General features: G+C 38.0%; 1 non-coding gene and 1 pseudogene across 1 annotated transcript; both read right to left on the bottom strand.

Annotated features, from left to right (window-relative positions):
* Positions 1-50,493: 50,493 nt before the first annotated feature.
* LOC149256177 (uncharacterized) lies at positions 50,494-51,357 on the bottom strand (annotated as a pseudogene).
* A 12,144-nt stretch (positions 51,358-63,501) lies between these two features.
* Positions 63,502-63,572, bottom strand: TRNAY-GUA (transfer RNA tyrosine (anticodon GUA)). The gene has a single exon. It is a non-coding gene; the product is annotated as a tRNA-Tyr (tRNA).
* Positions 63,573-72,089: the final 8,517 nt, after the last annotated feature.

The following is a 72,089-nucleotide window of genomic DNA, read 5'->3' as shown; positions in this document are numbered from 1 at the left end:
AAATGTGTTGTTTTTTTTATCCTCATAATGTGCTATCCTTTCATCTGTAAAAATATCCCAAGTGACAATTTTTTTATGAGAGCAAAGTGATCGATACCATACCAACTGATTTGGTTCCAAATATAAAGTTTCAATTCATACCTTTTGTGCGTTTTGCACATTATTGAGATCGAAAAATTGCTCCATATGTAGTATCCATGATACAGGATCCATGCCCTCAGAATTCCTCATATCGATCTTTGGAACATGGTGGATCTTCAATCCAATGCCTGAGTCTATGAAATCATGATTAACATTTATTTTGTTGTCATCATGCGTTTCCTATACTACCCTTTCGCCATTAGTAAGCATTTCTTGTAGAAACTTTGTCAAAGATGTCTTCAAATCTTCCATCTTAGCTTCCATGCCTTCCTTTAAATCATCCATATTAGCTTCCATGCCATCCATCATAGCTTCCACACCATCCATCTTAGCTTCCACGTCATTCATATTAGCTTCTACGCCTTTCTTTAAACCATCCATCTTAGCTTCCATGCCATACATATTAGCTTCTACATCTTTCTTTAAACCATCCATATTAGCTTATGTTACTTTTTTGCGAGTGAAATTTGTTGCACTTGGTCTCATAGTTTTGATATATCATGTTGCATTTATTCCTCTTCTTCATGAGTCATGCTAGAGATTTCAGGTTGCTTACTAGGTGTTTCCATTTTCTTTCTTCGGGGTATCAATTATTGATAATAATGCTTCACTATGCCCTTTAAATTCCTTCAAACTATTTTTTCAAACCAAACTTATGCAAACAAAAAAAAAAAAAACTACACACATTTTTTCACTTTGTAGGAGCTCGGTATTGAATTTGTTGTATCTATGTAATTTTGGATCTCCAAGGTCCGCAATTTCTTCCTACGGTAACCTGCTGAGTACTCTTTCTAACCCCATAAGTCTGATCAAGATTGGATTCTCCAATGAAGAGTTATGATAAATCTCCCATGATGACCTAATCATAGACTAGTTCAGTAGAGTGATATTGTAAGAAGTGCCAGGTGTCACTGTTTTTACCTTAGGATTGTAAATTGATACATAGAAAACTACATTGCGTCCTCTTTCTGTAACTTCTGACAAAATTTCAATCTAATGCTCAGAAAACAAGTTATGTTGATTTTCCTTAGGTCACATATTTGAGATATAATTCGGGATCCTGTAAAAACCTTAACTCCCTTGGATCATATCTCCAAAAATATAGTGAGACAAGATCTGAAATTAAGACCCGAGGTTCATAGAGATTTCGGCTCAAATGGGGTTTTTTTCACTTCTGAAACGTCGTTGAAAAGATGTGATAGTGAAACTACGATGATGACCTGTTTGGAGCTTGATTATTTAAAAAAAATGTTATGTGAAATGAATTATGGTTTTTTTGACATGTGGTATTGGTAGCCATGGTAGTGGCCCATGATATTATAAGAAAAACATATTTATAGGTTAAGAATTTCCATGGTTGAGTATGAATGTTTTTTTAAATGTATATATATTTAAGTCATATATCATTTCCATTTATAATTAATAATAATAATTTAAAATAGCCCCAGCTCATTGATAAGTGCTGTGAAAATGATGTGTCATGTACCAAGATTTAAGATATTTTCTAGTTCAAATACCCTAACTAACCTTTGTCTACGATAGAGGCACATGTAAGCACCTAGAAGTTATAGTTGTAGTGGTCAAAATTGACCCCATGTTAGAGTACTTAATATACCCAATAATTTAAAATACTGTTATGATTTAATTAATTGTTTAATTTTTTAAATCTTGAAAATGTGAAATGTATCAAAGTGTTTTGATGCTATTTAATTTACATGAATGTTCTACTTTACTTTTTTAAGTTAATTTTTATTACTTCAAAATATAAGGTTACAACATTCCATCTTTCATTGATAAATACACTACATGATACTACATTTACTACATTTCTAGTATTAGATCCAATAATTGATTATAGATTTTCCTTTTTTCCCCTTCTCTTGCAGATGTCTATCCACTTCGAGGAATTGTTAGAAACAAATGTAATTGTGACATTGACAACATTTCTTTGAGAAAACCATTGCTAATGATTCTGTAATATTTATCACTTCTTTCATCTTTACCCATTCCTTGTCACTATCCCAATCAAATTAACACTTTATTTTATTAGAACAAAGTGTTACAAATTATCTTTCTTCTATTTTTATTAATAAATTAATGCCTTTATCTAATTAAATTGATATTTCAAATATATATATATATATATATATATATATATATATATACATATATATATAATATATATATATATACATACATATATATATATCTATACATACATATATATATAATATATATATATATACATACATATATATATATCTATACACATATATATATATAATATATATATATATACATACATATATATATATCTATACACATATATATATATATACATATATATAATATATATATATATATACATACATATATATATATATATATATACATACATATATATATATATATACATATATATATATATATATATATATACATATATATATATATATATATATATATATATATAAGGGAATGAAAATGGCTCTATGGTTTGTCTTGTCGCGTCTGAGGCCCCCAGAGGAAAAAGGTTACGGTTTTTTCTTTTTATCCACCCATCTATAGTCATGATGGTTAGGGTATGCAACAGTGGGACCACCTGTTGCAGCGTAGTAACCTAAACGGAAGGTCATTCTCTACCATCCAGCATATAGGTTGCGACTCCGCTCTCGCGACAATAACTCTGATTGTCATTATTTTCGATAGGGTCCATTGACAAGAGGTAGTAGATAGGTGGTGGCAGTATTTTCTTAGATTTTTTGCAAACGATTTGTCATGCCTGAGTGGAAATTCACCATGGAATAGGATCTGGTGTATTTCTCGATTGATCCCTCCCCAAATAATTACATTTAGGCTAGCCCTCGAGATAATTTCCTCAGGATGGAAACTAATTTGACACCTTGAGATCTTTAGCTCATAATATTCGACGTGTCGATTTTGATGCCAGAAGAAAGCCCCGTATCTACTCCTCTCTTTTATTCTTTGTCCTACCCTCCTCTATCTTGCACCCTTCCCATACTCGAACCTATTCTAGGCATTTCTTCCCCTAGCTGGACAGTCTCACATACTTCCATGGTTCCTTTAACTGGTTTATCCCCTAAAAACATCATTTTCTTTAAATCTTGTCTTAACCCTATAAGCTCTCCCCACATGAGATTTCCCTATCCTGGATGTTAGTCAGGCTCTTCTTGTTGACTCGATCTCTGCCCTGGTGGTCACACCCTTTACTGATGCCTTATTTCATTCTCCTCGCCCATGTGAACTCACCCTGACTTCCCTCGCATCTGAACTGGCTAGGGTTATTTTGAACTTGGATTCATGCCCTAATAATATTACACCTGGGTTAATCAGGTCTCTAGATCTCGTTGACAAGGGGACACAACTCAGGGTTACCCCCACGTGGGACTCTATCGGAAGCTCTAAGAAAGGACCCAAGAAAATCAAATGTCCCAAGGTCAAAGACAAGAATCATGCACTGGTGCTAGGGGATGTCATTCGATTGGATGATATCACGGACACTGCTAGCAGAGTTTTAGTAGGTAGGTTTTGATTATACTCTGTTTATCGACTTAGGAAATGGGAACAGGAGATATGGGTCCAAGCGCTTGACGCCTTCCCCATGATATACACTTTTTTAAAAGGGAAGGTTCACTCTCAGATTTGTCAAGGAAGAACACTCGAGTTGGGTACTCACTAGATTATGGAATATACAAATCGCCCCTATATTATTGAGCCACTGGTCACCCATGTTTGATTCGGAAAATAAACAACTAGTAGCAGGACCTGTTTGGGTCCGCTTACTGGGGGTACCCTTCCCAGTGTGGTCTAAGGATGTTTTCCTCCTCATCAATGATGAGGTTGGCCAATTTATGGACTATTACAAATCTTTCATGGATATGGGAAGAATGTCCTTTGCACGAATTTTGGTATTCATGGATACCCAGAAGGGCTTGGTGGAGGACCTAATTCTGCACTACAAGGGATTGGTTTGGAATCATATATTGGATTATGAGGGTCTACCATTCAGTTGTCGCAAGTGCCACTAGGTGGGTCATGTTTACAAAGAATTCCATCTTATTTTGAAGAAACAACAACATGCAAATATCTCAGAGCCATCATCTGAACATGCTCCAAGGCCTTATGCTTTGACCCATCCTCTCCCCTCCTCATTGAACAATTCGAGATCTAGGGTAGGTTCCCCCTTGGTTACAGATGGAGAGCTCAAAGCTGGTGTGAGCCTACGACCTCTTCATCCAATGACCTCTACTCCGACGGGTAATTCTTCCCCTCCCTCGCTCTTACTTCTTGCATGATTACACATGTCTTTGTTCCATTTTCATCTCCTTCTATCGCTCTTTTGAGTCCCAATCCTTCTCTACATTTGGGGGCTATCTCCTTTCCTATTAAATCCATCACTATTTTCTTCCTGAATCCATCCCCTTCGCTCCCAGATCCTAGTGACTCCTATTTTTGTTTTGGTTTGGTGCATGGGTTTCCTTCGCTCCTCGAATCGTCCTCCCTTGGAGCCTAATATTCTCATTAGCCATGGTACTGATTTAGGTCCCTTATCCCAATCAAAATTGGCTAAGATCACATGTGGACGAAAATTACATATCTCTAAATCCATGAACCTAGACAACCTTGATATTGCAGCTGGTAAAGAATTATCTCTTGAAGGGGTCCTTAGAGAAGTACACGCCCCATCCTTGATTCCCCCATGAAGTGTCTTTCCTTCAACTGTAGAGAGCTTGCTAGCCCCTCAAATAAGTTATCCCTAATTTTTTTTATCTCCTCTCACTACCTCAAAATTATTATCCTTCAAGAAACCCTGGGGACCCATATGGAGGTTGAGAACTCCTTGTCAACGCTCCTCAAGAGTTGGATTTTTCATGCCATTGATGTGACAGTCTGATATGGGGGTGTTTCCATTGGTTATAACCATAAATATGTTAAGATCCTCAATATCTAGGGTCATCAAAACTATATCGCTACACACATATTCTCTAAATATGTTGCCATCTCTCTTAGGATTGTTAATATTCATGGTGCATACAATAATCGAGTTACATTATGGAATTATTTGATGAATCAACCCTTCATGAATTATGACAACCTCATCATTGGGGAAGATTTGAATTTCTCATTGGGTCATGCAGAATTTTGGGGTCATAGGGCACAAGCATATATTATAACATATTTCTTCTACTAGCTCATTGAAACTAAACATGTCATTGATATTGATGTGGTAAAAATTCATCCTACCTCGATAAACTGCCGCGTGGGGGAGGAAGCTATCACTCCAAGACTTGATCACTTTCAGATTAAGGAAGCCTACCTGGATTGCCTTTTACGTTACAAGAAATGGGTAGGATCGAGCGAACTCTCTGACCACCACCCCATTTATCTCCAACTGGCTGGTCACTTTGATAATCCCAAAGCCCCTTTCAAACTCAATTCATTTTGTCTCAAAGAGGAGGATTTTCATAAAATTTTGACTGATAATTGGAGGATGTGCAAGCCATTGGAATGACGACTAATTGTATCATAATTCAATTAGAACCTGTTTCATTTAAAAAATAAAACCCTGTAGTAGGTTAAAGCGAAGAAGCTGGGGGATTAGGAAGCCCTAAAGAGGATCGATGATCAAATGAATCAACTATAAAAATTGGGAGGGGGGTTATGTTTCAATTGAGTCCAAAATGCACCTCGTTACCTTGAGAAGGATAAGCATGATTTACTGGATGAGAAGGAATAAACCGTGAGATTGAAAAGTAGGGCAATTTGGTTGTAGGATGGGGACAACAACACAATTTTTTTTCACCAATTCGCCAAGGCAAGGAAGGCTTACAATACTATTTGGTCTCTTAAAGACAGAGAAGGACATATTGTATCAAACTTCAAGGAACTTGCCAGATTGGGAGTTCAGCACTTCTAATCTCCCTTTAAAGCCTCTCAACATGCCTCCCTCGAGGAAATCATGTAGATTGCATAAACCTTCACTAGCTTTGACTTCGATGAAGGCAATGTTGAAATACAACAACCTGTCACTCGGGAGGAACTAGAATCTATTCTGCATTTGGTTCAAAAGAGATAAGAGCCCCGGACTCGATGGATGGCATATTGAATTCTTCCTCAATTTCTATGAGCTTATTGGTTAGGAACTCTTGGATGTTGTTGAAGAAATTTGCACCTCTGGTCAAATATACAATGCCTTCAACTCAATATTCATCACACTTATCCCAAAAACTAACTCTCCCTCCTCCATTGTAGACTTTCGACTGATCTCCATATGAAATTTTATCTACGAGATCATCGCTAAAATCATTGACAATAGGCTTCATATGATCCTATCTCGTCACATCTCCTCAAAACAATTTGTCTTCCTTGAGGAAATTAAAAGGTATGATCCTCAAATTCGATCTCTCTAAAGCCTTTGAGAAATCCAAATAGCTCTATATCATACTCCTTCTCACTTATCGGGGCTTCCAAATCTATTTTATCAATTTGATCATGGGTTGTATTACATCAGTATCATTTGCGGTATTAATCAATGGTGTAACATCAAGTTTCCTCCATGCAGAAAGAGGGATCAAATAGGGTTTCCCACTATCTCCTTTGTTATTCCTATTGATTACTAATGGACTCACTAAGGTGATTCACCGATCGATATCCCATGGTTCCCTTCGGGGGATTTGTTTTGGGGGCACCACGATCCTCTCTCATTTTATTTTTGTGGACGATATGCTAATATTTCTGGATGGATCCTGCAATGATGTAAACGAATTCAGATCCATCCTGAACACATTCTGCACTGTCATAGGTATGTCCCCAAATCATAAAAAAATGATCCAGATTAAAATAGGAACATAACAAAATACAAAGATAACCATATACACAAAGATGCAGTGGAAATGATACTTTATTTCATTAATGTCAAATATTGAAATATTCCTACAAACAAAAATGAAAATAAACCAGCTAGGGCGATGGTAGCTTATCTTTGAGAAGAGATGTGGCGGCTACATGCCTCTGAATTGTGTTACAATGAGGCTCGAAGGCCTATTTATTGTTGAGAAATATTGGAAAGCCCTTCACATCCCAAAACCTAACCCTTGAAGATGAAAAGCCAAATTGTGGGCCCCATTTTGGGTAAGTTGGTACATCAAATTCCCGGGGTCGTAACTTTGGCACCCAATCTTCGTTTGACGCGTACAATAGCTTGTTAGAAAGACCTATTCGAGAAATACAACTTTCAAAAGATAAAAATCGGTCCATGGACTCATATTCCTCCCAGATTTCCCAATAAACGTCATTTAGGGCCTCAAAACGGCTCCGAAAGTTCAGGACCCGAAAAACTGCTAAAAATAGTAAATTGTGCTACAATTATGGAAACTGAAAAATTGAAAGAGACAGTTGTGGGGGTCCAAATGGGATAGGTGGGTGGCCACCAACATCCACCTGGATCAAAAATCTACCATTACTTGTTGTGAATGTCAAAAGTTAGAAATTGCACATGCTCTTAACTTACCTCCCTTTCAATATATGAATCTCGAGGAGGGGACGAAATATCTGGGATTTCATCTTAAAACCAATGAATATGCCATGGAAGAGTGGATGTGGTTAGTAGGCAAAGTGGAAAGGAAAATTAATCCATGGTGTCATGGGTGGTTGTCTAGAGCTAGAAGGATTGTTCTTATCAAATCTGTCATTGAGGCCACCCCGGTATTCTGGATATCTGTATCTTGGATTCCTATAGGTATACTTAACCTTATACAGAAGCTTTGTTGTGGCTTTCTATGGTGAGGGGAAATGAAGGAATTACATTCACTTGAGTCAAATGGGACACAATATCCCTTCCAAAGTCATGGGGAGGGTGGGGATTAAAATACCTTCATTTATTCTCACAAGCTCTGTGTTGTGGGGAAAAATGCCTATGCAGGACGATCCTATCCACCTAAGGTGTGACAGTGCCTTAGAAACAAACAGAAACAACTATTCTAGTATTCTTCCTTTATGAATTAAGAATGAAGAGAGATGGATGGACTAACCGGTGTCTTCCGTTTGTCCCTCGATCAGGTTTCTCTTCTCTTTGAGAGTTCCCAGCTACTTGCCTTCTCGCTCGCCCAGCTTCAACAAGTTTCTGCAAGATCACAAGAAGAGAAAACTACACAAAGACATAGATTCATATTCATAACTAGTTCAGGATTAGAAATAAACTAAACATACTAATGCAATCATACATCAAAGATACATCAGTATATAGGAGAAACCAAGATAGCTTTATTGATGAATAACAAGGTTCAGGAGGAGATACAACCCAGAGAGTTCCAATCCAGCATCTACCTCCCAGCGAATGAAATCCTTTCTTCACCTCCCTTCAAAGCATTAAGCACCCAATGATTCCAATCTCAAACCAACAGCAATTCTTTGCAATAACAAAATTCCAGCCTCTAGATCTCATGGAGAAGAGATCCATATATAGATGTTTGGAGTGAGGATGAGTCAGCTTGTGATCTGACTAGTGTCCTCTCTCTTTGTCAGTTCTTACTTCCACTTGGAGACTAAGAGCCTCTTACTCATCACTTAGTCGAACTCAGCAAGGCAAGTGTCATGGAGGAAGATTCTGGAAGCTTCCACAGTCTTGACACCTCTCACAAGAAACCCTGACATTTTTCATTTCCCGCTCAGCGCACCCTGGTAGTGCTTCCACCTGCGTTGCAATGCAACTAGCCAGTGTAGCCTCTGCATTTCAACGCAGGCAGCTAGTGGAGCTTCTGAATTGATCCTGAATTGACTTGTTTTTGAGCAGTTTCTGGTGGAGAACTTCTGTGAATTGCTGTGGTTTGTTAGCCTTGTTCCTCTAGGGGTAGGAACAACATGTTTAGGGACTTTGGATCCCTTGGATTATGGACATTTCATGCTTATAGCTGTAAGGCACAAAAATGTCTATAACAGTTGCCCCTAAAGTATGAGGTCGTTTATCGCGTGAAATGCTTTATTAGGAGGATCTGAAGTTCTTTCATTGCTCGGAGGAGACCAGTAATATAATACAATACAATACATTATTTTCATACTTTTTTCATGATCTAGCCGGACCGGGAATTCCCATGCTCAACTTTATAAATTCATTTTCATGTACATATAATAGACAATCGTCTGATGATAGACTGATGATTCTGAAAGAGGCATCATCCTTTTGGTAGGATGATTATCTGTGCTACAAAGCTGTACATTTCCATGTCTTTATTTTCTGAATATATATCGCAGCCCGGATGGATGAAACTAGATCCGGGGTCTTCAATCTCGTCTGATCTTCACTCTAAGTACAAGTCGATCCATGTGAGAATTGCTCTGAAGTCGAACATGGAAAGACATCTCTTGATTACCAGTCAATGATGTAAACTGTTAACAAGCGCGAGAGGAGTCACCGATAATGATGATGACCCTCAAGGTACTGCAGTACAATTCACGTGGTGTGAATAGAGGACTTGGTGTCGAACACCACGTAAAATCTTTCGGTCGAAGGTCATTGATGTATACCTGTCGTCGGAAGTGAGAAACTTGCCATTGAGGCATGCAAGCTTCAAAGTACTGAAGGGGGTGTTCCTAGATCAACTTCTTGGATAATGAGCTGATTTCGATAAGAAGAGATCCGTCAAAGGAGGGCCTTAATGAATCCCACATCAATGACACAGAACGGAGCTAATGATTTTGATGGAGGTGAAAACGATCTGATGACATATGATTCAGGGTGGCAGTCATGAAAGAGTATAATGTCTGGTAGTGGATGGGACACAGGTGACTTCTCTGAACGACTTCTCTTGAACATATGGCGACACTGATGCGATGGATTGGTAGCATTACCCCAAGTATGGATGGTATGGCGAGACCATGATGATGTGACTGGTGAATGAAACAACCCAACTCGATTGTGGTACGGAGGAAAAGTGTCATGTTCAAGAGCGACTTGCTACCATCAAAGTTTTCTTGAGTTTCTCCCAATTTTTCCCCAGTCATTGCTGACCAGTACCTCTTTATTTTTGTCAAGCTTGAGGAGGATAACATATGCTTGTTCTATAACTTGCCCTTCGGGCAAGCCCATCGCTATGTTTTAACGAGCCTAGCGATAGGGAAACTCGTTCTCGTCTAAAGACAAGTTTATCGCTATTTAATGCATTTAACGAGTCTAACGACAAGGATAACTCGGTCCTTTTCATTTTTAGAGAGTCTAAAAAGGTACATAAAGTTAACTCCAAAAGTCCTTTTTCGTCATCTAATCCCTTAAGTCCGAAAAAGTATAAAACAATACAGAAGGGATGAATTTTCGATAGTTTTAACGAGCCGAATAAAACAAGCGCTCGATCTTTTTGTGCAATAATCCCTCAGGTCCAAAAAGATTAAAATCTAGAGGAGGGATAGCTCTTCCGGTCACTTTAACGAGCTGGAAGGCCAAAAATCGGCAATCTTTTCATATTTTACGAGTCAGATGAAAAGAGCTTAAAGAAGACTCGTCTTTTGAGGAACGAGTGATAAAAAGGGGTAGCAGCTGATTCCAGGGAAGGATTGGAATTTCCAAATCACGGCAGTGTCACAAAGATGGCTAGTGAAATCACTCTTCGCAGCTATTCCTCAAAATGGGTAAACAATCATATGGAGGTGAATGATCGGCCAATGGAAAAGTGGAGGTGGTGGGCAAACATGACCAAGGCTTTAATGGCTGATGTCGCTACATTCACGGTGGTTATTTACTAGAATAGTTCATTTTTTAACGAGCTTAAACGCGGGTGGAAACATTTGCTCGATCTTATGTTTATTTTTTAACGAGCATGAACTATGTGCTAAAACTGCTCGGATCTTGCGTTTATTTTTTAACGAGCATGAACTGTGTGCTAAAACTGCTCAATTAATCCAGTCGTATGATAAGAATGTCTCATTGAAGATGTTATTTTTTATGGAGCATAAATCTTACAAAGCTTTGCTCCGGATCCTTTCGTTATGCAAGTTCGGAAATGACTAATCCTACGAGTTTAAAGGGTTAGACCTACAGGTTTAAAGGGAGGACCTAAAAATTTAAAAAATAAATAGCCGCCCTTGCTTGCACTCCAAAAGGTTTGCATGCCCCCAGATATAAAACAGAGTTTCAAGGTTACCTCTACTTCACTTCCGCCAAAACAATTGTTTTACCGAGAGAGGCCTACCTCTTTCAGGCTACCCAAAGATTGTTCCGTTAATCTTTCAAACAAAACACTTCTTCGTTGGTGTCTACCGAGATGGACAAAGGTGAATGAGCTCAGTGCCAAACACGTAGCTTTGACAAGAGAATCTTATTCTAGAATAACCCCTCTTCCTAGACGGACGGGGTACAGACTAGTCATATTCTCCCGCGGAAACCTACCCTATACCTAAGGTTTTCCTGCCGAAGCAGACCAGGACGCATGCCTCCTGGGTTCCAGTGATATCCTCCCGGATTACTCGTGCTCATCAGGAGGACGGACCATGGGTTGAGACATTTCTTGAGTGAAGAGACCATTTAGGGATGGTATATGACTATTTGCGATGCGTGATCCGGGGAATGAAAGTTGGTCCACGAGCTTGACCATTCTTCCTTCATGCGGAAAACACATTACTCTAAAGAGTGAGGAGACGATGGCTCCCATGCAATATATATAGTCTCGTCCAAGGAGTAGGTTATAATCCAAGGGTCCTTGAACGACCATCACGTTCATTTGAACGGTCTTCCCTTTCAATGTGATTGGCACATTGGGAAGAATCCCTAAAGGTCGACTGGTTCCTTTATCGAAGCCTGTCAGATTTCTCATTTCAGGCAAAAGCGTTGGCGAACCAAGTGCTTTCCAAGAAATAGAGGAAAGGATACTCACAGATGCCCCCTCATCAATGATGGTGCCAGCCATTACCATTCTGTATATTTGAACGATAATTCTGAATGGTATGCTTGCTGGCAACCGGGGTCTGCCTAGTTGGTTCCAGTCGAAGGATACAACTAGGTTGCTTGGTGGTGGGACCGAATAGACGGCCGGGTATGACTCTGACGAAGTCCCTTCCTATGATAAAGGAATGGGCAAATTGCCCCCTTGTTCGTCGGAGTCTGTGTTGATGAAGAGAATTTGGACGGTGTCGTCTTTATTCTCCTCTGTGATGGTATCATTCGAAGATAGAGCCTCTGAAGGCAAAACCGGCTCAATTGCCGCCTCAACCTTTTGACTTTCGTCAGGTATGGATTCAGATGGTTCATCCTCAATGATAGGTGCTTCGGCGGACCACCTGAGCGGGCCAGCCGGGTTCTCAACTGGTGAAGGACTTGGTAGGAGTTTTTGATATCCAGGAGGAAGTCGCGCTCGTAAAATCGGGCGATCTTCCAAAACTCTTTTAGCCTCGTCTAAGAAGGGACAACGGTGGATGGAATGGTCGCCTTCACACAGTTTGCAGGGAAATCTAGCTTTCCCTCTCTGTCCTGTGGCTTCACTTTCACTAGTTGACGGTGTGTTGTCAACATGGCTATCAGAGGTTGATGCCACCGAATTGTGCAAGCGGGGAGACCAGTCCCTTAGTATCCGAGGGATGCAAGGACAATCTCTGTGAAAGTGGTCTCCCTTGCATATGACACATGGAAATTTAGGCTTGGTCAGTGCAGTGTGTGGATTTTCATTAGACGCCATTCGCTTGCCCCCAGTCGCTTTTGGCTCCTTCTTCTTCTTTTCTTTCTTCTTCTTCTCCTTCTTCTCCTTAGGAGCTTGGCCAGCTCCATCATGCGAAGAGGAAGGAGGAGAGGAAGAATTATAGGAAGTGGAAGGCTGGTGGGCAGCTCTGGAGTGGTCTAACTGCTGATTCGATTGTTCAGGAGTAGTGGTGTTTTGAACAACATTAGTTGAGAAGAGCCAGACAGGCAAGCCTATTGTCAGTCCTGGAAGTGACAATGTGGCCATATGGGGTGCTCCAACATCTCCCCAAGAGGAGAAGGGACTAGGATTTCCACCAAGCGGAATTCCTTGGTTGGAGGGCTCCATTTTCTCAACTGAAAGATCAATGCGGGAATAAGGGTGATTTATTATTCCGTTTAAAATAAGCTTTAATGACGCTTTAGACACAAATTGCTTTTTCAATTTTAAAGAGTCGAGAAAAAGCTAAAGATGACTCTAGTCTCCTTCGATGTTTTAACGAGCCCGAAGTGACAAATGCTCGGATGGACTTTTTCCGTTATAGAGTCTGAAAAAGGCCAAAAGGAACTACTTTGGAGATCTAGGTAGAGGGTGTGCCAAACTTTTCACAAAACCACATAATACTTTTTAAGGTACGGGCGGTCAATCTTCCTGAATGTTGTGTTCAGTGCATTGCGATCAGTAGGGCGGCCGACACGGCTTCCTAAGGATAAAGGTTTTATGCCTATAGGGGTCTCCCAATATATACTCGACGGTACGTGGGAGTACAATCCGTACTGGCGCTATCGTCCCTCAGGAGGAATCACCCACCATCAGCGAGATCGACAGTCACCAGGCTTTACGACGCCGGAACACGTCTCTAGCCTAGACCTCTATGTTGTGCGTTATGTTACAAAGCGTTATTAAGTTCATTCACTTTATTTTATGTTGATCTTTCTTAGAAGTTTGCCTTTTGAGGTTCACCACGAGATGTATAGACAACTTCCTAAATGCAATCTAAAAGATGATAAGCAAATTTTATCTCTTTTTCAACAATGAAAATCCTAGCTACAAAGGGAAAAGAAAGACACCATCTTTTCTCAGAGAGCAATCAGCACACTCTAAATGCACTTTCCCTAAATCAATCATGCAAACTATCAAGATGCAAATGCACAATGCAAGTGTTTGTTTTCCGCTTTCTTAATATTGATGCTTAAAAAGAAAGCTTTTTGCACAACTTTGAATTTTCTTTTAAATGACAAATACAAACAAGTTTACTTTTTCGAAATCAGAAAGGGTAGAAGAGATTACAACACTTAACGATTTTCGAAATGAATACTTGTTTTGACACTCAAAAGAGACAAACTCAAACCAAAAGAAAAAATGAATGTATAACCAACTGTAAACAGCCAATGAACTCTCTCCTAAGATCACAATCAACAGATCTGAATCAAGGGCTACAGGATGACTATTTCACTCTTGCAAAGGGAAACTGTAAATGATGCCACAAACACATAAAAACACTCACAGTATTTTGTACAAAAGGAGGCGGAATTTAAGCAGAGAAAAGGGGCTATCAGACAGGTACCTATGCTGGTTACAGGCTGCAAAAATCAGAGATCAAAACAAGGCAAAACAGAGCAGAGAACCCCAGCTGCACAAGGCCTAACTGGATTAGCGCACCTGTATAACAGGGAAACTGAATTTCAACGCAGGTAGCCTTCACGGGAACTGCGTTGAAATGCAGAGTCTCTTCACAGAGCCTGCGCTGAAGGAGAAACGAGAGTTCCTCACTGGGTTCTGGGTCACGGTTTGCTATTTAATCTACAGTTTCAGGCCAAATCAAAGCAACAAGCAAGGTACAATCAAAGGGATGCTTTGAAGGAGGGCTAAGATCTATCACAAAGGATCATCAAATCATTTGTGAGTCCATTGTTCAGATCATAGACAAATCCAGTGATTGGATCAAAGCAGCAGCTGTCTACTTTGCATCTGAGAATAGCAGATGCAGTTCGATTGCTGCTCTTGAGTCTATGAAACAAACAATGATAGAAACACAAATAAAATGACTAAACAGATCTCCCCAGCGGAGTCGCCAATTTGTTGTGGGGAAAAATGCCTATGCAGGACGATCCTATCCACCTAAGGTGTGACAGTGCCTTAGCAACAAACAGAAACAGCTATTCTAGTATTCTTCTTTTATGAATTAAGAATGAAGAGAGATGGATGGACTAACCGGTGTCTTTCGTTTGTCCCTCGATCCGGTTTCTATTCTCTTTGAGAGTTCTCAGCTACTTGCCTTCTCGCTCGCCCAGCTTCAACAGGTTTCTGCAAGATCACAAGAAGAGAACACTACACAAAGACATAGATTCATATTCATAACTAGTTCAGGATTAGAAATAAACTAAACATACTAATGCAATCATACATCAAAGATACATCAGTATATAAGAGAAACCAAGATAGCTTTATTGATGAATAACAAGGTTCAGGAGGAGATACAACCCAGAGAGTTCCAATCCAGCATCTACCTCCCAGCGAATGAAATCCTTTCTTCACCTCCCTTCAAAGCATTAAGCACCCAATGATTCCAATCTCAAACCAACAACAATTCTTTGCAATAACAAAATTCCAGCCTCTAGATCTCATGGAGAAGAGATCCATATATAGATGTTTGGAGTGAGGATGAGTCAGCTTGTGATCTGACTAGTGTCCTCTCTCTCTGTCAGTTCTTACTTCCACTTGGAGACTAAGAGCCTCTTACTCATCACTTAGTCGAACTCAGCAAGGCAAGTGTCGTGGAGGAAGATTCTGGAAGCTTCCACAGTCTTGACACCTCTCACAAGAGACCCTGACATTTGTCATTTCCCGCTCAGCGCACCCTGGTAGTGCTTCCACCTGCGTTGCAATGCAACTAGCCAGTGTAGCCTCTGCATTTCAACGCAGGCAGCTAGTGGAGCTTCTGAATTGATCCTGAATTGACTTGTTTTTGAGCAGTTTTTGGTGGAGAACTTCTGTGAATTGCTGTGGTTTGTTAGCCTTGTTCCTCTAGGGGTAGGAAAAACATGTTTAGGGACTTTGGATCCCTTGGCTTATGGACATTTCATGCTTATAGCTGTAAGGCACAAAAATGTCTATAACACTCTAGCCGCTAAGGTGAAATGGAGACTACTTTCAATGCACAACTTGTGGACAAAAGTGGTACAATACAAATATATTCACCCTTTATTGATTGAGGACTGGATCTAGCTCTCAAACAAAACAAGATCGAATATCTCCACTATATGCAAAGTGGTTCTTAAGTCATTGATTATTGCATTTGGATTGGCTTGGTGTACATTCTCTGGGACCCATGCCTGAATCAACATCGATCCTTGGTTAGGATGTGGAAACAATCACATCCTACCTCTTGGTCTGATCACCTTCCTTGCCTCTCACAGAATTAGATTCCTGAACCAAATTTGGGACCTAGATCAATCAGACATATGAGGTCACCACTGGCGCTAAGTGTTGGAATTGCAATCCCCTAATTAATGGCATGGATCTTGGGATAACTATATCATGGCGTTGACTACATCACACACCCGGTTAACTGATCACGAGGATAAGCTATTATGGGGCCCCTTTATATAGGGAATCTACGCCCCTAGAGATGGTTATCAACACATGATCGCCTCAAAGGAACCAAATTCTTTATGTTCATGGTGGCGACATCTTTGGAAACTAAAAGGACCTGTAAAATCACAGACGCTTTTTTGGTGTATATTGGAAACAAATTTCCCACAGGACAAGATATAAAAAAATGATCGTTCCATGGCCTCTCATGGTGTGCTCTATTTCGTGAATCTGAGGAAGCAATCGAACATATTTTCTAATCTTATCAAGTTTCCTTACAGGTTTGGAGTTCCATCTTACAGGGTCTCTCCTTATCCATTAACTGGCAGGGTGATAATATCTCACAAGCCTGGGCATCCTAGTGGAACAATTCCCTATCTCACAAGATGTGAAAAATACCCTTGCTCACTTGTTGGGGACTTTGGATCGACATGGATAGACAAATATATCACGATCATCCTTTCTCCCCGGATTGCACTTTTGCACAGAGTATTGCCATATATTCTCTCCTCCCTGACGATGAAAATCCACCTTCTACTCGTACTATCACCATGGAAATCATCAATCATTGAATACCGTGGGCATGTTTTGATGTTTCCTCTCAGCTTGGCCATTGTGGTGATGGTGCGGTTCTTAACTTAAATAAAACCAACTATTTGCATATCAAAGTCGTTATGGGTCAGGGTACAAACAAGAATGTTGAATTGCACACTCTCAAACTACTCCTCCTCGATTCTCTTGAGAATGATTGTACACTGATTCAGGTCTTTGGTGATTCTAAAGTGGTGATAGAATGGTTCACATTAAAACCCACATGCCACACACACACTCTCAAAAGTTTACTAGATGAAGTAATTTTGATCCACTCTCATTTTGATTCCATATCTTGTCATCATGCTTACATGGAGAGGAACCATACTACTAGCCAAATATCCAAAGAATGAGAGAAAGAGATGTTTGGCACTTGGCATGTGACAAAGGTGACTGGCGTGGATCATTTCTAGTACTACCATCATCCTTTGGTTGAGGATTTTGAGGCTCCAGCGGTTACTGAGGATTGATTCTAGTTTATTACAGACATACACTTAACCGAAGATAACGCTCCTATATTTTTTCACTCTTAGACTTTCCCAACAAAATCATGGTAATTGTTAAATGAAACATTACTGTCACACACCCACATGTCAATATATAATTTTTTTTTAAATAGATGGAAAAATTATGGCAGTAAAGTAAACATTACCATCGATACAAATATTCTCACCAGCCATAATATATAATATGATTGGACCTTGGTGTAGCCCATCCAACTAAGTCATACATTCAATTATTCGAACCATGATTTGAATACATCCAATGGTTATCAACCTATATCTTAAAGTTCACATCAATTAATACCATCATATCTACTGTACCAAGTCATTTATATACCATAACACAAATAATTAATTTTTGCATTAACTTCCATTAGCAGATAGGATGGCCCTAGGTTTGGTGGTAATGCATCTCTGGAGTCGTCAGATGTTATACAGTTGTTCCTTCGACCTCGGGAGAAGCAACTCATCCACAACCATCAGATGCTGAGTTGGATCGGATGGTGGTGGGAAAACTCGGGGTTCTATGCATCTACCATTGTTTTGTTGTCTTCACATTTCCTCCTTCCTGGTTTAGGAAATCTACATCCAGCAAGGCACTATCCGTTTGCACAGGTAAACCTACAGAACTTACCTGCAGTGTCTTGTTGGCATTTTTCTCCCGGTCGCAGGTTTTTCATTGTCATACTATCTTCTAAGAGGAAATGGTTATTTTCTACAGGTGCTCCAGTGTTTCGATTTGTCTCCCTATAACGATGATTGTTTTCATACATAATTTTGTTCTAGGTATTATAAGATTAATGTAGTTGTTTTGTAGCTGATCGATTATTTCCTTTTTTTAAACATTTTACAGAGTATAACCCTGTGTCGTTCTACCCAGGAGATATGGAGGCTTTCACCACTGTTCGAGATTTGAGGTGAGATGCTAGAGCTTAAACCCTCTGCTCAACTAGCTAGGTGTGGCAAAAATTGGCTAAACCCAACTACCAGGTATTTGAGTTTTTTTGAACTGAAGTTTCATTTTGGTTTTGCATATTGGGGTTGTGGTTCTATGAAAATGTAATTCTTTTGAAGAGGAACTGCTAGCTCGGCTTGCATTATAATATCTAGACTTCGTGTTTAGTTTTAAGAGCTTGTAACAACTTCTTTGTTATTAAGATCCCAGTGGTTTTTATATGAAGGGTTATTTTAAGCTTATAATAAGTTCTCAAAAGCAACTCTTGGTTGGCGGCCAAAACCCTTGATTAGTTTTTTTTTTCGCCTTTCTGGGTAGCGACCTTTTATAGGTTATCGATTCCACTAAGGAGGCTCACCTTCAATTTTACGTGGCTGATTTTTGGACAATATACAATTCTTATTTCATCTGTTAATGAAAATATTCAGAATGTATTGGTTGATAAAAAGATGCAGTTCAACCGCTTATCAGGTGTTAAGGGTTGATTCTATTTTTAATTAGTATTGCTTGTAATTATATGAGTCTATTCATGCATAAATAATATTAAGTACACGTCACGAGACTCATTTTTGTTTCTTTTCATTCTTGTTTTTTATAATTATGCTATTTCATAATGGATTGTTTTCATAGATTTTTGTCTTTTAGCTAATTCGAGTATATTTACAAGATTTTGTCCTTATTCTGTTCATAGTTTACATATAATCATAATACTATATTTCCTTTATGTTTTCTCTAGTCTTTGTTGCAGCGAAATTCTAGATTTTCTTGATGATCTATGGGAATTTATGGCATTGATTTATTTTCTTCTTTTAGAATAAAGATTACACTTCTTATATTAATTATCCTACTTCGTACTTCAGATGGTTATTTATTTTATAACTCAGAGTACTTATATTGGCATATTAATATGTTTACACATAATAATGAGAACTACACATTCCATTTATAGAGCAACTACTTGTCAACTATATCAGACAATTAATCCCTAGTACCATATAATAGACCTTCTACCTATACACTATGATATTTCGCTTATTTGGGTTTGCGCTAACTTCCGGTTTTGATCTATAACCAGACTTCAATTTTCTTGTTGCTTTTCCTCCCAACCTTGAGACTCTCGTAACCATCTTGTCTCCCCCCGAGCTGTTCGTGGTGTGCAGGAACTGTCTTTCAGAGACTACTGTCTCCGTTTTACAGCTATCACATCCAAAATAGACTTTAGCTTTAGAAAGTTGTCTGATGTCTCACTGCATGATTTCCATTTTCTACCTTTTTCTTCTCTCTTCTTGTTATTCTATGTTGATCTCAAATATCCATATCCTCTTGATCCTTTCTTGAGAAAAAAATCTTCAAGAAATTAGTTACAGATAGGTAATTACCAACCTAACTACTTGACATGTAAAAAAATATCTACATATAATTGTCATTCCAATTTCCACATAAGAATTGGTAATTATACAACTTATAATAATATTTAGTTTGTTAAGTGTGTATAAATGAAATATTTGCAATTTATTGGGGTCATCACATCTTTTCCTCGTAATATTAAACACCGTCCCGATGTTTCTCTACTGCAAATAGATATGTACATGTCTCCCTCATAACTTGTTCGTCATCCCAGGTGGCCTCCTTCGGCCCAAAGTGCTGCCATTGCACTTTAACTTGGGTGATAACTCATTTCTGCAACATTACTTCTCTCTGATTGAGTATAACCAGTGGTTTGACTGAGAACTCACCTTCTGGTTTAACCTACAGGTAGAAAATAAATTTAGTGATTTCTTTCCTTTGGTATCTTTTTCTTGGAAAAATGATTTAAAATTAAATTACCTATATATCTTGCCACTTGATTATATGCTTAGGATAATATCTATATATATGTATGTATGTATGTATGTATGTATGTATGTGTGTATGTATGTATGGATGTATATATATATATATCTATATATATATATATATATATATATATATAGACATATATATTTTAACACAAAAACATGGAAAACATTGTGCACACAAATGTGGCTAGGAAAGGTAAGCTGATAAGCCACTGGTCTGATTCGAGCCAAGATTTGGAAAGGACCACAGAATCTGGGTGCCAATTTAGCACATCCACTCCACTGTAACATACTTTGTTGGGTGTGGAGCCTGATTATCTTCTGTATTGAAAGGTTTCAGCTAGATGTATACCCCAGGAATATTGTACACCTCTCCATGCGAGGGGGGGGGGGGGGGGGGGGGGGTTAATCCCCCCTGGTTGGGGGGGTCCGGGAGCCAGCGGTCCCACGGCGAGGGTTCAGGGGTAGTGCCCCTGAAGCTAAAAACAGATGTAAAATTGCCTTGTAAAAGTATAGTAATTTCTAGTCAATCTGGGTCATTCATTAGGTGGATGATCTGATAGTATAAATTATGTTTAATTTAGGTTTTTTCCCTAGAAGGAAACCCTTCACTATATATGTGGGAATTGTATTACGTTTATGTAGATCTATATTCTGAGTGAGGAAGAGAGAGGAGATTGAGAGCAAAGAGGGAGTTACAACGAATCTTTTGTAGGTTGTATCTCTTCAGTTTGCTAGATAATATAAAAAGAAGGACTCGTTGTTTCTCTGTGGACTTAGCCCAAACTAGGCGAATCACGTATATCTATGTCTCTGTTGTTTTATGTGTTTTCTGTGTTTATATTTCTGTTGCTCTGTAATATATAATTTTCTAACAACTGGTATCAGAGCCGAAGGTCTATTTGGATGATAAACTCGCAGGAGAGAAGGGTTCCTGGTTCGAGTGGGAACAATGGCAGAAGATGCTAGGTTTAGGGTCAAAAAATTCAACTGCCAAAACTACTACCTGTGGAAGATGCTGATGGAACATTATCTATATCAGAGAGATCTATACCTACCATTGAGCGGAAAGACAAAGAAGCCGATGAGTATGACAGATACAAAATGGAATATTCTCGACAGAAAGGCACTTGGAACAATACGGTTGTGCCTAGCAGTGTCGGTAGTGTTTAATATTTCAAAGGAAACGACAACAAAGGGTTTAATGTCGACATTGGCCAAACTATATGAAAAACCCTCGACCTCAAATAAGGTATTTCTTATGAAGTGTTTATTTAATATGAAGATGTCAGAAGGCGGATCTATTGCTGATCATTTAAATGATTTTAATATAGTTACAAGTCAGTTAAGTTCTGTAGGGGTAACTTTTGATGATGAAGTTAGGGATTTGTTATTTTTGTGCTCATTGCCAAAAAGTTGGAATGGTTTAGTTATGGCCATTAGTAACTCCGTCTTTGGATCTAGTACTTTAAAGTTTGATGATGTTGTAGTTGCAATCTTTAGCGAGTAAATGCGATGGAAAAGCTCTGGTGAGACATCAGGTAATGCTTTGACTTCAGAGACTAGGGGAAGAAAAATGGAAATAGGAAAGAGCCCAAGATATCGTAGTAAGTCAAGAAAAGGTAGATACAAGTCCAGATCGGGGATAGTGTGCTGGAAAGGTAGAAAGAAAGGAAACCTGAAGAAAGATTTCAAGTCTCGAAAGGGAAAAGAAGGAGACGCGCAACAAGAAACTAATCATGAAGCGAATGTAACAGGTGATGTGTTGCAAGATGCTTTGATTATTTCATTAGAAAATTGATGCCTAGGTGGTAGATTCAGGGGCCTCATTCCATGCCACACCTGATAAGAAACATTTTCATGATTATGTTCAAGGATATTTTGGATAGGTTCGATTGGGTGATGATAAACCATGTAAAATCGTTGGAATGGGTACAATTTTCATAAAACAACAAAATGGAAATTAGTGGCTATTGAAGGAGGTAAGGAATGTTCCAAATCTGAAGAAAAATCTGATTTCAACAGGGCAGTTGGGAGGTGAAGATTGCATAACTACTTTCACAGATAAAACCTGGAAGGTCACTAAAGGATCCCTGGTAATAGCAAAAGGAGGAAAGGTTTGGTAAATTGTATTTATGCAATGATATTTCTAATTCTATTAACGCTTTAACCTCTACAGGAGAAGATATGGCATTGTGGCATGATAGGCTTGAGCACATGAGTGAGAAGGGGATGTAGATTCTTCACTCAAGAAATTTGTTGCCAGGTTTGAAGCATGTTGATTTAAAATTTTGTGAGAATTGTGTTTATGGAAAACAGAAGAGAGTCAGATTCCTTAGAGTTGGGAAAGAAAAGAAGAGTGAAAAATTAGAGCTTGTGCATACAGATGTATGGGGACCTACTCAGGGATCATCTCTTGGTGGTTCTCGTTATTATGTTACTTTTATTGATGATGAAACCAGAAAAACCTGGATTTATTTTATTCGAAATAAATCTGATGTATTTGATATTTTCAAGAAATGGAAAGCTTTGGTTGAAAATGAGACAGGAAAAAGGTTGAAATGTCTCAGATCAAAAAATGGAGTTGAATATTGCAGAAAAGAGTTTGACAGGTACTGTTCTGAGAATAGAATTCGTAGAGAGAAGACAATTCCAGGAACACAACAAGAAAATAGTGTGTTAGAAAGGATGAACAGGACAATCATGGAGTGTGCAAGGTGCATGGGATTGCATGTAGGATTTCCTTTACAATTTTGGGTAGATGTTGTAGATACTGTTGTTTATCTAATAAACATAAGGCCTTCAAGTTCTTTGGATGGTGGTATTCCAGAGGTGGCATGGACAGGTAAAAAGGTAAACTACTCTTTTTTAAAGACTTTTGGTTATAAAGCCTTTGTCCACGTTAATAAAGAAAATAGAATAAAGCTTGAGGCAAAATCAAAGAAATGTACCTTTATTGGATATGGTGTTAATGATTTTGGTTATCGCTTTTATGATTATGAAAAACACAAAATCATTAGGAGCAGAGATGTCATATTCAATGAAAAGGTTTTGTATAAGGATCAGCAGCAGGAAAAGAAACAGGAAAAAGAAAACAAAGAATACACAGTGCTTGACGAGATCATAGAAAAAGTGATGGTGCCTAAAAATCATAATGATCAACAGCTAGAACAACAACCACAACAGCAACAAGAACTTCAAACACTTGAAAGTGGTGTTAGAATATCTACTAGGATAAGTAGACCCCCTGAACGATACTCGCCTTCATTATATTATGTATTGTTGACTGATTCTGGTGAACCAGAATGTTATGAAGAAGCAGTGCAGGTAGAAACCAAGGAGAAGTGGGAGCAAGCCATGAAAGAATAGATGGACTCCTTAGCACATAACTAGACTTGGGACTTAGTCAGATTGCCTGCAAGTAAAACAACATTGCAGAATAAATGGGTTTATAAGTTGAAGGAAGAAGATGGAGGTAGAGAAAGATATAGGGCTAGACTTGTGGTGAAAGGGTTTGCACAGAAAAAGGGTATAGACTTTGATGAGATATTTTCTCCTGTTGTGAAAATGAATTCAATTAGAACTATTCTAAGTCTAATAGCAGCTGAAGATTTGCATCTTGAGCAGTTAGATGTAAAGACAACCTTTCTCCATGGGGATTTGGAGGAAGGGATATATATGCAGCAGCCACAAGGATATGAGGTAAAAGGGAAGGAGAAACTAGTGTGTAGGTTGAAGAAGAGCTTGTATGGCTTAAAACATGATCCAAGACAGTGGTATCTAAAATTTGACAGGTTTATGTTTGAACAAGGTTATACTAGGTGTCACTCTGATCATTGTGTTTATCTCAAAAGGCAAAATGATGGCGGCTATATTATATTGTCATTGTATGTAGGTGACATGCTTGTTGCAGGTTCTAACATGGAGGAAATAAATGTTCTCAAAAGGAAATTGGAAAACTCATTTGCAACGAAGGATTTGGGCGCTGCAAAACAAATCCTTGGTATGAGAATAACTAGAGACAGGAAGAATCACAAATTAACATTGTCTCAAAGTGAGTACATAGAAAAGGTGTTGAAAAGGTTTAATATGCAGAATGAAAAACTAGTTAGTATACCTTTGGAAAGTCATTTCAAATTAAGTAAGGATGCGTGTCCCAAGACTCAGGAAGAAATGACTCATATGTCTAAAGTTCCATATGCATTAGCAGTTGGGAGCTTAATGTATGCAATGGTCTGCACAAGGCCTGATATTGCACATGCAGTGGGAGTTGTAAGTAGGTACATGAACAATTGAGGAAAAGAACATTGGATGGCGGTGAAGTGGATTCTCAGGTATTTGATAGGCACCACAAATCAAGCATTATGCTTTGGTGGTTCAACATTGCTCTACAGGGATATGTTGATGTAGATATGGTAGGTGACAGAGATAACAGGAGGAGCACTGCAGGATATGTATTTACTGTAGGTGGAACAAATATCAGTTGGGTTTCAAAAATCCAAAGTGTTGTTGCACTTTCAACAACAGAAGCAGAGTATGTTGCTGCTACAGAGGCTAGTAAAGAAATGATTTGGTTACAAAGGTTTCTGGATGAATTGGCTAAGAAGCAGGAGTTGGGCAGGTTATACAATGACAACCAGAGTGCCATACATTTTGCAAAGAACTTTGCATTTCATTCCAAGACGAAACATATACATCTCAAGTACCATTTCATACGGTCAGCATTGGAAGATGAACAGTTGAAGCTGGAAAAGATACACACTAGCCAGAATCCTGCAGATATGCTAACAAAATTTGTAACTAGGGAGAAACTGAGAATCTGCTAAGTTTCAATTGGTCTTCAAGTATGATGAAGAATATGAGAAACAACCAGGTACAAAGTGGAGTCATTGTTTAACAAATGAAGCAGTGGTGGAGTTGCTATAATCAGTCTCCAAGTGGGAGATTATTGGGTGTGGAGCCTGATTATCTTCTGAATTCAAAAGGTTTCAGTCGGATGTATACCACAGGAAGATTGTACACCCCTCCACACGGTGGGTTGCGGGGGGGACTTTTCGCCCCCGTGGGGGGCTAATCCCCCCCGGCTGGGGGGTCTGGGGGCCAGCGGTCCCCCAGCGGAGGTTCGGGGGCAACACCCCCGAAGCTAAAAGTAGATATAAAATTGCCTTGTAAAAGTATAGTAATTTCTAGTCAATCTCGGCCATTCATTAGGTGGATGATCTAGCGGTAGAAGTTATGTTTCATTTAGGGTTTTTTTCCCTAGAAGGAAACCCCTCACTATATATGAGGGAATTGCATTACGTCTATGTAGATCTGTATTCTGAGTGAGGAAGAGAGAGAAGATTGAGAGTGAAGAGGGAGTTACAACGGATCTGTTGTAGGTTTTATCTCTTCAGTTTGCTGGATAATATAAAAATAAGGACTGGTTTTTCCTCCATGGACGTAGCCCAAATTGGGTGAACCACGTATATCTGTGTCTCTTTTGTTTTATGTGTTTTCTACGTTTATATTTATGCAATAATTTATGTGTTCCATTTCTCTGTAATATATAATTTTCTAACACACTCTTCTTGGCTCGTACCCGCACATAAACATGATCTCCAATTTGAAATTCCTAAAAATCTTCATTTTCAATCAGCGAATCTCTCTTGTCGGTCTGGCATAACTTTTAAATTGGAATGTACTTTTTTGACCATCTCCACCATTTCTTTCATCATGTCCTGTCCTAACATCAACTTATTCTCTAGCCCACCCCAACTTGAAAGTGTCTTGTACTTAATTCCATACAATACTTCAAATGGACTCATTTGTAGTGATGTATGGTAACCATTGTTATAAGAAAACTCTACCAAATTTATGTAATCCTCCCATTTGGATGGTTGTTGCATTACGTAAGTTCGCAACATGTCTTCCACCACCTAATTTACTCACTCAGTCTGCCCATCCGTTTGAGGGTGATAAGAAGTGCTGAGATGTAGATGTGTGCCTAAACCTTCAAATAAGGCTTTCCAGAAGGTTGATGTAAATTTTACATCATGATCAGAAATTATGACCTTCGGTAATCCATGTAATCGGAAAATGGTTTGCATGAATATGTTAGCAATTTGTACTACCTTGTAAGTTGACTGTACTGGTATGAGGTAAGCAAACTTGCTCAACTTATCCACTAACACCATTATCGAATCATTCTGCTTTTTAGACTTAGGAAGTCCTGTGATGAAATGAATGGAAATGGTCTCCCACTTCCATTCTGGAATAGGCAATGGGTGCAATAATCCGGCTGGGTTATGGTGCTTCTATTTCACTTGTTGACATTCCAGACAGTGAGCCAAATACTCAACCACTTCCTTCTTCATACCAGAACAGAGATATTCCTTTCTAAATGCGGTAATTAGCTTCTAGTATCCGGGGTGGCCTATATACGAAATTCTATCATATTCATCCAAAATTAAGTCTTTAATATTTTTATGGTTAGGTAAATACATTCTACTTTTATAAATCATCATACCTTCATGAATTATCTCATATCATAGTTGTTCATTGTTGTTTGAAATTTTAGCTTGCTGACATAAAAATTTGTATTCTGGATCAAGTTTGGCAGCTTCCTTAATCAACTCATTAAAGGTAGTTTGCACCTCACTGAAGGAGACCTCATATATACAATGTACCTTCCAACTTAAGGCATCCATGACCCGATTCTCCTTACCTTTCAAGTGCTTGATTTCGAAATCAAATCCACTTAGAAAGTCAACCCATCAAGCTTTCCTAGCATTTAGGGTGGGTTGCTTAAAATAGTTAGTTAAACTATGATGATCAGTCATTAAAATAAATTTTTTACCCATCAAGTAATTTCGCAACATCTTTAGTGCATGGATGACTGTTGTTAGCTCTAAATCATATGTTGAATATTTTTTCTTGTGCTCCTTAAGTTTCCTTGACTCATAATCAATCACTCTACCCTCCTGCATTAGCACACCACCAGCTCCCTCCTTGTTGTAATTTGTAAAAACCACATAGTCTTTATTTGGGCCTACAATGCTGAAAATAAGCACAACGGTAAGTAAATGCTTAAGATGTTGAAAACTCTTTTGACATTCCATGGTCCACTTAAAGGTTTTTCCTTTCTTCTGCAGAGAGGGAATGGGATATTCCACTCTAGAAAATCCTTCGACAAACTGCCTATGGTATCTGGATAGACCCATGAATGATCTTATATCTGCTACATCCTTTGGTACTGACCACTCCATTATAGTTTTTATCTTTTCCGGATCTATAATAATTCCACCTTTGGTAATGATATGTCCTAGATACTCAGTTTGTTCTTTAAAGAAATGCATTCTCTATATTTAGCATATAGTTGATGTTCTCTTAAAGTTTTCGATACAATGCAAAGATGTTCTTTATGTTCTTCTAGATTGCGAGAGTAAATTAATATGCCATCAATAAAAATTAACACAAAATTATCCAAATATTGATGGAATATATTGTTCATGAGACACATGAAAGTTGTTAGGTCCCTATAATACCAGTGAATCCCCATTACTATTGTCATTATATCCCTTATTCTTATTGTCATGCCCCTATTGTCCCCATATTGTTATTATTGTGCCCCATAGAAGCCCATTATTTTTATTTTTGTGCCCTTATATTATTATTGTTAGGTCGGCTTTGGTTATATTGTGACCGCTTAGACTCCTATATATAGAAAGGAGGTTTTTTCATTTGCAACATCCAATAATTGTTCATTTGTGTAATGTGAAGTAGGTTTCCCCTCGAAGAGGCAGTTTTCTAAGTCGTTGATCTATCTTTTCTATATTTTTGTGAGCTGGTTTCATAGCATTTTGTTAGGCCCCTATACTACTAGTGTAACCCCTTATTGTTATTAGTACAACCCACTTATTATATTGATGTACCCATGTAGTGCCCATATTGTTACTATTGTGCCACATAGAAGCCCACTATTGTTATTATTGTGCCCTTACATTATTATTGTTATGTCGGCTCTGATTATGTTATGACCCCTTAGACTCCTATATATAGAAAGGAGGTCTTTTCATTTGTATCATTGTTAGGCCCCTATACTACTAGTGTAACCCCTTATTGTTATTAGTATAACCCACTTATTATATTGTTGTACCCATGTAGTGCCCATATTGTTACTATTGAGCCCCATAGAAGCCCACTATTGTTATTACTGTGCCCTTACATTATTATTGTTATGTCAGCTCTGATTATGTTATTACCCCTTAGAATCCTATATATAGAAAGGAGGTATTTGTTGGAAATAATACTGAGAGGGGGGGTGAATCAGTATTATCAGATCAATCAAACTTTTCTATTTCATACTCAGAAACATATACGCTACTTCAATTAAGTGAACCCGCGTGTACACGCTACTGTGTCTAATGAAACCCGCGTATATCCAGAGATCTTATAATTCAGTTATCTTAATCTTCAGTAAATGCATCAGATCATTATTAAGCATATTAACAGTAAACAGGTGCAGAATAACAGAACAGAACATCACACAAGAGCCACACACATGAACACCATGATATAAGGTGGAAACCCAATGTGGGTGAAAACCACCTGCTGCAATTCGTCTCTTTCTTCTTTAATAAGAAACTTCTTTTACAATGCACTGGTGCAGTCATTTACCAGCACGCAGGCTGCAACCTGCAGAGGGCTACAACCCTCATAGCTTTTGTACTAGCCGATCCATTTACTAGTACGTAGGTGCCAACCCTACAGAAGGCTACAACCTTCACTCGTTTTCCAGCTGCTCCTGGAAGGGAGCTACAACCCCCCTTGGCTCTTGTACTGGCTGATATGTTTACCAATACGTAGGTGCCGGCCTACGATCTACCCGGGACCATGTTTCATACATTTTCATACTAGATCCATAAGACAATCATCATTGTAGCACAACCTGCATCATCAATCACTGAAACACCCAATTCTGAATCACTGTAACCCTGTCAACAATCATCAGACAATCATAGCAACAACCAGATCCAGCTCCATATTCAAATATCATACTTCACATTGTATACGCTACTTGGATGACCCCAACCTGCGTGTATACGCTCTTTTACCAAAACCAACTTGCGTACAGATCTATAAATTCAACCTTAAAACTCTGCAGCTATATCAGACATCAAAGCATACCCAGATCATAATAATAAACATGCGTCAGTAGATCTAGTCTATCCAGAGTCAAACCATATGAAGATAATCATTCCAAGCCTTGAGATCTCGTTCCATCATTCATCATCCTCCACATGGGTGAAACCTTGGTTCAGATCACCAACCCATAACTAGCACTTGGATCACACACTTTCTCAGATCTTCATCACTCACACTTGCTCACACTTCATCTCTTTGGCCTAGTGATCTTTTCCTTATATAGCCTTAGGTCTTGCTCAATGCCAAGAGCCAAAACCATAGTAACACAATACCATCAACTTCAATACTAGGGATCGACACGCCCGTCGAGACACAATGGTCCGAAACCATAGGCACAACTTCCAAGGACTAACCGCCATGGACCAAAGGTACGTTTCCACATACACGCGCTTTTGCTGAAGCCAACCTGCGTGTACACGCTGTTTCGCCTTGCTGAACCTGCGTATATCTCTTTCTTGTCCTGCTGTACTGAGATTTGTCCACTAGATAAGTTGTCATCACCTGTACCAGTCTCTGAGCACCTGTACCAACCTCTGAGTGAGTTGCCATCAAGGACAACACTTGAATCATAATGCCAACAGTATTTTCATTTCTATCATCCAAGAATTGTTCATTCATGTAATGTAAAGGAGGTTTCCCCCTCGAAGAGGTTGAATTGTAAGGCGTTGATCTATCTTTTCTATCTTTTCTTGAGCTGGTTCCATAACATTTGGTATCAGAGCTTTGGATTCTAGGGTTTCGCTGCTCCAAACAGGTCATCGTGGAATTTTCGCTATAACTTTTTTCTGTGACGTTTCAGAAGTCGCAAAAAAAAACCCATTTGAGAAGAAATCGCGTTGAACCTTGGGTCCAAATTTCAGAGCTTTTCGCGTGATATTGCGGAGATATGATCTGAGGAAGTTGGTCTTTTTGCAGACTCCTGAATTACATTCAAAACAGGTGACCTGGGGAAAATCACCATAACTTTCTCTTTGGGGATCGGATTGAAATTTCATAAGAAGGTACAAAAATAGGATGAACTGTAGTTGTTTGTATATCTTTTTCAGATCCAAAAGTCAAAACAGGGACACGTGGCACTTCATACAACTTTGCTCTTCTAGAAAGGTCTATAATCAGGTCATCTTGGGAGATTGTGCATAACTCTTTCTTAGAGAATCCAATTTGGATCAGACTGGTGGAAATGGAAAGAGGACACAGAGGGCTACTATAGGTCGCAATTTTAGAACTTAAATATCTGAAAGTACAGAGTTATAGTCGTTTCAAGGTCGAGCTCCTAAAATCAAGAAAAAGCAAGATGAGGAAGTTTGATGGCAAGGATCCGGTAAATTGGATACTTCAGATGGAGCAATATTTTGATCTACATAGTGTACAACTGTTACAAAAGGTATGTATTGCATCTTCATACTTAGAACCAGATCAATTTTTATTGTACAGAGGGCTTTGTTCTCGTAAACAACTTGTTACGTGGTCAATTTTCACGGAGGAAATGATAGCACATTATGAGGATACAAAGAGCAACACCTTCTTAGGAGCAACAACACAACAATTGGAAAGAGTAAAAGGGATTTGTGACATAGTGGAAAGAAAAATTATGGAAACGAGGAAGCGTACCCCTCGCAACTATAAAGATGGAAGTGTTGTTTCTCCTAGCCTTCCACAACCTACAAGGGTTACACCACAACAATTGGAAGAAAAAAGAGAAAAAGGGCTTTGTTACAATTGTGATAGCAAATGTACTAAAGGTCATAAGTGTGCTGAGAAGAAATTATTTTACATAGAATATGAAGAGGAGGAAGAAAAGGATCAAGAAACATCAAAAGAAGAAGATATACGCCAGGACCCCACCCCAGGGAAAGAAGAAATGAATCAAACCATATCTTGTAAAGCATTGGCAAGAATTACCACTCCTCAAACTCTCAAGATAGAAGGACATATCAAGAAGAAAAATGTGCAAGAAGTGAAAGATCACATCGAGAAATAAGAAATGAATCCAACCATATCTTGTAATTCATTGTTCGAAATTACCACTCCTCAAACTATCAAGATAGAAGGACATATGTTATGGAACCAGCTCAAGAAAAGATAGAAAAGATAGATCAACGCCTTAGAATTCAGCTTCTTGGAGGGGGCAACCTCCTTTACATTACATGAATGAACAATTCTTAGATGATACAAATGAAAAGACCTCATTTCTATATATAGGAGTCTAAGGGGTCAACATAATCAGAGCCGATATAACAATAATAATGTAAGGGCACAATAATAACAATAGTGGGCTTCTATGGGGCACAATAGTAACAATATGGGCACTACATGGGTACAACAATATAATAAGTGGGTTATACTAATAACAATAAGGGGTTACACTAGTAGTATAGGGGCCTAACATGCCCCTCTCCTTCAAAAAACGTTGTCCTCAACGCTTGAGTAGTTCTTGATGCTTCTGTATAAAATTCTTGTCCTCCCATGTGGAATCTTCAATGGGTAAGTTCTTCCACTTGATGAGATACTCTGAAATTGATCGATTTCGTAGCTTTCGGGTTCTTGTTTCTGTGATTGCTCCAGGTTCCAATATGATTTTTCCTTCCTCTTCAATTTCTGGCAATATTGTTTGAATTGGGATCTTTTGAAACTTTTGAATAAGTGGCCATACTTCTTTGTCCTTCTTCCATTCATCCCTTGCTTCATTTATCCAATCTGGTTGGGTAATATAAATAGCACAAAACAATGCTTCCACATCCTCATCCTTGAAGAGTCTTCCCATTCGGTAAGGTCGCCATTTTTTAAGTGCATGTAGTATTTCCAACATTTCCTTCTCATAAATAGCTTGCTTGAGATGTAGCAGTAAAAATACCCAATCACCTACATCAAAACATTTTTCACTACAATGTTTATCTACCTGTTGTTTCATTTGATTTTGCACCGAAGTGGCGTTATCCTTTAAAAGTTGGAGAACTTGTTGTTGATGCTCGATGTGATCTTTCACTGCTTGAACCTTTTTCTTCTTGATATGTCCTTCTATCTCTAGAGTTTGAGGAGTGGTAATTTCTTCCAACCCTTTACAAGATATGGTTGGATTCATTTCTTGATGCTCGATGTGATCTTTCACTTCTTGAACATTTTTCTTCTTGATATGTTGTTAGGCCCCTATACTACTAGTGTAACCCCTTATTGTTATTAGTATAACCCACTTATTATATTGTTGTACCCATGTAGTGCCCATATTGTCACTATTGTGCCCCATAGAAGCCCTCTGTGTCCTCTTTCCAATGCCACCAGTCTAATCCAAATTGGATTCTCTAAGGAAGAGTTATGCACAATCTCCCAAGATGACCTAATTATAGACCTTTCCAGAAGAGCGAACTTGTATGAAGTGCCACGTGTCACTGTTTCAACCTTTGGACCTGAACAATTCATACAAGAAACTACAGTCCGTCCTCTTTCTGTACCTTCTTACGAAATTTCAATTTGATCCCCAGAGAGAAAGTTATGATGATTTCCCCAGGTCACCTGTTTTGAATGTAATTCAGGAGTCTGCAAAAAGACCAACTTCCTCAGATCATATCTCCGCAAATATCACGAAAAAAGCTCTGAAATTTGGACCCAAGGTTCAGCGTGATTTCTTCTCAAATGGGTTTTTTTTGCGACTTTTGAAACGTCACAAAAAAAAAGTTATAGCAAAAATGCCACGATGACCTATTTGGAGCACAATCATCCAAGAATTGTTCATTTATATAATGTAAAGGAGGTTCCCCCTCAAAGAGGCTGAATTCTAAGGCGTTGATCTATCTTTTCTATCTTTTCTTGAGCTGGTTTCATAACATTTGGTATCATAGCTTTGGATTCTAGGGTTCCGCTGCTCCAAACATGTCATCGTAGAATTTTCGCTATAATTTTTTTTCTGCGACATTTTAGAAGCTAAAAAAAAAACCCATTTGAGAAGAAATCGCGTTGAATCTTGGGTCCGAATTTCAGAGCTTTTTGCGCTATATTGGAGATATGATCTGAGGAAGTTCGTCTTTTCGCAAACTCCTAAATTACATTCCAAATAGGTGACCTGGGGAAAATCGTCATAACTTTCTCTCTAAGCATCGGATTGAAATTTCGTAAGAAGGTACAGAAAAAGGACGGACTTTAGTTTCTTGTATATATTTTTCAGTGCCAAAATTCGAAACCGTGACACGTGGCACTTCATACAAGTTCGCTCTTCTGGAAAGGTCTATAATCAGGTCATCATGGGAGATTGTGCATAACTCTTTCTTGGAGAATCCAATTTGGATCATACTGGTGGCATTGGAAAGAGGACACAGAGGGATACTACAGGTCACAATTTCAGAATTTAAATATCCGAAAGTACAGAGTTACAGTCGTTTCAAGATTGAGCTCCCAAAATCAAGAAAAAGCAAGATGAGGAAGTTCGATGGCCAGGATCCGGTAAATTGGATACTTCAGATGGAGCAATATTTTGATCTACATGGTGTACCATTGTTACAAAAGGTATGTATTGCATCTTCCTATTTAGAACCGGATCAATTTTTATGGTATGACGGGCTTTGTTCTCGTAAACAACTTGTTACGTGGTCAATTTTCACGGACGAAATGATAGCACATTATGAGGATACAAAGAGAAACACCTTCTTTAGAGCAACACCACAACAATTAGAAAGAGTAAAAGGGCTTTGTGACATAGTGGAAATCAAAATTATGGAAACTAGGAAGCATAACCCTCACAACTATAAAGATGGAAGTGTTGTTTCTCCTAGCCTTCCACAACCTACAAGGGTTACACCACAACAATGGAAGAAAAAATAGAAAAAGGGCTTTGTTACAATTGTGATAGCAAATGCACTAAAGGTCATAAGTGTGCTGAGAAGAAATTATTTTACATAGAATATGAAGAGGAGGAAGAAAAGGATCAAGAAACATCAAAAGAAGAAGATATACGCCAAGACCCCACCCTAGAGAAAGAAGAAATGAATCAGACCATAGCTTGTAAAGCATTGGCAAGAATTACCATTCCTCAAACTCTCAAGATAGAAGGACATATCAAGAAGAAAAAGGTGCAAGAAGTGAAAGATCACATCGAGAAAGAAGAAATGAATCCAACCATATCTTGTAATTCATTGGTCGGAATTACCACTCCTCAAACTATCAAGATAGAAGGACATATCAAGAAGAAAAATGTTCAAGAAGTGAAAGATCACATTGAACATCAAGAAATGAATGCGACCATATCTTGTAAAGGATTGGAAGAAATTACCACTCCTCAAACTCTAAAGATAGAAGGACATATCAAGAAGAAAAATGTTCAAGAAGTGAAAGATCACATTGAGCATCAAGAAATGAATCCAACCATATCTTGTAAAGGATTGGAAGAAATTACCACTCCTCAAACTCTAGAGATAGAAGGACATATCAAGAAGAAAAAGGTTCAAGCAGAGAAAGATCACATCGAGCATCAACAAAAAGTTCTCCAACTTTTAAAGGATAATGCCACTTTGGTGCAAAATCAAACGAAACAACAGGTAGATCAACATTGTAGTGAAAAATGTTTTGATGTAGGTGATTGGGTATTTTTACTGCTACATCTCAAGCAAGCTATTTATGAGAAGGAAATTTTGGCAATACTACATGCACTTAAAAAATGGCTACCTTATCGAATGGGAAGACTCTTCAAGGATGAGGATGTGGAAGCATTGTTTTGTGCTATTTCCATTATCCAACCAGATTGGATAAACGAAACAAGGGATGAATGGAAGAAGGACGAAGAAGTGTGGCCACTCATTCAAAAGTTGCAGAAGATCCCAATTCAAACAATATTGCCAGAACCTGAAGAGGAAGGAAAAATCATATTAGAACCTGGAGCAGTCACAGAAACAAGAACCCGACAGCTACGAAATTGATCAATTTCAAAGTATCTCATCAAGTGGAAGAACTTACCCGCTGAAGATTCCACATGGGAGGACAAGAATTTTATACATAAGCATCAAGAACTACTCAAGCGTTGAGGAAAATGCTTTTTTAAGGAGAGGGGAATGTTAGGCCCCTATACTACTAGTGTAACCCCTTATTGTTATTAGTACAACCCACTTATTATATTGATGTACCCATGTAGTGCCCATGTTGTTACTATTGTGCCACATAGAAGCCCACTATTGTTATTATTGTGCCCTTACATTATTATTGTTATGTCGACTCTGATTATGTTATGACCCCTTAGACTCCTATATATAGAAAGGAGGTCTTTTCATTTGTATCATCCAAGAATTGTTCATTTATGTAATGTAAAGGAGGTTTCCCTCTCAAAGAGGCTGAATTATAAGGCGTTGATCTATCTTTTCTATCTTTTCTTGAGCTGGTTTCATAACATTTGGTATAAAAGCTTTGGATTCTAGGGTTTGGCTACTCCAAACAGGTCTTCATGGAATTTTCACGATAACTTTTTTCTGTGACATTTCATAAGATAAAGAAAAACCATTTGATACGAAATCATTTTGAACCTCAGGTCCAAATTTCAGATCTTCTCTCACTATATTTTCAGATATATGATCTGAGAAAGTTACGGTGTTTTGCAAGCTCCAAAATTCAATCTCAAACCGGTCATCATTGAATTTTCTCTATAATTTGTTTTCTACAAAGGTTTAGACTCCGAAATTAAAACCCATTTGATCAGAAATCATGGAGAAGATCAGGACCACATTTGAGATCTTGTTTCACTATATTTTCGGAGATACAGTCCAAGATGTTTAGGGTTTCTAAAGGCTCCCGAATTACATTCCAAACAGGTGAGCTGGGGAAACTCCTCATAAATTTCTCTTTGAGCATTAGATTGAAATTTCATAAGTTACAGAAAGAGGATAGAGTGTAGTGTTCTGTTTATCTTTTTCAGATTGGAGGGTCAAAATAGTGACATGTGGCACGTCATACAAGTTAGCTCTACTGAAAAATTATATAATCAGGTCATCGTGGGACGTTGGTCATAACCCTTTCTTGGAGAACCCAATTTTGATAAGACTGGTGGCATTGGAAAGAGGACTCGAAGGGTTACTGCAAGAATAAATGTCAGACCTTGGAGATCAAAAATTATAGAGATACAACAGATTCAATATCGAGCTCCTACAAAGTGAAAAAAGGCGCGTAGTTTTTTAAAATTTTTGCATAAGTTTTCTTTGAAAAATTAGTTTGAATGAATTCAAAGGGCATAGTGAAGCATTATTATCATTAATTGATGCCCAAAAGAAAGAAAATGGAAATATCTAGTAAGCAACCAGAAAGTTCTAGCATGACTCATGAATAAGAGGAAGAAATGCAACCTGATAGATCAAAATGACGAGACCACGTGCGACAAAATTCACTCGCACAAAAAGTAATAGAAGCTAAGATGGATGGTTTAAAGAAAGGAGTAGAAGCTAAGATGAATGATGTGGAAGCTAAGATGGATGGCATGGAAGCCGATATGGATGATTTAAAGAAAGGCGTGGAAGCTAAGATGGAAGAAGTGAAGACAAATTTTACAAAGTTTCTATAAGAAATGCTTACTAATGGCGAAAGCATTGTAAAGGAAACCCATGATGAGAAAAAAATAAATGTTAATCATGATTTCGTAGACTCTAATGTTGGATCGAAGACCCACTATGTTTTGAAGATCGATATGAGGAAGTTTTATGACAAGGATCCCGTAACATGGTGAGTACAGTTGGAGCAATGTTTCGATCTCCATAATGTGAAAAACACACAAAAGGTATGCATTGCAACTTTATATTTGGAACCAGATCAATTTTTATGGTATTGATGGCTTTGATCTCGTAAACAAATTGTCAATTTGGCTATTTTTATGGATGAAATGGTAGCACATTATGAGGATACAAAAAGAAAGACTTTTTTAGCCAATTGATAAATCTCAAACAAAAGGGTTCAATGATGGAGCACATTGAGGACTTCCAAAAATTGAATATAAGGGTAAAATATATTTAGGAGGAGCATAGGATTGATGTATTCATAGTGACTTTAAAGGATAACATCCAACATGAGGTTCACCTTTGGGAACTTGATTCATTGAAGAAGGAATTCAGGTTGGCAAGAAAAATGGAAAGAAAAAAGATGGCAACAACGAAGCCTACCACTCACAATCATATAGATGGAAGTGTTATTGTCCCTAGCCATCCAGAACCTACAAGGTTGACAACACAACAATTAGAGAAAAAAGAGCCAAAGGACTTTGTTACAGTTGTGATAGCAAATACTCCAAAGGTCATAAGTGTGCTGATAAGAAATTATTTTATATATATTGTGAAGAGGAGGAAGAAAAGGAATACGAAATGTCAAAAGAAGATATACACCAGGAATAAACCCTAAAGAATGAAGAAATGAATCTAACCATATCTTGTAATGCACTGGCTGGAATTACCACTCCTTAAACTATCAAGATAAAAGGGCATACCAAGAAGAAAAAGGTAATAGTGTTGATTGATTCAAGCAGTACCCATAATTTTATTCGTTGTAAAATAGCCAAGGAATTGAATTGCTTCCTATATCTAGCACCAGAGTGTAAAGTGATGGTTGAAAGTGGAGGAACCATAAATTTCTCATGGAAGTGCCATAATATCAATCTATCCATGGGAGAATATGTATTAAATAACATAATGCTTTCCATTCCAATGGGTGGTGTTGATGTTGTACTAGGAGTCTAATGGCTACAACCCTTGGGTACAATAGATTTTAATTTTCAAGAAATTTTCTTGAAATTTTCTTCAGAAGGAAACGAAGTTGAATTAAGGGGTATCACAGGGAAACCGGGAAAGATAATAAGCTCTAACGAAATGAAAAAGCTTCTAAAGAAAGAACGATGAGGCATAATTGTACAATTATGTTCAATAGAGGTTCCCACATCGAAATCATCTATTTCTCTAGATCTCCGAAAAGTCTTGGATAATCATTCCAAGGTATTTGAGACTCCCAAAGGCCTCCCACCTATTCGTGATCATGATCATGCTATTCATTTGATTTCGGGAAGTGTTCCTCCAAACATCAGGCCTTACAGATATCTTTATGCCCAAAAGAGTGAAATTGAACGTATGCTTGCAGAAATGCTAGAGGCTAGTATAACTCAACCTAATCAAAGTTCTTTCTCTCCTCCAGTAGTATTGGTTCATAGGAAGGATGGATCATGGCACATGTGTCTAGATTATAGCGAGCTCAACAAGCTCACTATTAAAGATAAATTTCCCATTCTTGTCATTGATGACTTATTTGATGAATTGGATGGATCAATTTACTTCACCAAGTTGGATCTCCATTTAGGATATCATCAAATCAGAATGAAGACTAAAGAAATTCTGAAAACAACATTTAGAACTCATGAGGGTCACTATGAATTTTGGGTCATGCCTTTTGGCCTTACCAATGCTCCTTCTACATTTCAAGGTTTGATGAATTCCATTTTCAAACCCTTCTTTAGAAAATTTGTGTTAGTATTTTTTGATGATATACTAATCTACAACAAGTCTTGGAAGGATCATGTTCAACATGTTGACACAGTGCTCAAACTATTGGAGGAGAAACAATTATATGCAAAAATCTCCAAATGTTTCTATGGAGTACAAGAGGTGGAATATCTAGGTCGTATTGTATCTCATGAAGGTGTTAAGGTAGACCCTAGAAAAATTAAAACCATTAAGGAATGGAAAATCCCCACATCCATAAAGCATGTGCGAGGATTTCTCAGGTTGACAGGGTAATATTGCATGTTTTCTAAGAGTTATGGGAGAATAGCAACACCTATAACAACATTATTAAAGAAATATGCATGTTCATGGACTCCAGAAGCAACGAAAGCCTGTGAAAATCTTAAAGAGGCAATGTTCCAAGCATTGGTATTAGCTACACCGGACTTCAAAAAAACCTTTATTGTGGAATGTGATGCCTCAGGTAATGGAATTGTTACTATTTTAATGCAAGAAGAAAGAACCATTGCTTCATCCAATCAAAGGAAAGTATTTACGTAAAGCTATTTATGAGAAGGAAATTTTGGCAATACTACATGAACTTAAGAAATGACAACCCTACCTAATGGGAAGACACTTCAAGGTAAAAACATATCATGACAGTCTTAAATACTTGTTAGAAAAAATATTATCTTCAGAAGAGCAACAAAACGGGTCACAAAGATGTTGGATTATGACTTTGAAATCCTCTACAAAAAATGGACGCAAAATGTTGTGGCATATGCACTCTAAAGCAAGGATGAGGACGTGGAAACATTTCTTTGCGCCATTTCTATTATCCAACCAGATTGGATAAATGAAGCAAGGGATAAATGGAAGAATAACGAAGAAGTGTGGGAACTCATTCAAAATTTATAAGAAGATCCCAGTACACCTGATACATTTAGCTGGAAAAATTATTCGCTATGGTACAAAGATTAGTTATACCTATATAAGAATTCCCAACTCAAACAAAAGATTCTTAGGGAATTGCAAAACTCTCAGGAGGGCACTCAGGATTTCTAAAAATTTACCACAGGGTTAAGAAGGAATTTTTTTGGGATAGCCTTAAATCAGATATTCAAAAGTTTGTGGTAGAGTGTTTGGTTTTCCAACAAAATAAAGTTGAAACAAGTAAGACCCTAGGTCTAATACAATATTTATCCATTCGAAGCCAATGTTGGGAGGAGGTTTCAATGGATTTTATCATAGGTTTAACCAAGTCCAAAGGAAAGAGTGTTGTCATGGTGGTAACTGATAGACTTACCAAGTATGCACATTTTTGTCCATTATCGCATCCATTTAAAGTGAGTACAGTTTCTACTGCATTTATGGAAACAATTCAAAAGCTACATGGAAACCCAAAGATTATTGTAAGAGACATAGCTCCCATTTTCACTAGAAAATTTTGGACAGAATTATTTTCTTTTCTTGGTACTCAGTTAGCTCATAGCTCATCTTATCATCCTCAATCAGATGGGCAAACTAAGATAGTGAAAAAATGTTTCGAAAGATATATTCGTTGCTTTGTATCTGATAAACAAACACAATGGGTCAAATGGTTGCCTCTGGCTGAATGGTGGTATAACACTTCCTTTCATACTACAAAAAAAATGACCTCATTTATGGCACTCTATTGATATCATCCACCATCCATCACATCATATTTAAGAGAAAATTCCAAGGTTTAAGCAGTGGAATATCACATCGAGCATCAACAACAAGTTCTACAACTCTTAAATGATAACCTCACCTTGGTGTAGAACATAATGAAACAACAGGCATATCAACATCACAACGAAAGAAGTTTTGATGTAGGTGATCGGGTATTCCTATGGCTACAACCATATAAACAAATGTCCCTCAAGCAAGCTAAGAAGGATAATAAATTATCACCAAAGTATTATGGTTCGTACAAGGTGTTGCAAAAGATATGTATTATGGCATACACATTGGAGCTTCCTACAGCTTCCCGAGTTCACCCAGTTTTCCATTTTTCATGCTTAGAGAAAGTTATAGGTGACAAGCTCCCAGTTCAAAAAAATGTTGCCAGAACTTGATGAGGAAGGAAAAATCATATTGGAACCTGAAGTAGTCAAAGAAACAAGAACTTGACAGCTACGAAATCGATCAATTTCAGAGTATCTCATCAAGTGGAAGAACTTATGCACTAAAGATTCCACATGGGAGGATGATAATTTTATACAAAAGCATCCATAACTACTCAAGAATTGAGGACAACACTTTTTTGAAGGATAGGAGCATGTTAGGTCCCTATAATACTAGTGATTCCCCCATTACTATTGTCATTGTATCCCTTATTGTTATTGTTGTGCCCCTATTGTCGCCATATTGTTATTATTGTGCCCCATAGAAGCCCACTATTGTTACTTGTGTGCCCTTATATTATTATTGTTAGGTCAGCATTGGTTATATTATGACCCCTTAGACTCCTATATATAGAAAGGAGGTTTTGTCATTTGTAACATCCAAGAATTATTCATTTGTGTAATGTAAAGGATGTTGCCCCCTCGAAGAGGCTGATTTCTAAGTCGTTGATATATATTTTCTATCTTTTTGTGAGTTGGTTTTATAACAAAGGTTGTGGGAGCATTAGTTAGCCTGAAGGGCAACACAACAAATTTGTAATTCCCATAGCAAGTTCTAAAGGTTTTTTTTTCTATATCTTCTTCCTTTATTCTAATTTGATGGTAACCTGAACGAAGGTTGATCTTTGAGAACACAGTTTCTCCCTTCACTTGATCAAACAAATCATCTATTCAAGGTAAAGGGTACTTATTTTTGATAGTCATTTTATTTAACTAACGATAATCCATACACATGTACAATGTCCCATCCTTGTTCTTAACAAAAAGCTCCAGAGCTCCCCAAGGGGATACACTTGGGCGAATATATTTTTTATCAAGCAAATCTTGTAGCTGCATCTTTAATTCTAGTAACTCTGGTATGATCATTCGATAGGGGGCTTAGGATATCGGGGCAAATCCCAGAATAAACTCAATGATGAAATCTATATCCCTCTTTGGAGAAGTCCCGAAATTTCTTCTGGAAACAAATCCAGAAAATTATTTACCACAAGTATATTTTCTAAAGAAACATTTTTCATCTTTGAGTTAGTATATCCTACTTGTATTACTTAAATTTGGTAGCCTTTTCTGATACATTTTTCTAATTGAGAGGTTGTTACTGGCCTTAATTTCAGTGGTCTTAATATTCCTTGAATTTCTTGCCTCTTCCCCTCTTCACCCATATAGTTAATAGTTTTGGTTTTACAGTTGATAAGGGACTAATGTTTTTCCAACTAGTCCATGCCTATTAGGATGTCATACGATCCTAGGGGTAACACATTTAAGTCTGCCTTAATAGACTGACCTGCAAACTTTAGGGGGCAGTAACCGACTTTGGCCATGACCCTTCTTTTTTCCCCCGTGGCTAATTATACTAACCAAGGATTTTTAAACTTAACATCTTGTAAACATCATCTACTACTTTGGGACTAATATAGCTCAAGGTAGCTCTTGGATCAATTAAAAGAATTATAGTTTGGTCGAAGACTTTACCTTCAAATTCTATCATGGTTGGTTGGTATTCCTCTTGATGGTCTTCAAGGGCAGCATTGATTTTAGGAATAATCCTTCTCACCTCTTCCACAGTAAATGCTTCTTGAATCTATGCAATCTGGTCCGTTCCTTTGTGGTGTGGACAATTTTTTAGAAAATGTGGTCCTCCACATCCCCAATACTGTACAGGAGGTCTGGCTACCCATTCCACTTCAGTTATGCCCGAATGTTAATTTGTTTTGGACTCAGTTGGAGGCTTGGATCCAGGCTGATTTTTGTTCACATTCATGTTTGCTTGCCACTTATAGGGTCCCTTGTTGACTGTGGCCTTATTTCCCTTGCTGTTAGGGGTGAACTTAATCCCATTTTTGTCACCCCATCTCTTCCCCATATCTCCCTTTTGGATGTTTGTTGATAGCATATTCGAGCCTTTCGTATAACTGTGTCCATGGTTTTTGGGTTATCAAACTCAAGGATCTTTTTCATGAATAGAGGAAGACTGCTGATAAATCGCTCCACTTTAGCCTTTTCTTCCCGTAAGTACGGAATATACCGAATCAAGGATGTGAATTTTTCTATGAATTCGTCCATAGACAATTGTCCCAAACGAAGATCATGAAAGTCCTTTGCCTTTTCGTCATAAAATCTCTCCGTTAAGTACTTCTCCTTAAAATACTTTTGAAAATTTTCCCAAGTTATTCTTTGTTCATTTACTTCACGTATGTTTTCAACTTCTGCCACCAGAGGGTGGCCTTTTTCTTGCAGTTTCAAGATGGCCAAACGAGCCTTTAAATTATGGTTGTAATTATACAGCTAAAAATACTTATTCATATTGATGAGCCAGGCTTAAGCTACCTCTTCCTGTTCACCATCAACAAGGGTGGGCTTTATTTTCTGAAATTCTCCTTGTAACACTATTTTCTATCTTGTCTGCATTTTATGGCCTGACACATTATCAGTTCTTCCTCATTATTTTCTTTGTTGCCTTCTGTTTCTACATTATCAGTTCAAAATTCTCGTTCTATAGTCATGTTCTGTGCTCAAGACTGGGAATTAGTTGTCGCTAATTTTGTCTATCAGACATACTCTTCATGATCTTTTCCTTCTCCTGCATCAACCTTTCATTATCTTACTGTAACCGGGCCATCTCATCCTTCGATTCTTGTACAATTTCCGAGATTGCAGTATTGGTATTGCGCGGATCTTCACCCAATTGTACCCATACCTTAGGATTGGCTTCTTGAAAAGAAGTTGGTCCTATCCTTGTCACAGATCTGTGTGGTGTTATTTTGGTCCTCCTCATGTTGGTTGCTTTCCCTCTCTGTGCACATCAGAAATATTGTTATTTACTTATATTCAAAAGGTCTTCACTTTGCAATCTGAGAGCTCTGATACCACATGTCACACACTCACATGTCAATATATATTTTTTAAATAGACGGAGAAATTATGACAGTAAATTAAACATTACCCTCTGTAGAAATATTCTCAAGCCATAATATCTAATATGATTGGACCTTGGTGTAGCCCATCCAACTAAGTCATCCATTCAATTAGTTGAACCATGATTTGAATATATGCAATGGTTGTCAAACTATATCTAAAGGTTCACATCAATTAATACTATCATATCTACTATACCAAGTCTTTTATATACAATAACGCAAATAATTAATTCCTGCATTAACCTCCATTGACTGATATGACGACCCTAAGTTTGGCGGTAATGCATCCCTAGAGTATTCAAATGCTATACAGTTGTTCCTTCGACCTCGGGAGAAGCTCCTCATCCATGACCATCAGATGTTGAGTTGGATAAGATGGCGGTGGGAAAACGCAGGGTTCTATGCATTTGCCATTGTTTCGTTTTCTTTGCATTTCCTCCTTCCTAGTTCGGGCAATCCACATTTGGCAAGGCACTATCCATATGAACAGGTAAACCTACAGAACTTACCTCCGGCGTCTTGTTGGAATTTTTCTCCCAACCAGAGGTTTTTCATTTTCATACTATTTTCTAAGCGAAAATGGTTATTTTCTACATGTGCTCACCCGTTTCGAGTTAAATCCCTGTTACAAGGAGGGTTTTCATACATAACCTTGTTCTAGGTATTGTAAGCTTATTGCAGTTGTTTTGTAGTTGTTTGGTTATTTCCCTTTTTTAAATGTTCGACAGAGTATAACCTTGTGTCTTTTTATCTAGGAGATGTGGAGGGTTTCGCCATTATTCAAGGTTTGAGGCGAGATGCTGGAGCTAAAACCCTCTGCTCAACTAGCCAGGTGTGGCAGAGATTGGTTAAGCCCAACTACCTGGTATTTGAGTATTGCCCAGCTGAAATTTCATTTGGGTTTTGCATCTTGGGGTTTTGGTTCTATCGAAATGTAATTCCTTTGTAGAAGAACTGCTAGTTCGGCCCGCATTATAATATCTAGACTTCTTCTTTAGTTGTAATAGCTTCTCTGTTACTAAGAGACTGCTGGTTTTTATATGAAGGACTATTTTAAGTTTGTAATAAGTTCTTAAAGTAACTCTTGGTTGGCAGCCAAAATCCTGGCCTAGGTTTGTTTTTCACCTTTCTAGGTAATGACCATGTACATGTTATCTATTCCGTCGAGGAGGCTCACCTTGGACTTTATGTGGTTGATTTCTAGAAAATGTACAATTCTTATTTCATATGTTAATGAATTCATTCAAAATGAACCTTCTATGTATTGTATCAGTTGGTAAAAATATGTAGTTCAACCATTTATCAGGTGTTAAGGGATGATTCTATTTTTAATTCGCATTGCTTGTAACTCTATGCGTCTGGTCATGCATAAATAAGATTGTGGGCATGCCACAAGACACGATTTTCTTTCTTTTCGTTCTTTTTTGCTATAATTATGCTATTTCAGAATGGATTGTTTTCACAGATTTCCCTCTTTTAACTAATTCGAGTATATTTACAAGATCTCATCCTTATTCAGTTCACAATTTACATTTAATCTTAATACTAGATTTCCTTTATGTTTTCTCCATTCTTCATTGTAACAAAGTTCTAGATTTCCTATATGATCTGTGGGAATTTATGGGATTGATTTATTTTCTTCTTTTAGAATAAATAATACACTTCTTATATTAATTCTCCTACTTCATGATTCATATATGGTTATTTATTTTATAACTCAGAGTACATAGATTTTCATATTAATATGTTTACACAGAATAATCAGAACTACCGATTCCATTTTTAGAGAAAATGATTGTCATGTGTCTCAGATAATCAATCCCTAGTACGATATGGTAGACCTTCTACGTATACAGTATGAGATTTCACTTATCTGGGTTTGTGCTAACTTCCAATTTTGATCTGTAACCAGACCTCAATTTGCTTGTTGCTTTTCCACCCAACCTTGAGACTGTTGTAACCAGCTTGTCTCCCCCCGAGTTGTTCCTGGTGTGCAGGAACTGTCTTTCTGAGACTACTATATCTCTTTTACATCTATCTTTTCCAACCATACTTAGTTTCAGACATCTCAAAACAAGATTTCCATTTTCTACATTTTTCTTCTCTCCTCTTGTTCTTCTCTGTTGACCTGAGATACCCATATCCTCTTGATCCTTTCTTGAGAATAAAACTTGAAGAAATTAGTTAGGGACAAGTAATTGTCAACCTAACTACTTGGCATGTAAAAAAATATTTACATATAATTGTCATTCCAATTTCCACATAAGAATTGATAATTATATAACTTATAATAATATTTAGTTTGTTCAGTTTGCAGTAAATTAAATATTTACAATCTATTTAGGGTAATTATATTTACTAATACTTATTACTTCTCCAGAATTATTAATCATGGTAATTTTTAAATGGAGTATGACTATTATTTGATGCTAACCAAACTTGATGTTCACCCAGTATAGACCAGTATTTATTACCTACAATTATCCTAATTTTTAACATCGATATAGAATAATTGTTTTTCATCACTGTAGAATAATGTGTTTATTAAATATAAAATGTGTAATTTAAATGTTTTATGTTTTTAATTTTTAAATATACTTTTGATGATTTTTATTTAATATTTATTTTAATAAGCATACTTTTTATTACCAAATTTACACCAGTTTTATATCACAGTGATAATTGACTAAAAAGATACCTAAGTAAAAAGATACTATAGCCCCCCACACAAAAAAAACAAATTTTTATATCTCCTAAGGTACGAATAGGTTTACCTAAAATCCCAATTTCTTGTTTTTTAAAAGCACCATTCTTTTCCTTAAACTATTTTGAATTTTAAAATCTAAATTGTATTCCATTTAAATCTTATATTGTGGTTTTCTATGTTTTTAACAGGATGCTTCTAGTTATCATTGCTTTCTATACATATCAACACAAATCTATCTTAATTATGGATCTAACATGAACCGAGAGGGATCAAATTTCTCTACGTGCGAACGTCTTTATAGTGTAAAATACAATGCATTATTTTTCATTGTTTAAATTGTATTTTTGAATGCTAAAAACTTATTTTTTCATGATATATACATAATTTTTTAAAAATTATATATAATATATACACAATTTACATTAAAATATTTTTCATAACATGTACATCGAGACATTTTATGACTCAAATTAATATGGTTTTTTATTATTAACATATTCTTAAGTATATGTCATTATTAATTTGTATTAAAATATTTTATGGATAATCAAATTACAAAAATTAAACATCTTTGTCACATTTTTTTACTTCGAATTACTTTACAACATATTCATTTTTTTATTATATCCAACATCATTTTTCTATTTAGAACATAATTTTTAACATTTATTTTTATTTTAAAGGGTACAGATCGATGACAGAGTTACACATACCCCTCATACTAGGTTGTAGAATGAGCCTCTCGATTCGATAAAAATAGATAGTACATTGTTTGTAGAATGAGCATAATTTTTCAATTCGTTTGTATTTTAACATTTTTCCATACTTATTTTTTACTACTTAATCCTATGAATCTTACCTGTGTCCATCTAAAGTTCAAAATACAAAAAAACTATCTTTTAATTTAAAATATGTCTAGAGTTATCTCCTGTTTACATTACCTTGTAATTACTAGTATTATACAAAAAAGTACAATCTATCATAACTCCAATATCTATGAAAAATTTATGCTTCCAGGATTTATCATGACTCCTTGTTCATATGCTGAAAAGAAAAACTTACCATGTTCCTTATCAATACCTCTCTTTGATAGCAAGTCTATTTTCAATTTTGTTCCCATTAGATGTGATCAAAATTTATATAATGGCATGTTGTTACCAACCTCCTAGTGAGTTTCATCCAAGAGATTAATATGGGAGGATTGTGTGTTTATCTCGGCTTCTTCCCAATCACCAGCAATGGCCATCATTACAAAGCCCGAATTGCAAATCTTCAACATGCGTTATGGCGTGACATCACCCATATCACTACTCGTGGACACAACCTTCTCATTTGTAACTAGGCACAAACAATTCCCCTAGTTTCCTTTACGATCAAGATAATGTTTCCAAAGCTAAATACCTTTCATGAAATTTCATTATAAAGAACTTGAAAAATGGTTGTTTCCAAAGCTAAATACCTTTCATGAAATTTCATTATAAAGAACTTGAAGAATGGTTTTCTTTAATAGTACATGTGAAGGGCTCCTCTTCTAAGGACAAAATATTAAAAAGTCTCGCATATCTTGATGTTCTCTATGTTCTCAATAAAGATAACAAATTATGTGTGAGTGAAGCACAGATGCTTCATTCAATGAAGTTCTCACATAACATGTGGATTCACGGCATAATAAGAACTTAATACACATTTCTCAATTTAAAAAAAACCTTACTTTCACTAAATATTGTAGATATCCATTTTTTCATTAACATTTTTTATACCCCTTTATATTTTTCATTAACTTTGAGCTTAATTTTTTATACATAACATATAAAAACCTTTTACCACTTATTATATATATATATATATATATATATATATATATATATATCCCCATGTTCATATGGTATGGTATGGGAGTAGTGGAATGAAGAGGGTAAATTAATATTGGCTGATTTAAAAATCAATGGTCAAGTGAGGTCCTCTCATATTCCTAAGAGGTAAATCGATTCACAATGCATAGTTATGAAAGATTGCATTATTAATCATTTACAATATAACATGTAAATTTTGTTTTTAGGTGGTCCACTTTAGAGTCCCTTTAGGAAAAATTATAGTTTCGCTAAACAAAAAGACTCATCTTTTTTTAAGATATAACCATGTACCTCATGATGTATTTATTGTAAGTATTACCTATTTCATTTTTATTAAAAATTAATTAATTTATAAATTATTTAAAATAAATAAACTAAAAATTTTACCATATAACTTTTTCATTTTAATTTTAATTTTTTTACCTATTAAAATTGAAACTTTAAAAAATTAATTAAAATTTAAAAGAAATACAAAATAAGTATTTTATATTAATTAAAAAATACACCAAAATTAACTACTTCTTTCCTAAATTATTAAAAATTAAAGGTTTAATTTTACTAAAATATTCTATTCAAATCCCAAAAATAAAATAATCTCTTTAAATCCAAAATATCTATTTATTAAACATGTTTTTGGAAAACATAACATTCCAATTAAATTTATTTTTATTAAATTACATCATTTAAAACTCCAAAAGGTTAACTGTCTTGACCAATAAACTTAGGAAATTTGATCAAAATATTTATTTACCTTATTTTTCTCAACGCTTACAAACACATCATAAAAAGTAAATCATATGTTTCAAAATAAAAAGAAATTTAATTTTTCAAAATATTCATTTACATCTTTTTGTTATCAAATAAAAAATATATTTTAAAATAGTGGAAATTCATTAAAAAAGCATTTAAGTTATTTAAAAAATTATTTTTAATTAGAAATAATTCACAAAAAAGACTTACACTAGTCTAGATCCATTTTAAATACGGATCTAAAATGGGCCTAGAGGGATCCAATTCTTTAGGTGTAATTTTTTTCCTAAGCCAACATTATTTAAAGGAGTAGTCTACCTAGGCGGAGGAATGGGCCGGTTTCCGTCACCGCCCGGAAAAACCTCCGGCTCCGGCCGCCGGAAATTCCTCCGCCCAGTTCCGCCACCCGCCGCGAGCTCCACCCACCGCCGCCGCGAGCTCCGCCCAGTTCAATTTCGTAAACTTCCAGCTATTAATAAACATGGATGCGTGGCGCAGTGGTAACGCGGCTGACTCCAGATTACAAGGTTACGTGTTCGATTCACAAGGTTAGATATTTTTCCAACTCTCGCTAAACATTCGTTTTACGCGCGAACAAATCCCAGGGATGGATATATAGTTATCGTCAGTTCGCAGGGTATGAGCTTTTAATGTACCTCCACCTTTATCATCGCTTTGCATTCTTTTCTGTGAGAGTAGAAAATAGATATTTCAACTTATGTACTGTAATTTGGGAATTCGGAAATTGCAAGAGAGTTTGAATTCCTGTTATTGAAATACTGTGAGAGGATTTAAATTCCAAGTACTTATATTTTTTGCTTTATCGTATTGTCTCAATTCTAATCAATAGAAGTTGCCTTTTCCCTGCGTTTAATTTATCCCTGGATTTCCGCATGCGGTTCGCATTTCTGAAATTACATTTTTATATTACTCTCAGATTTACTTCTTGCAATATGCTGTCAGTGTGGTTCAAAAACAGTTGATTCGTTTGGGTAAACATCGAAACCTTTAATTATATGATAAAAAGACACTGTCGCAAACGACCCAGGTAGTTACCGACCCGGGGATTGCAATACTTGGGGAAGTTAAGAGCAAGAGGATGAAGAGAAGATTCCAAAATGATAATGGACGATGTAGTTCAGTAGTGAAATGAAACGAAATGACACGGGCGGCCAACAAGAGGAGATAAAAAAGAAAGACAACCTTTAATACCAAAATTCTGTGTCCTTTCAAACCAGAGAATTGCAATCCATTCATTCGTTTACAAAATACATTCATAATATACAACTTATATTCTGGCGGTTGGGCGGCCATCATGCTGGAGCGCCAACAGGTGATCGATCCCTTTCCCTCTGCCTCTCTATAGTGACCGAATTGAACTCTGTTTCAATTTCAGTGTGGAGCCCAACAGCTCAGATACACCGCGCATCACAATGAATCGTCTTTTAATTCTTCTTTTTTCATTCTAGCAGGTGATCGATCCCTCTCCCTATATGTCTCTACCGTGACACAATTGAATTGTATTTCAATTTCAGTTTGGAGCCCAGCAGCTGAGAAACATCACGCATCTCAATGAATCATCCTTCAATTCTGCTTTCTTTGATTTTGCTGCTTCTTCTTGAACATGAGGAGTCAGAATCGCTTCAGAAACAGAAGAAACAATAGCAGATTTCAGGGCAACAGCAGCAGCGCCAACGCCAGTGGCAGAAGCAATCCCAAAAATATTAGGGGAAATAGAGAATATTAGGAGAAATAGAGAATAACTTGGGCGTTATTAGTACATTCTTGAAATTGAAGGCCCTCTGATCTGTGAAGATTCTGAAACCCTCGATTGCTCCCACAGCCGCCATACAAGAAGCCCTCTTTGAAATAGAATCCATCCCTGGGATTTGTTCGCGCGTAAAACGAATGTTTAGCGAGAGTTTGAAAAATATCTAACCTTGTGAATCGAACACGTAACCTTGTAATCTGGAGTCAGCCGCATTACCACTGCGCCACGCATCCATGTTTATTAATAGCTGGAAGTTTACGAAATTGAACTGAGCGGAGCTCGCGGCAGCGGTGGGCGGAGCTCGCGGCGGGTGGCGGAGCTGGGCGGAGGAATTTCCGGCGACCGGAGCCGGAGGTTTTTCCGGGCGGTGACGGAAACCGGCCCATTCCTCCGCCTAGGTAGACTACTCCTTATTTAAATGTTTTGTATAGTTGTTTTTCTTTATTTTGGCGAACATGAGCAAAATTTCAATTCAATTTTGATGATGGAACAACTTTACCCATCATACTGGGCTATAGAATGAGCCTCTCGACTCAATGAATTCATTCTATATATTCTCCGTCAACATTGTAGTTTTATGGTTTTTAACCTAATGAATCTTGTTGTTTCCTTGGGAATGGAAGTTCATAATAGTATTTTTAATTTTCTAAATTCTAAATTGTATTTTTATTTTTAATATTATGTTACTTGCAATCAAGTGTTTAGGCTCATTAACATATATCAATCACATTTATTAATATGAATGTGGTAGTTTTTAGTGTAATTTTTAAATTAGTAATTTTGCAATTTCAAACATAAAATAAAATATTGAAAATTTCATATTAACTTATTCTAGTAAGCTATTTAAACATCAAATAAAATAAAATATTGAAAATTTTATATTAATTATTTCTATTAAACCATTTAAATTTTAATATACAGTAAAAAGACAATATTACAAAATAACATTATAAAAGAATTATTAAAAAATAAAAATAAATAAATAAAAATTAAAATTAAAAAAAAAATAATTTAAAAAATAACAATAAAATATAAAAATGATGGGTTGCTACTTGATAGTTGCTCTTTATATGATGATGATGATGGTGGTGGTTAACGTCCACTGAGACCAAACTTTAGTCTATCGAAAACAAATTATTTAGTTTGATTTAAGATTTTATTCCTATGCTCAAAAATCTTGGAGAGAAGCCTTAGGAGCTTACTATAATTTTGACATCCTAAAAGGCTAGGAAGGCCAGTATTGCAACAAAGATTTTGACATTGAGATCTAATGTCGTTGTATGCGGGGCACTCTAAGGGGAAGTGATTTTCATCTTCGATGTTCGTATTCTCACAGAGATGGTAGAACCTTTCCATCCATGGTGTTTTAGGAAGTGCGCAACTCCCAGTTTCACTATGGAGCTCATGAGAGTTCGTTCTAATCTTGACTATATTAATTTTCTTCTTTGAGCTAGTTAAAATAGAGAGATACTTTTGATCTTCTAAGGTGGGGTTGATGACCTACATTAGATCTCAGTTTCACAATCTTTGTTACAATACTGACCTTCCTAGCCTTTTACAATGTCAAAATTATAGTGACCTCGGGAGGCTTCTCTCCAAGCTTTTTGAGCATAGGAATAAAATCTTAAATCAAAATAAAAAATCTGTTTCTTTAGGTCCGATAGACCAACGTTTGGTCTCAGCGGAGGTTAATCATCATCATCATCAAAAAGTAATTGCTAATTTTAAATAATAATAATAATTTTATACATAAGTTATAGTTTTGAAATCTTAGTTGCTAATTTTTAATTTTAAGTAATTGCTAAATTGATCATTGAAAATTTTTAGTAATATGTACTTTCACATTTTTTGAGAGATAAAAATATATGTATGGAAGTAAGATCTTTCCAATTATGTAACTACTATCTTCAAAGATAAGGAGGGAAATTAGCTTTTTGTACGTCATATGCCTACCTTTTTCGAAACATTTCCAGTAGTTTTGGTGGACAAAGAAGGAATTGTGAAAGCCGATATTCCTTTTAGGAGGGCAGAATCAAAGTATAGTGTTGAACAAGTAGGTGTAACTGTTGAGTTCTATGGTGGTGGACTTGACAGGGTCAGTTTTGGTGATCCTGCTATAGTTAAAAAATACTCTAGACGTGCTCAATTAGGTGAAATTTTTGAATTAGATCGTGCTACTCTAAAATTTGATGGTGTTTTTCGTAGTAGTCCAAGGGGTTGGTTTACTTTTGGACATGCTACATTTGCTCTCCTTTTATTTTCTGGACACATTTGGCATGGTGCTAGGACCTTATTCAGAGATGTGTTTGCTGGTATCGATTCGGATCTGGATGCTCGAGTAGAATTTGGAGCATTCCAAAAATTGGGAGATCCAACTACTAAAAGACAAGTGGTATGATATTGCTCCTATCTCTTCTCTAATAAATATTAGTACGAAAGCTATCTCCATAATTGTAAGTTACGATCAAATCAAATCTATGGAAGCATTGGTTTATACATTCTTGTTGGTATCGACCCTAGGGATAATCTTTTTCACTATTTTCTTCCGAGAACCACCCAAACTTCCGACTAAAGGCGGAAAATAATTTTGCTTCTCCAAATCGTCATTCTTTCTCTCCCATCAAAGAAAGAATGACCTTCCCTATAGGGAAGGTCATTATTTCAATTAGTCCTCATGATCCTCAAAAGGATCCCTAAGTTGTTTAGAGGGTTGCCCAAAGGCGGTGTATATGGCATAACCTGTAAAGCTTACAAGTAAACAAGATATGGAGATGGTGACTAAGGTTTCAGTTTCCATTATTAGGTGATCCCAATATCATGGTAAGTTTACCATATAATAACAAAGTTAACAGATCTCAACCAATACAATAGTTTCTATGGCTACACAGACCATTGATGATACTTCCAAAACCACGCCAAAAGAAACCCTTGTAGGAACGACCTTAAAACCGCTTAATTCAGAATATGGTAAAGTAGCTCCTGGATGGGGAACTACTCCTCTTATGGGTTTTGCAATGGCTCTATTTGCAGTGATCCTATCTATTATCTTGAAGATTTATAATTCTTCCGTTTTATTGGATGGGATTCCGGTTAGTTGGGGTTGAGGAACTCCAAAATTCACCTGGTGAGCTCTTGAAGAAAAAAAAAGAACTGAGGGATTTAAACCCAGACCAAATAGTGGCTTTGAGTTTTTAGCTTATCTTGTTCCAATAGTTTGATCGTGTAATTACTTTTCTCTAAGGATTTTTGGAATATGGGTGTGCAACTTGTTGAAATCGATCCATATTTATAGTACAGAAGACCGATCTGTTATCTTCATCAAGATGGTCCTACCTCGTTGGATATTTCATTTCTAGAATATTGAATCTCTCATAGCAGCCAGACCTACAATGATCAGAATTGAAAATTGGGGATCAGATGGTATAGCCTATTCAATCTGTTGGGAGCTTGTAAGATCACAACCATGACTATTGCTTTCCAATCGGCGGTGTTTGCATTAATTGCTATTTCATTTTTACTAGCGATTGGTGTACCTGTTGCAATTGCCTCTCCCGATGGTTGGTCAAGTAGCAAAAATGTTGTATTTTCGGGTGTATCATTATGGATCGGATCAGTCCTTTTTGTAGGTATCATTAATTCTTTCATATCTTAGATATGTTCTAGATGTTTTAGGTTCACACTCCCTCCCCCTCCTCCCGGAGGGTTTTATAGCTTTTCTGAAGAGCCTTTTACTTCAGGCCCAAGGAGGAGGGTTTTTCCATATCCGTAATTGAATTAATAATTGGACCATTCAAAAATGGTATCTACTTACGAATGGGATTGAACATATATATGTATTTTCCATTTTAATTATATGAATATATAGATATTCATATAATTGAAATGCGGGTATGGTTGAATGGTAAAATTTCTCTTTGCCAAGGAGAAGATGCGGGTTCGATCCCCGCTACTCGCCCTTCACATGGAATATGAAAAAAAATAGTTCATGTATTGATCGTTTCTTTTCCTCCCTTATAATTCAATTATAAATTGATAAGTGAGAGAGTAATCCTTTCCGGACCAAAATACTTCGTATGTTCTGGTCTGGCAGAGACAGGATTTGAACCCATGACCTCAAGGTTATGAGCCTTGTGAGCTACCAGACTAATCTACTCCACACCATTGATTTATATCATAATCAGAATGGGTACACAAAACAATAATGGGATATAGTACCCCTATCCCTATATAGGGATAGGGGTACTATATCCCATTATCATGTAAGAAACTTCAATTACTTTTTTTCTTTTCCTACCAACTCGATTTTTTATCCCGGGCAATAAACATGCGTGGGCCATCTCATGGAGTATGTGTCCGGAGAATCCAAAGTCTCGATAGTTGTCTCTAGGTCTTCTAGTCGAAGAACAACGTCGATGGAGACGTGTAGGTGCACTGTTACGAGGTGAAGATTGCAATTTTCTATGAATTTCCCATTTGTCATCCAATGATGACACTTTGCTTTTTTCCTCCAAAGATTGACGAATTAAATGATATTTCCGTTCCAGCGCTTGTCTCTTCTTCTCTCTCTGAACGAGACTCTTTCTCGCCATAATAGTTCAGTCGATACTATTACCTACCAGGAATCAAAATATAGATCAGATTTTAGATGGAGTAATATTATGTTGATTACTTTTTCTCTGTGGGGTATTATCATTGTATCAATGACAATACCCCACAGAGAAATTGATGAAGAAGAATTAACCAAATTTACCTGATGTAGAGGCAATTAAAAAAGTTGCATAAGTGAATATATAACCTACGGAAAAGTGAGCTAATCCAACTAATCGTGCTTGAACAATGGAAAGGGCTACTGGCTTGTCTCTCCATCGAACTAAATTAGCTAAAGGCGTGCGTTCATGGGCCCATGCAAGAGTTTCGATCAGTTCCTGCCAATATCCATGCCAGTAAATAAGGAACATAAATCCAGTAGCCCAAACAAGATGCCCGAATAAGAACATCCACGCCCAATGACCCCGTGCACTTTGACTTACTATAGTTTCAGAATGACTACCTTGCGGGTAGGTGCGAGGTAGAACTCTAAATTGACGATTCTGCTGGAGGTAGGGGGATACCCACCCCACCCGATACGAAACTAGCATCTATTTTGGTTCTCTGGTTAGCCAGAGTTTATATTTACCTGTCCTTGTTCATAATATATGAATGAAAAATCACCACAGGATCAAGATAGGATCCCAGTCGTCTGGGGAAGGCAAAATGGAAACAACGGTCTCTTCAAAATAGTAAAAAGTTCGAAGAAACAAATCCATTATTCTCCTGATGTGATAACATTTCGAGAGATGAAGGTGAAGAGGCCTCTATTTTCTCGACCCGTTACTAGTCACTCGACCCGTTACGAGTTGTTAGAACTATAAGTTCGTTCCCTGGAAGTCAGAATTCGATCCCTGCATGTTGTCAATCTATTTTCCCTCAGATTTGGAAGAATCTCTCGTTCTATAACCCTAATCTAAATCTAATAATGAGGAAGATTTATAGGAGGTTAGACACAAATATGCTGGTTACTCTCGGACGTACCGGGTATCATTTTCGATAAATGACCCTTTGTGAAGACTAAGTTCCATAGCTTTGCGTCCGCTATCCCAATCATAATCTCCCTACCCCCGAAAGGCCTCCCTTTTGTCCCCTTTCAGGGTGGGTGAGGAGGGATTCGAACCCCCGACACCGTGGTTCGTAGCCACGTGCTCTAATCCTCTGAGCTACAGGCCCTGTCTCCGCTGGATTCGTTCCCAGGAGTCCCTCCCAAAAGGAAGGGATTCCTCTCTTCGGGGTAAGAGGACGCAGAAGAAAATTTATCGCATCTCTATGAGCGAGCGCAGGTATCGCGTTTCAAATAAAAGTAAAGTGTGGAGTGGGAAAGAAAATATGTAAGAAATGGGTTTCAAAGAAGACGACCTTCTAATGAGTTGTTGGATTCGTACTTGGCTTTGTCCCTGCCTTTATTGCATAAAATGCTACTGGTGGGTGGTAAAAAACTCGAAAAAGAAAAAGTAAGCAACGAAATATGCTCGAACTTCAATTGGCTCTGCTACTGATGCTATGAAAATTGGTATTGATGAAACTGCCTTTTAAGCTGATGACTCAGATGCGCGCTTAGATGCTACTTCAATCACCACTAGTAGGTCTCAATATCGAGCAAATGGAAGGAATTCTAGGCGAGGTGCTAGTGGATCTACTGTTCAATTTCGATCTATAACTGGAGGTGAAGCCTCTGTCCCTGCCTTTGCCCCTGCTACCTTAACCCCAGAGGTGTGCTCTCCTTCCTATGGTTCAGACTCTGCAACAAGATATCGATCTGGCTTGGATGATGGAACAATAAGTTTTCGAATTGGAACTAAGGCGATTAGAGAGAATGGCTTGGGAATCAAGGCCAAGGAGGCAGTAGAAAGTCGAGTGTGGATCATGAGGATATACATGGGTTGGGTTTTCACTGTCAGGAAACGACAGGGTTATCTCCGTTGTTGGAGAGATTGATACCAAAAACGGAAATAGAATGTAATAATACCATTGATTGGAAAAAAATAGAATGCCATCTGCACTTCATACCAGAAGCTTCTAGGAACGAGTCAGAACATAACGAGTAGTAAGGTCTTATACACCTATTAGGCTTATTTAGAGTCTCCGCCTAAGCTAAGTTCTTCGGAGCGAGAGCCTCTTAGTAGCGGATGGAAAGGAGGGAGTTTGACTGGCGGGGGTTGTCACTGAGCTTAGCCTTTACGCTCTATTGGTCAGTCACAGGTAAGCCTATACGGTTGCTGGCTCTACCGGAGCTGGACCTTATGAGAGTATGGTCATAGGCTGCCTATTGTAGCAGGTCACAAGCTGTAGCCTACCAACCAGTAATGAAGCTAAAGTCCGAAAGAGGAGAGAGTGAAGTGGTCCTTCGCTTTGCCTCTAATATCGCCAAATTTCTATCCACTTGTTTAAGTCCCATTGATTAAGAACCACCACAATCAGTAGTTGCATTTTACCCAGTCGAAGAGCTAGTTTATGTTGTTTACTAAGATACTGAAGTAGTAGATCCAGCAACACCACCAATAGCAGCTTATACAATAGAAGATCTAGTAGCAGTTGGTTAAGCATATCTATTCCTATTCCTATTAGGGACAATGCTCAGAATTACCTACAATTCAGAGACACCCAACCGTTACTTAGGTTCATGCGGGGGAAAATTTGATTTCTATTAAGGCCATGTTCATCCATGGAATTTACCAACATTTCAATAAAGCTTCTTTCTCTTTGAAAGGGCAGACCAGACCCCATAAATAGATCTTTTACCTTTTTTTGAACTTGAAGGCGCCAGTAGTTTATGAATTGGTGGCCTATGGTAGGTTCCAGGGCAACAACATTTACTTCTCACTTCTGCCCTATAACTTACGCAGTACTTATTTGTTGCGTGGGTCATTGCGGGACAGGTTATTCGGCTATGTTTTTCATCTTAATAATGGGCAGGGTCACCGGGGAATCATTTAAAATAGCTAGAATTGAAATGGCGGAAGGAGGAATGGGATGTAATTACGCTTTGATTTCTTTTGGGGGGTTTATATATTGCTCAAGGCTACCTCTAGTTACCGAAATCAATCTCATTATATAGGATTACTTTGAGTTAGTAATGGTCCCTCTGCCTTGCCTTCATCCATCACTTTGAAAACACCATACTTTCTGTAGTGTCGTATACGCCTACGCTGAGCTAACTGAATAACGGTCCTTAGGAAGTAGTGTGTGTCTACCCTTCCGCGTCATATGGACATCCGTCCATTGGCCACCAAATAGTCGTGGGCCAGCTATCTGTTGGTTGTTCCCTCAATCAATCGCGGCTCTTGTCGATGTAAGCGTTAAGCCAAGCCGAAGCCAAGGTGTTAAATCTATCCATAATCGCGTAAGTAAAAGCATTCCACCAGTTGTGTTTCTCTCTCTCTCCTATCCCGCCCGGGTTGATTCGATTCGACCAGCAGCTGTCCGTATTTGTCAAGCCTAGAAGCCACCATCCGTGTTGTTGTTCCATTGTCCTACCCACCCGAAAATCCAAATATAGCAAGCAAAGCCCGCCATCAATAAAATCATCGAGCAAGCATCAATGAAAATATCCTAGTAGTTCTCATACTAATATAACTCGGCTAGTATCAAACAGTCTAAGTCAAGTCTAAGATTCCTAAAAAATATTGTCTAGGGTGAGTGGCTAAATAGTAAGAGTACTACATCGGTGTTTTTTTCGTGATACACATCTGTTTGCTTCGATCGTTGACGAGACGCGCCTACTTGCTTGGTGGGAACTACTGAATTGTCCGGGATCATGTGTAGATTCCTTTGGGTTGCTTGCTGTTTACCATCCTACTTATGTAAGCATCCTAACTAGTTCTAGTTATTTATAAATTGAACCAATTGGAGTTGATCTACCAGTCTAAAAGCGCTGTTTGCCGCATGTGGTTGAACCGCTGGTCTAAGATGAAGAGTATGCCTCCCGCTCTCATGTCTATCCCTCTGCTATAAAGGCCGGGTTTGGGTCCCTAATAGGTATGTTGACCGCCAAGCTTTCATTCCTAAAGGTTTTATAGGTCAAATATGGCATTATTTCCCGGATGGGTGGAAGACCTATCCAATTAACGGAGTTGTTAAGACATACCGTTAGCTCAGCCCGGACCGGGGCATAGAAACCCAGAACTTAGGACCAGGGCATCCATAAAACCATTGACCGGTTAGTACCTGGGGGCGTACCTCTCGGACAGGTGAACGGGCCCTACCTAAAACACCCGCAGACCTTTGATGACCGGAGCATACTTACTTCGGGATGGGACAGCAAGGAGTGACTCAGCTTATAACGGAAGGAGCAGGGGCTGTTCAATTGATTGAGTCATGGCCAACAAAGTGGAGTAGCAGCTAAGAATGAACCCGCTTGCCATAGTATGGTATGTACGCTCGGGTGGCGAAATCACTCCCGCCAATAGCTTGGCTTATGGATGGTCTCGTGTCTAAATATTGAGAGAAATCGATTCTTTATATATGAGATTTCCTTGCCCCCGGAGGGACAAGTGACTTCGTACCTTTCCGATTTCCTGCTCCATTCAAGGACTAGAATGATAGGTTCTTAGTCTTCTTTGTTGATGGTTGGTTCCTCACTACCGGCCCCATCCCATGGAGCCCTAGACCTGAAATGCATGTAGTTTGTCACCCATGTAGGTAGACCTTACAACTAGTGAGATGGAACCCAATGAAGGACTACCGCTATAAGAGGTTTGAGTGCTCTTCCCTCTTTCTATATGGTTCCGGATTCTATGCAGCCATTCTTATCATTCTTTAGTTGGTCTGAATTAGGAAGTGAAGCACTATACTCTAATATGGGAACGTAAAGTATATGAAGTTGTGTAACATATGAAATCTGGATGGATGGTATAGGGGAGGTTTTGAACCTATATGGAAATAGAGCTTTAGATGGATCAAAGATCCATGTAAAAGATCCTTCCATTATTCGAGTTGATAATGTAACGAATCACACTTTTACCGCTAAACTATACCCGCCACGATCCGATTGTAACATACGGATCGATCTTTTGTCCAACCAACCCATTTATATTTTTTTGAGTCTTTTCCGGATAACTTCGATCAGAGAACGATAAGCCCCATTCACTATTAAAATGATTAAAATTATCAAGCATGAAACATTTTGTATAATTTGAGTCCATAAAGTCTTTTTTATCGGAACTGGGCCGATGGATCACAAATAGAGATTCCGTAAATTGCTTTAGAGTTGTTTTAGTTGCAATAATTAATTTCTGAAGGGACTCCATTTTATCGATAGGCAAGTTTATTGAAAAAAAAAACTTGAGGAAACCAAGAATTCTGGTCATACTATTGACAACTTCCCGATCACTTTCATATTATAAAGAATAGATTGGTGGCCCCTATCGTCTAGTGGATCAGGACATCTCTCTTTCAAGGAGGCAACGGGGATTCAACTTCCCCTGGGGGTACCATGATCCATTCGTTAGGTATCCTAAATAATTTTCAATTACTGTCTTGTTCCTGGGTCGATGCCCGAGTGGTTAATGAGGACGGACTGTAAATCCGTTGGCAATATGCCTACGCTGGTTCAAATCCAACTCGACCCAACCAATATCATCAATACCAATCTATCGGTATGGTTATATTCATGCTAATCATGAATGAAAAGATAATTGGTTATTGAACCCCGACATCGATATCTATTCATATCGTAGATGCCCAATTCTGTATGAATCGATACATTTCAAAAATGAAAGAGAAGGATAAGATATTTAATCGACCTAACACTCGCATAATCTATATGACCTATCTAGCACCTATCATGAAATAAATATTATCCAATAGTAGGTGAACTGTACTGTATTGGGATTGTAGCTCAATTGGTTAGAGTACCGCCCTATCAAGACGAAAGTTGCGGGTTCGAGTCTCGTCAGTCCTGATCCAATAGTAAGTGAACTGTGAATGATCATGTTAGGATCTGGATCGACTAGTCCTTATCATTCCAGGGTCATGGGTGGGCCTCTGGATAAATTCGATATGGGATACTTCTTTCTATATCATCACCGAAGCGAGATAGATTCACAATTCCATCTAAATCGTGGAGATCCAAGCAAAATATCTCTCATGTCTGACGAACGCCTTCTGGAGGAGCATAAGGTTCTTATTCGTACGAATCCTATTCTTTCGAAATTATACCAAACATGTGTTGATCGGAACGTTTTCTTATGCACGTAAGTTTTTACTACTAGTCTTATCGAAAGTGATCGTATTAGGTTATACTATTTCCATCGAAGAATTCATTCAATCCATTAGTTAGATTCCGTTACTCGAACCAATTCTATCAATGACATACATCTATTTCATGGATCTTGAAAGAAAGATTCATTCATCTCTATGAGATCAAAATGAGATCAAATCTCGAGCTATTTTTGAACAAAGTTAAAATAAGGATATCATGGAAGTAAATACCCTTGCATTTATTGTTGTTCTACTGTTCCTTGCAGTTCCTACTGCTTTTCTACTTATCCCTTACGTCAAAACGGCCAGTGAAAGAAGTGGAAGCAATTGATTTTGATGAAAATCAATTGATTGCTGATCACTAGATAGATCTTTATGATCCAAATCATAAGTATAAAATAGGTTATGAGATATTTTATATTACAACAATATAGGGTAGGGTAGATCTATTGTATTACAACAATACAGGGTAGGGATTGCTTTTAATTTTTTTTGAAAAGAAAAAAAATTAGTACGGAGGAAAAGAATATCTAACCGTTTCTTTTGTACTACTTTTTCTTTTACACCCATATATGGATAAATATATCTTAATGGTACTTATCCATATATGGTAAATGTAGGATGAAGGACCTCGTACCATAAGATAGCGGAGCTGATCACATCACCTTCTTCCTGCTCCTGGAAAAATAGACCCAATGCAGACTGACTTAATTCTGAACGTACTTGCGGATTCTTTAGGATCAAAGTTGAACATCTTTTTTTCGGTACGAACATATATATCTAGCACATGTTAGATATAGCACTTGAAATGGTATATGAAAAATCAAAGGAATCTATGACTTATGTCCCATATTTTTTCGAGAACGGAATTCATATCAGATACGATCAATTCGGAACCATCCGATAAAATGGGGACTCTTTCTATTCCTACTAAGAAAGAGAAGAGAGATCGTTCTTCCGTGGAAGAAATGAGATTATCGACTCATTCTAGAAAAGAACTAATGAATTCAAACCTGTTGAAGAAAATAAGATTTTTCATAGGAAAGTGATAATGATAAGGGATTACGTACATCCCTTACGGGGATAAAGAGGAAATAATTCCATGTAGAGTGTTTCAATTTGGAACGAAGATTCAATATTACTGGATCCTTATGGAATAGAATATATTACCATGCATGATATGGAAGGAACGCAATAATTGATTCTTAAGCATTACCATTATAGCCCACTTCTCCCCCATACTACGAGTGAAAGGGAAAATGTAAAAACTACCATTAAAGCAGCCCAAGTTATACCGACTATATCCATATGGATCATGTTCTCTAAAAAATAATGATTTCATCATCGAGGTGATAAGGGAACTATTAACCATAGTGCAAAGTTGAAGTTGAAATGAATGGTCCACCTTTGCATTCTGAACGTTACTGACGTTCGAGCTGATATGAGAGATCAATAAATCCATTTGTTCATTGACCAACAAGTTACTATAACTAACTCGAGGGTCGTACATTCACGACGGAATCGGGATCAAATGTACGTAACTCACTATCTATATTGGTAATATGTACTAATATGTCTCCAGAGGTTCTGTAATGGAAATACATACTTTTCCTTCCATTTACTTACCTCAACAAGGCGACACCCAGATTCGAACTGGGGATGGAGGATTTACAGTCCTCTGCCTTACCGCTTGGCTATGTCGCCGAGATATGGGAATCCCATGGACAGATCGAATCTTTTGTCCTTTCAAGTCATTCGTCCGTCCTTTAAGTATAGTATGAGATGTATGCTAAAGTCAACCATAAAGGAAATGGATCTAATTTGTTCTCCGTCTTTCTTTCGATCTGACTATTTTCATTAGGAAATTTTCTAAGTGAGATTAACATTTAAGAATGGTTTGATTCATTCGTTCATAGCTCCATTTCACGTGGTTGGAAGAAAGTATCAAAGTACCTCTTCCTTATCCTTTTTTTTTTTTAATTGGAATTATATCTGGATACGGGTAGAATTTCATGGGATATAGTGAAGACTGAATATACATCCGAATCTTTTTTGTCGGATTGATCCATATAGGTCAATCGGGAAAAATTGAATAGATTTTTCTACATATGGGAAACTTCCAATGCGATTAGATGAAAATGAGGGAGCATTTACAATCCATGAATTTGGTAAGATACAATTTGAAGGATTTTGTCGTTTTATCGATCAGGGCTTGATGGAAGAACTTCATAATTTTCCAAAAATTGAGGATATAGATAAAGAAATTGAATTCAGGATTTTTGGTAATGAATATGAATTAGTAGAACCTTTCATCAAAGGGAGAGATGTTGTATATCAGTCCCTTACATATTACTCTGAATTATATGTACCAGCAAGATCGATTTGGAGGAATAGTAGGAAGATACAGAAACAAATTGTATTTCTCGGAAATATTCCTTTAATGAATTCCCATGGAACATTTGTAGTAAATGGGGTTTACAGAGTCGTGGTTAATCAAATATTAATAAGTCCTGGTATTTATTACTTTTCGGAATTAGACCAAAATAGAATTAATTATATATATATTGGCACTCTGATTTTAGATTGGGGAAGAAGATTAAAATTAGAGATCGATGTGGGAGAAAGGATATGGGCTTGTGTAAGCAGAAAACAAAAAATATCTATTCCAGTTCTATTATCAGCTATGGGTTTAAATCTCGAAGAGATTCTAGACAATACTCGCTATCCCGAAAGATTTTTATTTTTATTGAAGAAGAAGGAGAGGTGGGAGCGGGAGGAATATCTATGGTCGAGGGAAAAAGCCATTCTGGAGTTTTATAAAAAACTCTACTGTATAAGTGGCGATTTGGTATTTTCCAAGTCTTTATGTAAAGAATTGCAAGAAATTTTTTTCCGACAAAGATGTGAATTGGGAAAGATTGGTCGACGAAATCTGAACCAAAAACTGAACCTTGATATACCTGAGAACGAGATTTTTTCATTACCACAAGATGTATTGGCTGTTGTGGATTACCTTATCGGGGTGAAATTTGGAATGGGTACACTCGATGATATAGATCACCTCAGAAATTGACGGATTCGTTATGTAGTAGATTTATTACTGAATCAATTTAGATTAGCTCTAGGTCGTTTAGAAGATGCAGTTAAAAGAACTATACACAGAGCAACCAAGTGCAAATCAACTCCTCAGAACTTGGTCACTTCAACTCTATTAAAAAACACTTTTCAAGATTTTTTTGGTTCACACCCCTTATCCCAATTTTTGGATCAAACTAATCCATTGACGGAAATAGCTCATGGGCGAAAATTGAGCCATTTAGACCCTGGGGGCTTAACAGGGCGAACTGCTAGTTTTCGGACATGGGATATTCATCCCAGTATTTATGGGCGTATTTGTCCAATCGATACGTCCGAAGGGATGAATGCTGGACTTGTTGCATCATTATCTATTCATGCAAAGATTGGGATTGTGGTTCTTTACAAAGTCCATTCTATAAGATCTCCGAGAGATAGAGAGAAGAACATATGGTTTATCTACTACCGGGAGAAGATGAGGATGAATACTATTGGATAGCTACGGGAAATTCTTTGGCGTTAAATCAAGGAATTCAAGAGGAAAATAAATTACTCCAGCTCGATACCGACAAGAATTTATAGTTATTGCATGGGAACAAATCCATTTCAGAAGTATTTTTCCTTTCCAATATTTTTCCGTTGGAGTTTCCCTTATTCCTTTTCTCGAACATAATGATGTGAATTGCGCTCTAATGGGTTCTAATATGCAGCGTCAAGCAGTTCCACTTTTTCGACCTGAGAAGTGCATTGCCGGAACTGGGTTGGAAGGTCAAGCAGCTCTAGATTCAGGAAGTGTAGTTATAGCTACACAAGAGGGAAGGATCGAGTATATCGATGCTGTAAATATAACTTCATCAGTTAATGGAGACACTGTACAAACAGAATCGGTTATATATCAACGTTCTAATACCATTACTTGTACGCATCAAAAACCTCAAATTCATCAAGGGGAATGTGTAAAGAAGGGACAAATTATGGCGGATGGTGCGACTATGGTAGGCGGAGAACTATCTTTGGGAAAAAACGTTTTAGTAGCTTATATGCCATGGGAAGGATACAATTTCGAAGACACAATACTCATTAGCGAATGTCTGGTATATGAAGATATTTATACCTCTTTCCATATCGTAAGATACAGGATTGAAATCTGTATGAAGAGCGAGGGTCCTGAAAGAATCACTAGAGAAATACCTCATTTAGATGCTCATTCACTTCGTCATTTGGACGAAAATGGTCTTGTAATGCTAGGATCTTGGATAGAAACAGGTGATGTTTTGGTAGGTAAATTAACGCCTCAAACAATAGAAGAATCATTATGTACCCCAGAAGGAAGATTATTACAAACCATATTTGGTATTGAGGTATCCACTGCGAGAGAAAATTGTCTCAGAGCACCTATAGGTGGAAGGGGTCGAGTTATCGACGTGAGATGGATCAATAGAGTAGATGATTCCGGTGATAATTCGGAAATAGTACACGTATATATATCACAAAAACGTAAGATACAAGTGGGTGATAAAGTAGCTCGAAGGCATGGTAATAAAGGTATTATTTCAATAGATTTGCCCATACAAGATATGCCCTATTTGCAAAATGGAATACCAGTTGATATGGTATTGAATCCATTAGGGGTACCTTCACGAATGAATGTAGGACAGATATTTGAATGTTTGCTCGGTTTAGCAGGAAACCCAATGAACAAACATTATAGAATAACACCTTTTGACGAAAAATACGAGCGAGAAGCTTCGAGAAAACTAGTGTTTCCTGAACTTTACAAAGCTAGTGAGCAAACAGCTAATCCATGGGTATTCGAACCAGATCATCCTGGAAAACATAGATTAATTGATGGAAGAACAGGGGATGTTTTTGAACAACCTGTTACAATAGGAAAAGCTTATATGTCAAAATTGAGTCATCAAGTTGATGAGAAAATACATGCATGTTCGAGTGGAACTTATGCACGGGTTACACAACAACCTCTTAGAGGAAAATCCAAACGAGGGGGCAACAAATAGGAGAAATGGAAGTTTGGGCTCTAGAAGGTTTTGGTGTTGCTTATATTTTACAAGAGATGCTTACTCTCAAATCTGACCATATTAGAACTCGTAATGAAGTACTTGGTGCCATTATCATTGGAGGGCCAATACCTAAACCTGACACTGCTCCAGAATCTTTCTGAGTGCTCATTTGAGAATTACAATCTTTAGCTCTAGAATTGAATCATGCTATTATATCTGAGAAAAAATTTCAGATAGATAGAGAGGAAGTTTGATCACAATAAATTGAGATCTTTTATGATTGACCAGAATAAACATCAACAACTTCGAATTGGATTAGCTTCTCCCGAACATATTTGTGCTTGGTCCGAATTTTTTTTACCTAATGGTGAGATAGTTGGACAGGTGACTAAACCTTATACTCTACATTATGAAACTAATAAACCAGAAAGAGATGGATCGTTTTGTGAAAGAATCTTTGGACCTATCAAAAGTAGAGTTTGTTCTTGTGGAAATTCTCCAGGGATTGGAAATGAGAAGATAGATGCAAAATTTTGCATACAATGTGGAGTTGAATTCGTTGATTCTCGAATTCGAAGATATCAAATGGGATACATTAAACTGGCATGTCCGGTGGTTCACGTATGGTATTTGAAATGCCTTCCCAGTTATATTGCGAATCTATTAGCTAAAACTCAGAAAGAATTACAAGGTCCAGTATACTGCAATGTGTGACTTGATCACAAGTTCCAATCATACAGATTCGTAATCAGGAACTGTCATCCTATTAAATCTCATTGGGATGCCTTTAGCTCTGACATGACCCTCTAGAGGAGTAGCATGAAGCTCAGAATTATAAGCATCTTTTCAAGATGCTGAGAAAGAGGAATTAGGGAGCCCCACTCTTAAGACGGGGAGAGTTTAGTTAGCTGTCTCCGTACATACTTCCTTCAGCACCCTGCGGCAGGGTGCGTAAGCACGCTCGACTGTTAAGAAGAGGGGCTCGACTGCTAAGGCCGTCGTTGGCTAGGCCTCTTCTTCAGGCTAGCCCCCCGCCTCTCGACAATGACCTTCTGGAAATGACCGTCTTATGACGGCAATGACTGGCTATTACTGGTATGGTTGCTATTATTGGCTATCGGCAACGACTTCAGGCAATGATTGGCTATGCTCTATGGCTATGACTGGCTACGACTATGTCTGGCTATGAGCTGCTGCTATGTGTATGTAATCAGATGATCTTTGAATGGTTAATCCACTTATGTAATGCATTGTCACTCCTTCCATCCATCCATTCGAGGTATAAACCTATGCTCCACATATGTAAGTGAGGTAGGGATTAGAGGAGAACTCTCTCTGGGCATGATTGAATAGGCGGGTATGATGAAATAGGTGGGCAAGATTGAACGGGTACTTCTCACTCATCTGTTGGGAACATGGGGCTATCTCTTCTCTTGTGGTCTGTCGGTAAGTCCTTTTCCTCGACAATTGCATAGTCAAACTCTCTATAGCGTATGGCGGCTATACTTACTTATTTGTGGACCTGTTGGGCTTCTTATGTATCTTGGCTTTTGTTGGTCTTCCTTGGCATGGCTGATGATGAAGGCTTTAGTTTGAAAGGTAAGGTCTGAGGTGAAAAAAGTCCCTTATTTACAGGCTCTTGGGTTAAGGGAAAAGGCTTCTGTCAAAAGGTTCAAGAAAAACGGTTAGAGTGACAGGTTACTGGCTTAAGGCTAAAGGTGAAAGGTAGATTCCTTCCTTCCCTCTGTTGTACTTGTTGATTCTAGTGATGAAGGCTGAAGGTGTACTTGGCTTCTTTCTGTTGATAGGCAAAAGGCGAGAGGCCCTTGGTCAAAGGCTTATAGTTCCTTCCTGGTTCTCCTCTCCTGGAAGGCCGGCTCGGTTATAGTTCCCCATCCAGCTGGCCACACCCTCATCGCTCGGTTGGCTCTTGGTTTGCGGAAGCAACAGACTCACCCATCAATTCTCGGGTATGGATTGAATGAAGGGAACATCACCTCTTTTCTCATCTGTTTGCAACTTGGAATGATGGATTTTGGGGATATCTCCATATGTAACCAACATGTTCAATGTCTTTTAGTGGGAACATGGTGAATCTGTTCATTATATCGATGGTTGAACTAACTCCTTCTCTCGGGTACCTCCTGTGAGGTGTGGTCCTTATCCTCTCGGCCAAATGCGCCTTTGATAAAGAAAAGATTGTAGGGGAGTCATAAGTTATCCTCCTAAGTTCAATAAATTGAAATTTTCAATAGCGAATCCGCTTTATTTCATAATTCCTACCCTCCACCTTTGGCCTGGGAACCTTAATCCAAAAGTCAAGAGTAATTCGCATTAAGGTCTTGGTTTACAAAAATGTAAGGTTATAGGAGTTTAGTCTTTCCTAACCCTTCTGAATGTGATAATTCACAACTTATCTCATTTTGCAAATAGTTCTGGCTTCATGATAAGATCCCCTTATGAACCACCACCTACCTTAGTCCATCCATTAGAGGAAATTAACTATGGATGGGGATCTATCATAGCAGCCAGACCTACAACTACAAAACTATTCATTAATATACAATATCGCATTGAGACGTTTAACCTTTCCATTCCAATGGGGTGGTTTACTCCTACAGCAGTGATCCCAATGGGTAAATAAACAAGATATCTAAATAGAGTGCCAGGACCTTACCTTCTAGCTAGCGATTTGAGGTACGTAGTCGCTCAACCAAAGGAAGGAGGTTAGGACTTGACCGGGTTGATCAGGACCTTACCTTCTAGCTAGCGATTTGAGGGGAATAAATCCATTATCCTCTCCCTTCGGTCGAGCGGCCTTACGAAAGATAAGGAGATTCTCCCCAGTCAGTCGAGTAAGTCGCTACAGTAAGCAAGCGGTGCCCGAGTGAGTGATAGACCCCTTTAAGCGATAGCGATCTGGTATACCAAGCCGGCCAATCAAGTCCGGCCAGCAAGCGGCGTCATTGTAAGAATCAAATAAGTATCGGTGACCCGCCCGCCTCACTAACACTCGGGTTCTGGCTGCGAACTTCCAATGTTGAACTGAAAGCGGATGTCAAGGGGTAGGCTGTCGAGGTTTGTTCATATGCGTGCTGAGGGAGTATGGCTGAGTGTCAGGTCCCGAGGAGTCATTTTATAAGGCGGTTTCCAAGGCTGAGTGTCAGGCTATTCCCAAGGCATAGGTGAAGTTCCCAAGGAGTAGGTCTGACGCACAGGTTCCAAAGGCACAGGTTCCAAAGGCTAGTCCCACCCAAGGCTGAATAAAAGGTCCAAAGAAGTTTCCAAGGCAGAGTGTCAGGATGTTCCCAAAGCGGAGGTATAAAGCATAGGTTTCAAAGTCTATTTCAACCCCACCAAAGGCAGTAGGGCATAGGTTCCCAAGTAAGAGTGTTAGTAGGGTCCCAAGGAGGTATGAGTATGGCAAGGTTCGTTCCTAGGGTAGGTGTAGTAAAGCAAGGTTGGTCGGAGGGTAAGGTTGGTTCGTTTCATCGGTGACCACCTTCACACGACTTGGCTTCGGTCCCCATTCCTTTGTCCGCTCCAATACGGCCAGCATAAGTGTAAGAAGAAACAAATCATAATTGGTGCAGCTACCTCAAACACACGCTCGGTATGGTTTCTGGCTGCGAACTTCTTACTATGGTGAACGAACAAAAAGCGTGTATGTCAAGGGTAGGAGGCAAGGTAGGAAGGGTAGTAAGGTTCGGTCAGAAGGCAAGAGTCAGAAGGGAAGGGTCGGGAAAGGGAAGGCTAGGGTTATAAGGAAAGGGTAAGGATGAAGTTGGTCTGATCCCGTCCTGATACCTGCTGATAAGAGAAGGGGTTAATAGCTGTCCCGTCCCGACTCACTAAGTTATTCATTCATCCAAGTGGTTAAGGGGTATTCAGGTGGGCAGGTAGTTGTTAGGAAACACTTCAGTAAGGGATAAGGGTAAGGTGGTTGTTCTAGAGCAACATTCCTGCACTCAATGGGAGTGAATGCTTCACAATGAGGGGAGGTAGACACATAGTGCATGGGCACAGTATGAGTAACATAATTTTCTATTCTGTCAGGTGAAGCCTATATATGGCAGTTAACGATACGGTCTCAGGTAGGTCATCTATTGGGCTTTGATAGCTAATAACAACTAGAGCTTTTCGTCCATTCACCACAGCCCAGATGGAAAGCTTTGAAAAAGACGGGTAAAACAAAAATTGAACAGAGAATCCCGACCTCACCGAGGGGAAAAATAGAAGCTGTCGAAATGACGGGTTGACCGGCCGGGTATAAGGGCTACTAATGGATAACTGATAGGCCACCTTTTATTACTTAATTTCCCACTTTGACGGGGTGGTCCACGGAGGAATGGGCGGGGTAGCAACTAACTATACGCCACCTTTCCTCTCACGAATTCCCCAGTTTATTGGGCCACCTTCGCACTATCTATCATCTTGATACGCCCACTTTATGTACCGAAATTCCCATATTCGCTTGGGCCAGGTTCAAACTATCTATCATCTCGACACGGCACCTTTCATTAGTGAAATTACCATCTTGATAGGACGTAGGGCTCGCCTGACATAAGGAGGGCGAGGACGCATTCACAGCTTTTTACTCATAGGCCGCGTTCACATTATCTCTCTATCATCTGGATACGCCCACTTTCGTTAGTGAAATTCCCATCTCTCTCACTCGATCTATCCCCTACGGTTCTCACCCTACCCCTTACGCTACCACACGCTTACCAATGATGCACTACCTGCCACCTCTTGATCTCTTACGATTTACGATTCCCATCTCTCGATCCAATCCCTCACCATATGAATAGTGAGTCGATGGCGGCCTTGTGTTCTTCGCGTTCCTCTCTTTTGGGGGAGGGGCCCCAAAAGAGAGTTGTTCGTCTCCTCACACGTTACCTCACCCTACCGGGCCTCGACCTCGTAACCTCGGCCGAGCCCCTAACGGGCCTTACGGTTCCATCTCTCGCTTGATCTCTCCCTTACGGTTCTCGCGCCCCATACCCTTTACGGCTACCACACGGCTTAACGGCTTACCTTCGAATAGCAATAATGCTAGTGATTATGCTTCACCTAGACTTTTGATCAGCTCAGTAAAAGAGAGAGAAAGCAAGTAAGTAAAAGA

The sequence above is a fragment of the Pinus tabuliformis genome, chromosome 7 (genome assembly GCF_031772625.1).
Source record: "Pinus tabuliformis cultivar Carrire ecotype Pingquan chromosome 7, CPIR1, whole genome shotgun sequence".
NCBI classification, from domain to species: domain Eukaryota; kingdom Viridiplantae; phylum Streptophyta; class Pinopsida; order Pinales; family Pinaceae; genus Pinus; species Pinus tabuliformis.
Note: the sequence above shows the minus strand (reverse complement) of the source record. Positions and strands in the feature narration are given on the sequence as shown.